Source organism: Pangasianodon hypophthalmus, chromosome 3, assembly GCF_027358585.1.
Source record: "Pangasianodon hypophthalmus isolate fPanHyp1 chromosome 3, fPanHyp1.pri, whole genome shotgun sequence".
In the NCBI taxonomy this organism is placed as follows: Eukaryota; Metazoa; Chordata; class Actinopteri; order Siluriformes; family Pangasiidae; genus Pangasianodon; species Pangasianodon hypophthalmus.
In genome coordinates this window covers 24,003,704-24,064,795 of record NC_069712.1, presented here as the reverse complement: position 1 = coordinate 24,064,795, position 61,092 = coordinate 24,003,704, and the positions used below count along the sequence as shown (strand labels likewise).

General features: G+C 40.9%; 1 protein-coding gene and 2 long non-coding RNA genes across 4 annotated transcripts in view; 2 read left to right on the top strand and 1 right to left on the bottom strand.

The window, feature by feature from the left end:
• Positions 1-349: 349 nt before the first annotated feature.
• Positions 350-18,462, top strand: LOC113544646 (uncharacterized). Its single transcript, XR_004577812.2, has 4 exons — positions 350-855; positions 16,514-16,609; positions 16,801-17,741; positions 17,850-18,462. It is a non-coding gene; the product is annotated as an uncharacterized LOC113544646 (long non-coding RNA).
• A 6,447-nt stretch (positions 18,463-24,909) lies between these two features.
• On the top strand, positions 24,910-34,237 carry c1d (C1D nuclear receptor corepressor). Its single transcript, XM_026941612.3, has 5 exons — positions 24,910-25,053; positions 25,294-25,437; positions 25,575-25,641; positions 25,726-25,781; positions 31,989-34,237. Exons 2-5 carry the CDS (start codon positions 25,303-25,305, stop codon positions 32,160-32,162), a joined length of 432 nt encoding a protein of 143 aa, XP_026797413.1. The 5' UTR covers positions 24,910-25,053; positions 25,294-25,302; the 3' UTR covers positions 32,163-34,237.
• A 16,409-nt stretch (positions 34,238-50,646) lies between these two features.
• Positions 50,647-61,092, bottom strand: part of LOC113544527 (uncharacterized) — a 13,989-nt gene continuing 3,543 nt past the window's right edge. Inside the window, exons 1-3 of one of the 2 annotated variants that reach the window (XR_004577877.2) lie at positions 55,954-56,519; positions 54,158-54,429; positions 50,647-53,799 (exon numbers count right to left, since the gene is read on the bottom strand). This is a non-coding gene — a long non-coding RNA (uncharacterized LOC113544527). Of the gene's footprint in view, positions 53,800-54,157; positions 54,430-55,953; positions 56,520-61,092 lie in introns of those variants that run through there. The other variant, XR_003404512.3, reaches the window with a different exon arrangement.

Below are 61,092 nucleotides of genomic sequence, written 5' to 3'. Positions count from 1 at the left end.
AAGCCCCAGCACTGTCAAGCTGCTGCTGTTGTGCACTTGAGCAAGGCCCATAACCACATCTGCTCCAGGGTCGCTGTATCATGGCTGACCCTGCGCTCTATTCCCAGCTTCCTACCAATGCATTTTATTGGCTCTGTACTCATACTCTGCACAAAGACAATAAAATTGAATCTAATCTAATCTAATGATTCCTCTGACTTGTAGGAACAGCTTGAAGTCAGGTGAAGTGAACTGTACTCCATTCTCAGAAATCTGTTCCTCTGGATTCCCTTCTCTACTGAATACAGTAGACAGAAACTATAACACTTAATGAGTGGTAGCATGTGAAACAAATGCTATCTCAGGCCACTGTAATAGTCTACCAGAACGACCAAAAAGCAATTGTCCACAGGTGCTGTGTCAAGAGGACCCATGATGTCTATGGCCACTTTTGTCCAGGCACCAGTAGGGTATGGTACAGGTTGAAGTGGTGGTGTGACACCAGATTTGTCATGTAACTGACATGTGACACAAGATTTCACAGCCATTTCCACTTTCCGTATCCATGCCAAGCCACCAGTCAATTTCTCTCAGCCTCCTTCTGGTTCTGACAATGCTCTGATATGTGTCATGTGTGAAGAAATGAATTTGGACTGAAAATCTTCCGGAACTAGGAGGTGGTTGGTCCCTTGCACCACATAACCATCCTGGAGCGAAAGTTCATGTCTTATTTGAAAGTATGGCTGTAAAGCACGACCCATTGTCTTTGCAGGCTTTGGCCATTTTGAAGAAAGAAGTGTGCGCAGCTCAGTTTGAATGGAACAAGACTTGCATGCAGCTTTAAACTCAGTGCTGGATACTGCACTGAGTGTAGAGGTGAGTACAACCACTTCAATATCATTTTCCAGCATAGGGTCAGTACTGGGGAGTGGTAAGTGGGATAAACAGTCTGCAGTCATAGTCTCACATCCTGGCTTATATTGAATGTCATATGTAAATGCCATCATGATATGAATGCCACAGTGCTGCCTGTGTGCAGCTGAGTGAGGACACCTACACCATATCACCACATCTGTCATCTGTCACCACAGAGACATGTGAGGCATCAGGCTGTAATCCATTTGCAGACAGTGTGTGACCCAGGAATGACAGTTCTGGTTGTTTAAAGTGACACCTTGATGTGTTCAGTTTGAGTCCTGCCTTATCTATATGCTGCAGCACAGATTGCAGGTTGTTGTCATGCTCCTTTACCGTTGCTCCTGCGACCATGATGTCATCCAGGTAGCACTGGACTCCTGGCTGGCCTTCAAAAATTTCAGACATCATCCTCTGGAAGCAGCTTGGGGCTGAAGCCAGTCCATATAGAACCCTTTTAAAATGAAATAATCCATCATGCGTGATAAACGCTGTAAATTTACAACTGTCTTCATGCAGCACGACCTGATGGGAGGTCTAATGTGGAAAACACTGGTGCTTCACACAGACTCAGAAACATCTCCATGCGGAAGAGGAAAACTGTCCACAACCACTGATTTTCTTGGCACACGTAGGTCCACTCAGAGCCAAATCCCCTGTCTTTTTTTTCTGGTGAACACTATTAGTGAGACCCATTCAGATGCATCCACAGACTCGATTACATCCTGTCATAAGAGCTTCTGTAGTTCCTTGGACACTTCATCACGGACACAATGCTTGACACAATGTACAAAAACCTTTTGCACATCCCAGCATGGTTTTGGGGCTTGTAGTTACAGCTGAGACAGGGTGTGTACACTGGGCTGAGCTGACATGGCCATCACATAGTTGTAGACACAGTCCAGTAAATAAGTCTCTGCCCAGCACAGCTGATCACTTTTGTACAGTGTACATGTCTGTGGTGGTGCAATGGCCACAGAATGACATACTTGCAGGCAGGCACCCATTCACTTGCACCCCCAAAGCTAACTAGACTAAGTTTTGGTGGTGAGAGTGAGGCTTGACTGAAAACCTCTGTGTAAATGGACACTGGTAATGTAGACACAGCTGATCCAGTATCTACAATTAACTGAATGTCCCGTTTATGTCCTGTGCTCACACTTATCTGTATAGTGCACATTATTTTGCCACAGTCCAGAAAAGTTAGCTGCGTGCTGCTTGGACCTACAAAGGTAGCAGGTAAATCCTCAGGTGGGTTTGGGACTTTACTTTTTCCCTGCCGACCTGCTGTGGACTGCTTGTACTATGTTTGACGCTATCATCGATTTGGCCTCCACCGTTGCAGTTTTGATTTGGTGAGCAACAGTCATGGCTTCTCAAGGTCGAGCAGTCCTTCAGCAGCAACCATTCTCTGATGCAAGTCAAATTAGTCTTTTCGACAAGCTGATCGTCAATCATCTTGGCCTCCATGGCACCGAATTCACAGGTAGCAGCCAGCTCACGTACAGCAGCCACATACTGGTCTGTGGTTTTGCGAAAAGCGGTAACGTTCAGCAACCACATTAACTTTAGGGAACAAAAAATCCTGAATTGCGTTCAAAGCAGCAGCATACTTATGTTCATTCACATTAAGGGTGTAGAACAATCTTTGGCCCTCTGTTCCTAGGCAATGTATGAGAAGAGCACACTTCTTAGCATTAGGTAGCTCCTCTCCCAGGGCTAGCAAGAAATTGTTTAAAGTTTTAACCCAAGCTTTGAATAGATTGGGCAGATCTCCAGTGTTTGTAGGAATGGAGCGGACACTGCTGAAGCAGGTGCTGATGGACATGTACGCAAATGCTATCGCATTAGAAGTATGGTCCTGGGTGGATCAAGTCTAGATTCTGCCGGTTGTTCAAAGTATGGTTCACTGATTTTCTTCTACATAGTGGAACTCTAAGCACATGCGTTTGATGTTGTGCAATGCTGGGTACTGTGCCATAAGAATGTTGAATGTTCAGTGGAAGCTTTACTGTCCATATAGGCCTCAGGCTTCTGGACAATTTGAGCATCAAAATCAGACTTTGAAACAGCAGTTGTCGAAGTTACACCAGAGTGGGGTGTTGCGGGCGGATGCGTTGCCTGCTGTTGTATGCAGTATTCAGTCCACACCCACGAGGGGGTCGGTCTCAGCCCATCATTACAATTCGACCGAAGGACCTACTGGGGACAATCGATCTAAGGGCGTTTTCACACCTGGCTCTTTTGCAGTGTTTGTTTCAGAACCTGGTGCATTTTCTCCCTTGGTTCGGTTTGTTTAGCCATATATGAACAGGGCGATCACAATTGGATGTGCACCAAAACAATTTTCCGAAACCAGTGAAACAACCTGTGTAGCAATGCATGATGGCAACTGTTACATAAAAAGCATGTTTGTTTTGCTAATGGCTCACAGCATTAATTGCGGTTTAACGTGGACCAAAGACGAAGTAAAATGCCTCATTGAAATTTGGACTTTCAAAAAAAAAAAATCTGAAATCCTGAAAAGCTATAGTGATTGAAATATGTTGACAAGTGATAGATATGCTGATAACTCTGAACACACCTGATAGATCTTTCGTGATGAGCTCAAAGCATGCCTCTTCATTTTAAAATGATGTGTAATGGCTCTTTTCCAAAACGGGTGACTTACAACAATGTTGTCCCATTGAAACGTCGATTCAAACTGCTAAATTATAATAACTACAGCTAAAAACAAAGCCATAATAAGCTCATGGAGCTGCTGTCGAGCCATCTTGATGGATGAGCGCTATGAGCGGAACCTGGCGCACTCAGCAGGCACACTCCAATGAGAGAGAAAATGCAACATTGTAACAATTTAAGTCCCCGTTTCGGAACAAAGCACAGATCTAGAGGTCTGAAAATGCCCTAAGACAAGCAGATGTGCATCTTACCTCTGATATGCTAATGAAGTATTGTGAAGTGCTCACTGAAGCTGTTAGCTCTGCACAACAGCGTGTTCAGGAGGCATGGACCTGACCTCCAAATGCTATTGTGCCAGAACAGTGGGTAGTGATCAAAAATCATACTGCAGGATCTGATGGCATTTAGACTGCAGGGATTAAACTCAAAGCAAAGATTCCCTTTTTCGCCAACACGATCTCGTGAAGTTGAGAAATTGGTTAATGATACCTCACAAGCCTTAGGTGTTATATCCACTACATTACAATCACACCAGATGATGATTCTGGTAAATTGGGTTACTTCGGTCAGGTCCATAAGTATTTGGACAGTGACACAATTTTTGTAAATTTGCCTCTGTACACCACCACAATGGATTTGAAATGAAGAAATCAAGATGTGATCGAAGTGTAGACTTTCAGCTTTAATTCAAGGGGTTTAACAGAAATATTGCATTAAATGTTTAGGAATTACAGACCTTTTTACAGGGTCCCTGAATTTTTACAGGCTAAAAAATAATTGCACAAATTAACAGTTATAAATATTAGGATTATTTTTAATACTTGGATGCAAATCCTTTGCAATCAGTGACTGTCTGAAGTCTGGAACTGAACTGAATTATGTCAGTCCTGGCTCTGTTGAAAGCAATTCTGTGAACTGATCCACCAAGTCTGCTTTGAGAGTTCTTGCTGCTGTGAGTGAGTGAGTTCTTCACCCTTTTGGACCAAGGTGTGCCCTGGCAGTTCTATGGAGACATCGATAAAGGCTGGAGCAGGTTCAATCCACTTTTTTATTAGATTGATGTGATAGAGTGTCTTTTTCTTACCCTGCTGATGCAGGTGGTATTTCACTGGGCTCACCCATTCGAGGATCGTGTATAAGCCCTGCCAGTGGGCCAGGAACTTGGAATTCACACTGGGCAGCAGTCCCCTCCATTGGCTGGTCAGTTTTAGATCTGTTTCTGTTCTGATTGTGCTTCCTCCATGTGTTACTTCACAATGGGAGCTACCCAGGCGATCTGATCCTGCTCAGTTGAAGAGGAGGACGAGCTCCCTGGTGATGTTATGGGAGGTGGACTTCTGGAGTGCGACTACCTCAGGGGTAGTCTACAATCACTAGTATGAACTCATGTCCCTGGGCAGATTTTGGGAGTAGCCTTACAAAGTCCATGCTCACCCTTTCAAAGGGCATGTCAATGATGGGAAGCAGACTGATCAGGATGGGTGCGGGCTTCTTGGGGGAGGTGTGCTGGCAGTGAGGGCTCAGTCAGTGGAAGCAGTCCCTTAGTTTTTCAAGGGTGTTGCAGACCCCTAAGTGGCCGCCTAGTTGGTGAGAGTGGGCTAGGTGCATCAGTAGGTTGATTTTGGATCAGGGGACCACCAGGAGGTCACATGCTTGCTCCCAACGCTTGTTGTGATAATATAGCAGGCCCCCTCTTATCAGGAAATACGAGGTGGGTAAAGCCTGGACACCCTGCTGGTTCTATACCTCAATCTGTAGCATCTGTCACCAATAGTGTTTCAGACAATCATCTTCCTTGTGCTCCCGTCCAAAATTGCTGTTGTTGGCCACTTGGTGTTACACAGAGGTGAGCAGGTTAGGGTTATTGTCAGACTCACCCTCAGCTCCTGCGTCGACCTCCTGGACATCCCTGTGCATGTAGGAGACTAAAATGCTACTGGACACCCTGATGGCTTGGGGTAGGACCGATCGGTGGGCCAAGGGGATTGTGCTCCCCAAGTCTAGCAGGGCTGGAATGGGTGTGCCATCTAGTTTAATAGTAATGGTGGGGGTTCAGGGCTGAGAGCGAGTGTGGACAGCACATTCCACTAGCCAGGGCTCTCCTCTCCGCTACTGCACGGTCAAGTCAAGTCAAGTGGAGTTTATTGTCATTTCAGCCATATACAAGTACATAGTGAAACGAAACAACGTTTCTCCAGGACCAAGGTGCTACATAAGACAACACAGAATAACACAGAGCTACGGGGACTACATAAATTAAACATAAAGTGCACAAGTGCAAACGTGCGGACGCACAAGACAGTACAATAACTACAACGCTGACCAGTATGCAGTTCTGTTTGAAAGTGGCCAAGTGACAATAGTGCAAATAATACAGAGTTTGATATAAATAGCTGAAGTAATGTAAACATAATGGTATTGTATTATGTGTAAACATAATATTAGCAGCAGCAGCATAAAACATGTGCAAAACATGTGTAAAACATGTGCATGGAGGATGTTCAGTTGTGTGTATGTGTATATATGTGTGTGTGTGTGTGTGTGTGTTCCTTCCTTCAGTCCAGTTCTAGGTGTTGAGGAGTCTGATGGCATGAGGGAAGAAACTATTGCACAGTCTGGTTGTGAGGGCCCGAATGCTTCGGTACCGTTTACCAGATGGCAGGAGGGTGAAGAGTGTGTGAGAGGAGTGTGTGGGGTCATCCACAATGCTTGTGGCTTTGCGGATGCAGCGAGAGGTGTAAATGTCCGAGATGGAGGGAAGAGAGACCCCGGTGATCTTCTCAGCTGTCCTCAATATCCGCTGCAGGGTCTTGCGATCTGAGACAGTGCAATTCCCAAACCAGGCAGTGATGCAGCTGCACAGGATGCTCTCGATGGTCCCTGTGTTGAACATGGTGAGGATGGAGGGTGGGAGATGCGCTTTTCTCAGCCTTCGCAGAAAGTACAGGCGCTGCTGGGCTTTCTTCGTTATGGAACTGGTGTTGAGCGACCAGGTGAGGTTCTCCGCCAGATGAACACCAAGAAACTTGGTGCTCTTGACGATCTCCACGGAGGAGCCGCCGATGTTCAGCGGAGAGTGGTCACTCTGTGCTCTTTTGAAGTCAACAACCATCTCTTTAGTTTTGTCCACATTCAGTTGGCTCTGCACCAGTCCGTTAGCCGCTGCACCTCATCTCTGTATGCTGACTCGTCGTTCTTGCTGATGAGACCCACCACGGTCGTGTCATCGGCGAACTTGATGATGTGATTTGAGCTGTGCATTGCTACACAGTCGTGAGTCAGCAGAGTTAACAGCAATGGACTGAGCACACAGCCCTGTGGGGCTCCAGTGCTCAGTGTGGTGGTGTTGGAGATGCTGTTCCCGATCCGGACTGACTGAGGTCTCCCAGTCAGGAAGTCCAGGATCCAGTTACAGAGGGAGGTGTTCAGGCCCAGCAAGTTCAGCTTTCCAATCAGGTGCTGAGGAATGATTGTATTGAATGCTGAACTGAAGTCTATGAACAGCATTCTAACATAAGTGTCTTTATTGTCCAGGTGGGTGAGGGCCAGATGGAGGGTGGTGGTGATGGCGTCATCTGTTGAGCAGTTGGGGCAGTAAGCGAATTGCAGGGGGGTCCAGTGAGGGAGGCAGCAGGGTCTTGATGTGCCTCATGATGAGCCTCTCGAAGCACTTCATGATGATGGGTGTAAGTGCAACGGGACGGTAGTCATTGAGGCAGGACACTGAAGACTTCTTTGGCACGGGGATGATGGTGGTGGCCTTGAAGCACGTCGGAACAACGGTGCTGCACAGGGAGGTGTTGAAGATGTCCGTGAAAACATCTGCCAACTGGTCTGCACATCCCCTGAGCACCCTGCCAGGAATGTTGTCTGGTCCAGCAGCCTTTCGTGAGTTGACTCTGTGTAGAGTCTTCCTCACGTCGGCCGTGGTTAGACACAGCTCCTGGTCATTGGGAGAAGGGGTGGTCTTCCTCGCCGTCACGCCGTTCTGTGCCTCGAACCGAGCGTAGAAGTCGTTCAGCGCATCTGGGAGGGAGGCATCACTGTCACAGGCAGATGGTGGTGTCCTGTAGTTTGTGATGTTCTGGATGCCCTGTCACATGCGCCGTGTGTCTCTGCTGGCCTTGAAGTGGTTGTGGATTCTCTGAGCGTGTGCACGCTTTGCTTCTCTGATGGCCCGGGACAGTTTGGCCCTCGCTGTTCTTAGGGCCACCTTGTCGCCTGCTCTGAAAGCAGAGTCCCGGGTCCTCAGTAGCGCGCGCACCTCTGCAGTCATCCACTGCTTCTGTTTGGAGCGTGAGGTGATGGTCTTGGAGACAGTGATGTCATCAATGCACTTGCTGATATAGCAGGTCACTGATGTCGCGTATTCCTCCAAGCCGGTGAAGTCACCGTCAGTTGCCGCTTCCCTGAACATGTGCCAGTCAGTGTGTTCAAAACAGTCCTGAAGAGCAGAGATGGCTCCTGCTGGCCAGGTTTTCACCTGCTTTAGAACTGGTTTGGAGCGTCTGACTAGCGGTCTGTATGCTGGGATTAGCATAACAGAGATGTGGTCTCAGTAGCCGAGGTGGGGGCGGGGCTCCGCCCGGTACGCACCGGGGATGTTTGTGTAAACAAGGACCAGCACGTTCTTCCCTCTTGTTGCAAAGTCCACATGCTGATGGAATTTAGGGAGCACTGATTTGAGATTTGCATGGTTGAAATCTCTGGCAACAATAAACAGTCCATCAGGGTTTGAATTCTGCAGCTTGCTAATAGCCCCATACAGTACACAGAGCGCCTCCTTAGCATTAGCACTGGGGGGAATTATGAGGACGGTAGTGAATTCCCGTGGTAAATAAAAAGGTCTGCATCTAACAGTCACAAACTCCACCAGCGATGAGCAGTAACTAGAGACTAGCACCGAGTTCTTGCACCATTCCGTGTTGATGTAAACAAACAAGCCGCCGCCCGGAGCCTTACCGCACAGAGCTGTGTTTCTGTCGGCATGAAACGAGGCTAGCCCGGCTAGCTGAATGGCGGCATCTGGAACTCTGTCGCTGAGCCACGTCTCCGTGAAAACAAAGACACAGCAGTCTCTAAACTCATGCTGCGTAGTTTGCTGGAGTCGGATGTAATCCAGTTTATTGTCCAGGGAGCAGACATTGGAGAGCAGGATAGACGGGAGAGCCGGCCGGCTAGGGTTTGTTTTTAGCCTAGCACGAACCCCCGCCCTCTTGCCGCGCTTCTGCTTTCTCGCGCACCGCTTGCAATGTCCCCTCCCCCAGCCACCGGCATCGGGCGACGCCGAGGGCTGGAGGCCTGGTCCCTGCAGCAAGCTGAGATCACGTAGCTTCTCCACCAGATCATCCTGCAGAGTGGCTGTATTGTTGTGTCTTAGGTTTATAAGTGTCTGGCGGTGGTATACACGAACACCAGTGGCTCCGATGTCCATGTGCCATTAAAAAGTTGGCCTAAGGACGAAAAAAGCACCATTTTGTATCCGGAGTGGCCGCTGCGTGCTACTGCCGCACCGCCATCTTGGGTGTGTCTTTGGTGCTGGGGTGGAGCGTTATGACGGAGGCCGGGGAAGAACTCTCTCTGCTATCCTCTCCTGAATGCCAAAGCGGCCAGTGCCTCAGCCATCTCCTTGCAGGTTCCGGGAGACCGCATGTGTTCCTCTAGCGGTAGAGGAACTTGTTTGTTGAAGTTGGTAGCATCAGCTGGCCAGCTGGGCTTCCCCCGAGCGGAGGGGCATTATTACCTGGATCCAGTCCCCTTTAGGCCAAACTTTGCGGGTCACAATCCATTCAGTGGAGTGCCGGTAGGCCTCTATGTCATTGTCCACAGTCAGCTTGACCAGAAGGCGCTGGGTGTCCCGATGAGGATCGTGGTTCATCTGTGGCTGCTTGGAGCCCTTGCGCCATTTCCTGGGTGATCCCCCACTAGTGCAGTTTGGTTTCAAGCAGGTGTTTTAGTAGTGGGGCCATGGTGAGGGTGGGGTCTGGGTCCGTGCTCATGCCCACATTCTCCACCAGTGTAGTGACTCGCTGCTGCAGCAGTCAGAACACAGACACAGACAGAGGTGGGGGCTGGTGTTTAGGGAGCTTTTATTTTCTTAGGTGAGAGGGAAAAGGGCAGATAGTAGTGCAGAGAGGGTATAGGATGCCATCCTGAGGTGCAGAGAGCAGTAAGGGATTTGTCAGGGTGGAGTGTGGTGGAGGTCGTTGCAGGCCGGAAGGTAGCAAGGTGCGGCAGCGGGAGGACCGGGACACTTCCGAGGGCAGAGAGAGTGGAGGGTCTCTGCCAGGGCACACAGCAGTGGGAGAGGGTCGCCGTCGCTGTCTGCAAAGTAATGAACAGAGTGTGTCAGCATCAGCATACAGATAGAAGCAACTTGCCTTCCTCTGGCCCTGGTGCCCTTTTATTCTCACCAGTCTTCTCTGAGAGCCGCAGTGATAATCTCGCACCAGCCGTGCTTCATTCCCCAGGTCCGCCCTGCAGCCATGTACTCTCCTGTGGTCCAAAGCAGTAGTGCTGAAATGGCGCTGTCTGTTCAGTACCATGGCAGCAGTAGTGTGAGGAGCGTGCAGCAGTTTGTGCATGTGGTACGGAGGCCCGCCGTCACAATGACATATTGCCTCTTGCTGGAACATTTTATTTACATTCATCTCACAGCGCTGTTGAATTCTCAAATCTCATCTGACCAAAGCCATTGATTAATTTTCTAAAATGACACGTCCTGCCGTTATTCCTTATGCATAAGTAAAACACAGACACACATAGGGAAAACACAAACTAGGTGTCTTAATCCATATACATATAGTAATTAGAAAGCATATGTTTTAGCTACCCTGCATTGACTCTAGATGTGTGTGTGTGAGAGTTTGTGTCTTGACTTGTAATGGGCTAGCGTCCTATTATTCCTGCACTGTGCCCAGTGTTTCCAGAGGAAACTCTGGGTCCACTGAGATTTTTTATATCAATTAAAGAAAAAAAGAATGAATGTCCTTCACATAAACATCTAAATTTTTTTGGTTTGTTTATTTATATAGTGAAATGTCTAAATTTACAGTAAAAAAAATTCTCTGATATATCTATAGCAACATCCTCACTTTTGTTTGGTTTAGTTTTGCTCTTTTCCCTCTTTTCTGTTTGTTTTAATTTACAGTTAGACTATATTAGGCTACTTCCCAGTACCTGAGAGGGGTGTCAATATAGTCTAGTCAACAGTGGGAAAAATTAATTTATATAGTTTAACAACTGTTATAACTACATGCTAGATATCTACAAAATCATCTTTATTTGTGATCCAATATCACTTTCTTTTATTTGTCACATTTGTGAAATTATATGTTGAGCCATACATAGTCTTACCATACTAAACTGCCAACCCACATACATAAGCTCGCTAAGATTAAATTTGTCTATGTTGACATAAATCAACTCTTGCAATATAAGTTCAGTTTGCACAGGAGCAACTTATCTTCAATATCTGTCAGAGAATATTGTCATTTTTGACTAACATTAATGCACACCATTTTATACATCCTGAGCATTGTAGGAATCGAGACTATCAAACTAAAGAAACTGACTGTCTCTCCAACCACACACAGGACAAAGACATTCCTTTACACCCAACGGACCTAAGATGGCTCCGGCCTGTCTATGCTAAACGACAGGTCGTTAAACATTAAGGGATGATAACGGTCATCGGAACGCAGAAAACCCCCAAAAAAGGGTGTAAATTACCCCTCCCTGGAGCTGACCTCTAATTGACCACCCTTAACAGATGCCTTTTGTTTGGATTAGGGAACTGGCTGAGATTTATCACACTCCACACCACACTACATCCTGCTGAGGTTGGAATGACCTTTTGTTCTCAACGGAATCAGCAAAAGGACTCCATGCCTAAGACTCTTCCACTTTTTAAGAATGTTCTTTTCTTTCTCTGCATCTGCCTTATTTTATTTCAGTGTAGTCGCTGGGTTTTGTATTAAGTCTGTATGGGGAACATGCCTTCACACATGCTGTATTAAACCAGAGGGCAAGACTTAACTTACACCTCAGCCACGGCGACTTCTCACATGGTGGGAAGTCCGGTGCTACCTCCAAATCACGTATTCAAACCAGCATTATATTACAACCCCACTATTAATGGAATTATATAATATTAAGTCTGTTTCATTCTGTAAACACACCATTATACCCAGTAGCTAATGGCCACACGTATGTATGTCATGTTTGGTATCTGCATGCTTGTCTTCATGTGCTGAAGCTGTTGATGATTTGCAATTCTCAGTACCTCATATCATACATTTATTATATGCATTAAATGCAAATTAGCTGGAGGGCCAGCCAAGTCACTCTCCAATCACCTCGAAACTGGCCTGCGGTTGGTTGAAGACCTCAAGAGGCCGGCTCATCTAAACTAACATAAAAACCGCATGCCCAAGCAAGTGAAACACACAGAACGCCTCGACAAAGAAAAGAACAGCCAGAGCTGGAGCTGAAGCTGGAACCCGAGCTGAACTAGAACCCGAACAGAGCTGGAACAGGAAGAGAACCTGCCTCAGAAGGTCCCAAGATGGGCATCCTCGAACTTCGCTTGAATCGACCTTTCTCCCAGCCGTCCAGACTCCATCCTCCCTCTCTGGCGACGATCAATAACTCCTCTAACATCCTCCAACTCCGGTCCGACTAGAACCTGCTGACCAACAACAACTCGTTCCACTCACCACCTAGGCAAAGCAAGTATTGATACCTCCCAACTAATGCTGATATATAATGATGCCTCACTCAGGTCAGGTCATGTTTCAGAACTCAACTCTCTAGTTATTATCACTGGTTCTTCTCATGTCATATTCCCATATGTATGAATGTGTATGTCTGTGTGCGTGTTGATTGTGTGTAGTAGTTTAGGATATGTGTGTGTTGGTTGTGTGTAGTAGTTTAGGATATGTGTGTAGTAGTCTAGTATATGTGTGCATTAGTTAGGATATGTGTGTAGTAGTTTAGGATATGTGTGCAGTAGTTTAGCCTGTGTCTGTAGTAGCTTAGTATAATAAAGTCTCGTCTATGTTCAAGGTGATGTTGTGCAGTGATTTTCTGCTCACCATCTAGAGTTCCTAGGGTGCCTGATCAGTAGTACTGTGCTCTATAAAGATTGTCCTCAACGGAAGTTATTACTGTCGACGGCCATGATAGTAATGACTTGCCAGAGTGAATAAGACGTCTTGCCAAACTTATTTTGATAAATTTCCCCAAGATCAACATTACTGTTTACATTAATGATCTTTACGTCATCATAATTATAAGACCAAACTAAGTCAACATCTAATGAGCTAAATTCCCTACAGCATATTTTTCTAGATTTAATCACTTGTATGTTATCAATCACTTGTATGTTGTCAGTTTACAGTTGCAGTATATGTCTAATGGCGATGGTAGCAAGGAAAACCTCCCTGAGATGACATGAGGAAGAAACCTTGAGATGAACCAGACTCAAGAGGGAACCCATTCTCATCTGGGTTACAACGAATAGTGAAATTATAAATAATTCCCTTCTATAACTGTGTACTACATGGTCAAAATTTGCAATTGTGTAAACAGGAAATTCATTATAGTTTTCACATGAAGTTTATTTTGTTGAAGTTATCAACTGTTCACTCATGGACTTGAGTGCAAAAATGTTTAATAGCAATTGCAGTCCTAAAGCTATAGTAATTGTAGACCTAAGTCATCGTAGCAAGACTGTTCATATCAATTGCAGTCCAGATCCATCTTCATGGTCTTAAGTGGTATCACGCTCAGTAATCACATTGATCTTTAGACTGTCCATGTGGGGATTACCATACAACACCTCAGGGTGAGCTACCAGACTGGTGGTCCACCCTGCCATAAAACACATTGTGTCTCTCCCATTTGGTATTCTACATTTGGTATTATACATTCACCTGGGGCTGCTCCCAAAGTCCGCCCGCGGCCACGAGTACATCCTTGTCATCGTGGACTAGGCCACCCGCTACCCTGAGGCGGTCCCACTCTGGAAAGCCACCTCCCGGAACATCGCCAAAGAAGAAAAGATTCTCCTCTTCAGTTGGGTGGGGATCCCGAAGGACCTTCTAACAGAACAAGGTACACTCTTTGTCTCAACTAATGGCCGCTCTCTGCCAGCTGTTGCAGGTGAAGCACCACAGAATATCCATGTACCACCCCCGATGGCCTGGTCGAGCAATTCAATCAAATGCTCTGAAGGATGCTGCGACGGGAAGGAAGGAACTGGGACCTCCTCTTGGCTCCTTTTCAACCGGAGACCTCGAGGACTGCTGGACGTGGCCCCCCGAAACATGGGAGGAACAACCCTCACTGTTCCGCACCATCACTGAATACATCCAGGAGATACAGGAGTGGACCGACTGGCTGGCCCCATAATCAGGCAGGACCCCCAGGCCAATCAGGCAGGATGGAGGATGCCCAAGCCAAACAACAACGGGTCTACAACCGCCCCACACGACCCTGAGAATTTCAGCCTGGTGATCGTGTGCTCCCCCTGCTTCCATCAGCACCCTGTAAATTCCTGGCCCACTGGCAGGGCCCCTACACAGTCCTTGAGCAAGGTGGTCCAGGTGAATTTTCACCTGGGGTACCGCATTGGCTGAGGGATGCTGAAACCACAAGAAAAGAAAACAGAGGTAGAAAAAGATTACCCACATCCCACAAATAAGCAACAGGTACGTGCCTTCTTTGGTTTGGTGGGGTACTACAGCAGATTTGTGCATAACCTTTCCTCTGTAGCCTCCCCCTTCTCATATTTGTCCCAGAAGGACAAACCAGATCGAGCTTGCTGGTCAGAAGAAGTGGAGTAGGCGTTCCAGGCCCTGAAACAGGTGCTCACCAGCTCAGCGGTTTTCCAGAACCCAGATTACAACCAGCCCTTCGTCGTCCACACCGATGCATCGGAGACCGGCTTGGGTGCCACGCTGTCCCAGTGCTTCTAGAGTGAAGAACATCCAGTGCTGCACATAAGCCAGACACTGACCCCCGCCGAACGGCTGTAGACTGCCGTAGAACGAGAAGCCCTAGCCATCAAGTGTACCAGTGAGGAGCTGAGTTACTACATGGACTGCTCCCTTTCTGTGCTGCATTTCAAGTCCACAGCCCTGGTACTTCCTGGAAGCCTCCGGCCTCAAGGACGCTGCCACACACCGTTGATTATCTGTGCTTCTGCATGGGCGTCGACAGCGACCCATCCCCTTTTCTCCAATCCACATCCCACGGCCCAGGGAAGACCATCAGCCTCATGCTTCCTTCACCAGCACCTCCTCACCCCCTCACATCTCCCTCTCAAGTCAATAAAGAGCATGTGTGACACTAATCTCGCTTGTCTTGTGTCTGTGTCCTGCCTGCCTGAGCTCCAAGTTGCTACACCATCTATTACTTTATCCCTAACTACTCAGTAGTTCCTCTGCAAGAATGTATGGTGCATTGAGAGTGCATGATTTGTATGGTTACCAGAAATAGTTTTCTAGCTAAAGTTTTAGTAAGTTACACATGTTTGAAAGGGACGTCTGACAAGCTAATATAAAGGCTAATACATGCAAGTTTAAATAAAAACCTCTGACAAGTAAATAGGAAAGACCTAGGCTTGCACATTGATAGGTTGTATAAAATCCTCTGATATAGGAACCTCACTTTATGATGACGGCATAGAATGAAGCTGCAAGTTTTTTTTTTTTTCATGTATACTGAATTACAGGAAAACATTCAAAAGGTTTTAAACAGTGTGACGTAATGAAACCTCGTTCAGGCTAGTCACATGACTTTTTCGTTTTGATTCAGACTCTGAAGCAATGTCTCGAAACTCCGTACTTTAAATGAATCAAACCAGTTGGAATCTGAGTTTCGAGTTTGACATCACTAATAAATGTGAAATGTTTAAAAGGAGACATAGTTATACAGTATAATGATAAGCAGCTAGCTAGCAGCTAATTAGCAGCCTTAAGTTTAAATCTACTAGTAATGAATTAAGCAGAGATGTGAAGAATAGCTACACTTTTTAAGTAATATATAACAAGTTATAGTTGGCATGTGGCTCAAGGTTTATGCTTTTTTTTTTTTTTTTTATTTTACACCCATTTCCTGCTAAAATCTGTTAGCTTTCTAGCTAATTTGCTACTGAACAGATTAGTTCAGCTTAGCACAGCCTGAATGAAATGGATATTTCATATATTTTAGTGGTTTGTTTTAATGACAGTTTGCTGGCTTTAAAACAGGACATCTTGTCTGAAGTTGTAAATAGCTTTAAATAACATCCTTGGGCAATTTCTCAGTGAACATATTAATACTAACTTGCTGCTAGCTGAAGCTCAATTGGCAAGATGCACATGATAGTGCCACCTTACCTCAGGGGTTACGAGCATGTGCATTACTGCTGCTTGTCCAGCTATGCTTTCTGAGAGAATTTTTTTTTATATGACTTGTTAAGAAGAAGTTGTTCACCAGAATGAGCATTTTAACCATTAAACAGAGAAGTTTTTCTTACCAAAGAAGGAAATAAGTAAATAATGCTAAGACATTAGCATCAGTTTGAGTGTAAACTTAGGTCTTTTAAATTTTGCAGCACATTGCAGTTGATTTAAAATTGTTTAACTTCAATTATATATCTCTTTTTGTGTGTGCATTTTTACTGGACTTCCCTTGTCTTGTGTAGCTGTGCTCATGCATTTAATTTGTGTACTGTTAACAGTATGCTTATTAATTGTTGGGAAACCCTATTTTTATGCAAAATAGTTACTGTATTCCACATTTTGTCATCATAAAGACAATGTAATTTGAGTCTCATTAGTAATTATGCCACTGAAGCCAGCTAATCTACTCAGTTCAACATGGACCAAACCATATGACCATGTAGTAATAAGATTTTCCCATATTTATGGATGTTCTCTTTTCCTGACAGAGGCCTATGCATCTGCCAGAATGAAGCTACTGAAGGGAGAGGTCAACTCTGATCTTCAGACTGAATCAGACAGAAGGGGAAAAAGTGAAAAGGATGGTAGGAAATTTCATCACCTCATTAAACCAAATTACCAGTATTAATCATTAGAAAACTATTGCAGTTTATCAAAGATTCTTGCATTTGTTTGCTTATCCATCAGTAAACTTGATTGATGATTTCTGCAGATGTGCAGTGTACCAATTTGGTCAGTTCTAATCTTAAAAGAGCATTTATTTTGTGTGTTTCAGACTGAGAATCTCATCTTCATTTTAAATACCGAGAATTTGAGTGGGAAGAGGCAAGAATGCTTCAGAGGCCTCACCACCTCCTGTTCCAGAGAGCCTAAGCTCAAGATCTGTAAAATTATTTTAAATTTTAGAAAAGTTACTTATCTTTTTTTCTCGTCATTAGTGAAAGAAAAATTACATAAGATTGTTTTTGTCTTTATGTTAAAAAGGCCCAGAAACTCAGCTAGAGTAATGAATGTTTCTGGTAATGACATGCAGCAAAAATGTCCTTTCTGCTTATTATTCTTCTCGTTAGGTATCATACCAGGAGCACATCATTATTTAGCTTATTATTTATCATTTTGAACAAAAAACAAATGCATAGGAACTTTCAAACATTCCAGTATTAAAAATCAGCTGCTAAATATCTAATTCCAGTCTGAGTCTGTGTCTGTGTTTGTTTGAAACAGTGTTACACTACATTCCAGTAGGATGGCAGCACGCCAAGGAAGGGTAATAATATGCACACCCTTGCAGTATTAAATCTTTTTGCAGCAATATATGTGTTTTGATCAATTTGATTTGAATGAAGTATGGTTTGAAGTATGTTTGGATCTTGTTTCTGCTACTGTCTCTGGCAGCGTCTTCATTCTCTTAAATAATGAGACGTGGTGGCAAACAGAAAGCTACAGTTTCTTATACATTGGGTACAGCTTTGTAGAATACTGACTAGCTTCTGATGTCAACACTGTATTCTAAAAATTACGTGTAGACTGTTGGCTTACATAACAAGGCTGCGCATTACTTGTCCATCTTGTTCCCTCGTGAAGATGCTTGAAGAAAGCAAGTGCAAAAAGCATTAACCGCAAAGATGGTGAAAAAGCTGTGTCCAAGTTTTAAACAGGGCCTGTGATGGAGGGAAAACCATGTACACAGTGTCTACCAGCAGCTAACTTTATCAGGTAACTTTCAGACTTAATTAGTTTTGGATTTTGACAAACTGTTTCGCTGTTATCTGAACATCGGTTAACCATATAAATATTATATGAATATTTCTTCCCTTTCCTCAGGAATCCTGATGTGCTTTGGGATGGCTGAATATTTCCACCCTCGTTCATGCATTCTGATGGGGGGTCATGTCAATGTCCAACTACAACACCCATAACACCATGTTGTTGTACCTGTTGTTACCGAGCAGTTCATAGTGTCATAGTCTTTTCTGGTTTTTAGATCTAGGACTTGGTTTTCTTGTTTTGACTCTTTGCCTTGCCCTGTTTATGCTGCTTGCACATTGCCTGACCATTGCCTGTTTTTGACCTTGTTTTTGTCTCACATTTTGGATCTGTCTGCAAGCTTTATAAATAAAGCTGTTGTGTAGTTCAAAGTTCAAAGTTCAGTTTATTTATATAGCACATATAAAAACACCCACATGACTGACCAAAGTGCTGTGAGATTCAGAAAAAGAGTAAAATAAAATGAAGAAATCAGCACCACTAAACACAATTAAGACAGAGTCTAGCCCCAATAATACAATGACTAAGAAAATATATTAGTAAGACAAAGGGAACAGAGTATATACATTTTGAAGACAAAATAATAGGCAAATACCATAATAGAAGATTATTTATAAGCCAAGGAAAACAGATACGTTTTTAGCGGTCAAAGAAGGGGCTAATCTAATCTCTAAAGGCAGGTTATTCCACAAAAGTGGCCCAACCACTGAAAAAGCTTGATCCCCTCTGCGTTTGAGTCTGGAGTGTGGGACTAAAAGAAGATTCTGATCACTAGATCTTACACTTCTGAAAGTTGTATATGGGTGCAACAGTTCGGGTAAGTAAGTGGGGGCTTGATCATGTAATGATTTATATACAAATAAAAGAATTTTAAAATCAATTCTGAATTTGATAGGCAGCCATCGGAGGGTCCTCAGAATTGGAGTAATGTGAGCGCTTTTACGGCAATTATGAAGGAATCTGCCAGCAGCATTTTGCACTAGTTGAAGGCGAGCAATTTGAGACTTTGAACTACCGCAGTATAGTGAATTGCAGTAGTCGAAGTGTGAGGTAATAAAAGCATGAACAGCCTAAGGTTTTATGATTTAGAAAAGGTTTGATTTTTGACAGCAGACAAAGTTGATAAAAACTAGAACCTATTGCCTCAGTTTTATCTTCATTTAAGGATAAGAAATTTTGGGCTAACGAAGATTTAACTTCGTCTAGATAAATAAAGATGTAAATGCTGAAAGATCATTTCTCTTGATTCGTAAATAGATTTGGGTATCGTCGGCATAAAATGAAAGGACACCCCATGTCTTCTTAGAATGGAACCCAAAGGTAGCATGTACAGAGAGAAAAGAGAAGGTGCCAAGATTGAGGCTTGAGGAAGACCACAGGCTAGATGGGCAACAGAAGAGGAAAAATTACCTAACTTGACTAAAAAAAAAATTTTTATCAGAAAGATATGACTGAAACCACTTAAGGACGGTTCCTTTTATCCCCACATAGGACTCTAATCTAGATATCAGAGTAGAGTGGTCAATAGTATCGAATGCTGCTGATAGATCTAAGAGCACAAGGACTACAGAGTCGCCAGAGTCCGTAGATAAAAAAAAAATGTTGTTTAACACTCTCAAGAGGGCAGATTCAGTACTGTGAGTGGACTTAAAACTCGATTGAAAGATTTCAGAAATACCGTGGCAATTTAGAAAACACAATTTGTCAAACACAATTTTTTCCAATACCTTTGAAATGAAAGGTAATACAGAAATAGGGCATAAATTATTCAGAACAGAAGGATCTAGTGAAGGCTTCCTGAGTAAAGAAGTGACAGTAGCCATTTTAAGGGCAGCAGGGATAGAGCCGATAAAAATCACTTATTGTACAAAGACACTAATCCCGGCCCAACAGCGTCAATAATTGATTTTAAAAATTTGGGGTGTATGATATCGAGAGAGCAAAAAGTTGGTTTAATATTAGCGATGGTATCTTTAAGTAGTTGCAGGGAAATAGGTTCAAAACTATCCCAGGAGGCAGAATGCAACAACGGGATTGAGGTTTCAGTATGAGAAGAGCTTACTTTGGAAAAAGTCAAACAGTGCCCCAATATATCTAAATTCACACTATTATAACTTTATTTTGTAACATTATTACAGTAACATTATAGTAATTGTCTCAAATTATTTACTGAATTAATATAATTATTTATTTGTATTTTATTTATTTTTAAGTGATAATAACAAAATGATTTTAAAGAAGTGTTTTTAGAAATGTTATTATTGTGCCAGTACAGAACTAGGCTGATACGTAGCAGTTTCCCTAAACACAGATGTTTTATTCTGACAAACATAAAAAGATCTCTTTTTTTGCACAAACACTTTAATTCTAAATCCATGCCTTGTTGCCACCTATTTAATGTCTTAATGACTAGTTTTTTTTTTTTAATATCATGTGATAATGTTAACATAATATTTTTCCCCAAACCCAAAGGGACTTTAATTTATAAAGACTCATAGCCTACAAAATCGACTGATTATATTTAGATATGTAGCAGTTAAAGAGTGGAAGAGAGCAAGTGAAACACCATTCATGTAGCAAAACTCAAAAATTTATAATGTGTCAGATGGTTTGCTCTGTAGGCTCCTGCATGGTTTAATGCTATACCTAGGCCATTTAGTTAAAACCTCTGTAGATTATGTAGTATTATGTATTATTTTTAAGCTGTGTGATGTTAACATTGGTGAATTATTTAATATAATTCGTTTTCCAGATACCCTGAGATATCTATCAGTATTTAAATAAGGCAGTGTTATGTAAATTTTTGTCCTGCTTTGTCCTGGGGAACACAGTATAAAATGTTAAAAATGTTTGTATGATGGCAAACATCAATATTAGATTAAATAGTTTGCATGAGGATAAACTCATGAAATCAGGTCATATTATGATAGTTCTCAGCTTGGTCTGATAAGTGAGTTTGGCTGGTTTCTTTATCAATCTTCTGTCTTTTCCCCTCGTGCACAGTTGATGGGCATCTCTCTGCACAGGACCACTAGCCCCAAAAATATAGGGAACCTAAATACTGCATTAGCCACTGTTATTAGCTACTATGATACTTAAACTCCCTGTGATATTATTCTCTTCCAATGCAAGAGAGGTGTGGGTCTATCCTAATAAAATTTTCTGTAACTATGTATTTAGTACATAAAATTAGTATTGTTACAGAAATCACATTTCTGTTACACATTTCTGAATATGATATGGTGATGTAAATGTAAAAGGAAAAAAGGACACAATTAGTATTGTTACAGAAATCACATTTCTGTTACACATTTCTGAATATGATATGGTGATGTAAATGTAAAAGGAAAAAAGGACACAATTAGTATTGTTACAGAAATCACATTTCTGTTACACATTTCTGAATATGATATGGTGATGTAAATGTAAAAGGAAAAAAGGACACATTAAGGACACTCACCGTCCATTTTATTAGGAACACCTGTACAACTGCACATTATATAGTTATCTAATCAGTCAATCATTTGTCAGAGGCGCAATACAAAAAACATGCAGATACAGGTCAAGAGCTTCAGTAAATGTTCACATCAAAAATCAGAATGAAGAAAACGAATCTCTGTGATTTTGATCATGGCATGGATGTTGGTACCAGAAGGGCTTGTCTGAATATTTCATAAACTGCAGATCTCCTGAGAATTCCACAAACAACAGTCTCTAGAGTTTACACAGAATGGTGCAAAAAACAAAAAGCATTGAGTAAGCGACAGTTCTGAGGGTTGAAATGCTTTGTTGATAAGAGAGGTCAGAGAAAAATAGTTTGAGCTGCCAGGAAGGATATAGTAACTCAAATAATCACTCTTTATAACTGTGGTGAACAGAAAAGCATTTCAGCATGCAGAAAACATCGACCTTGAGGTGGATGGGCTACAACAGCCAAAGACCACATTGGGTTCCACTCCTGTCAGGCAAGAACAGGAATCTGAGGCTATCATGGGAACAGGCTCTTTACAGGCTCAAAGTTTACAGGCTCATCTATTAGAAAAAAAAAATCACTTGCTTTTTTTTCAGTCTTCAACTGTCCAGTTTTGGTGAGACTCTGCTTATGATAGCCTCAGATTTGGTACTAAGAACCATGCCATGGTTAAAGTCACTGAGGTTACATTTTTCCCCATTCTGATCTTTGATGTGTACATTACCTGAAGACCTGTACAAGCACGATTTATTGCATTGTGCTGCTGCCACATGATTGGCTGATTAGATAACTGCATGAATGTGCATTGATATAGGTGGTTTGAGACTGTTATCAGTGTCTCACATTGTTTGGAGAAATTTTGGCCCACTTTTCTTTACAACATTGCTTCAGTTCATTGATGTTTGAGGATATTAATTTGTGCACAGCTCAGATTTGCTGGTGTGCTTAAGATCATTGTCCTGTTGCATGACCCAATTTTGGAGAGGCTTAAGCTGCTGGAGAGATGGCCTCACATTTGTCACAAGAATATTCTGGTATAAAGTGGAGTTCATCATTGTCTCATTGACTGTAAGTCTTCCAATTCCTGTGGCTGCAAAACAAGCCCAAATCAACACCCCTCCAACCATGACTGACAGTTGGTATGAGGTGTTTGTAGGTGATATGCTGTGTTTGGTTTTTGCCAAACATGGCGCTGTGCATGATGACCAAAAATCTCCACCTTGGTCTCATCAGTCCAAATGATATTGTTCTAGAACTTTTGTGGTTTGTTCAGATGCAATTTTGCTAACCTAAATCATGCTGTCATATTCTTTTTGGAGAGAAGGGGCTTTTTCCTTGCCACCCGTCCATGAAAGCCATACTTGATCAGTCTTTTTCTGATTGTGCTGTCATGAACATAAACATTTAATGTGCTTACAGAGGCCTGTAGCTCTTGGGTTTTTCTTTATATCTTTATATTTGCTAGGATGCCCACTCCTGGGAAAATCAGCAACTATCTTGAAGGCTCTCCATTTGTAAACAATCCTTCTGATGTAGACACACATCTGAGTGCTCCAGAAGACCAAACTGCCAAAATTTCTGCTTTTATAGAGATAGTCACACTTATTTATGATTAACTAATCTTGTGTATTTCATTAGTAACACCTGGCTGCTAATTACTCTTTTAATAAATCTGTTTTTTTTTTTGTCACCTGAGGTTATTTGTTTGTTTATAGAAGTTGGTGAGGACCACACAATTGTTATTTAGGTCCTGATAAATAAACACATAGGATTGAAGGAGAATGAACTTTCTTTTTCCTATGACCGTATATCTCTAAATGATAAATCTACATTTAACATTTAATTAATTTCACACAAATCTGTTGTTACACAATATCAACTACTGTATTAATTTTTGTGAAATTAATTAAATTAACAGCAGTATTAATTAACAGGTCAGCACGGTGGTACAGTGGGTGGCATTGCTGCCTCACAGCTCCAGTGTTTCTGGTTCAGTCCTGAGCTGTGTGGAGTTTCACATGTTCTCCTTGTGTCCAAGTGGGTTTCCTCCTACCTCACAAAAACATGTCAGTGAGTGGATTGTCTTTACATAAATGCCATAGGTGTTTGTGTGTTTGTCTGCTGCCTTGTAATGGACTGGTGTCCCATTCAGGGTGTATTCCCTTCACATGCCCAGTATTCCCAGGATAGGCTCTGGATCCACTGCAACCCTGACCTGGATGAAGCGCTTATTGCCTGCCTACTTTATATGGGAAAATTGGGAGAACTGGAAATGTGCACAGTGAAATGACAAATTATTCATACTTTGAACATGAATGTTGTATAAACAAAAAATTATCTTAATTAATTAATGGGTGGCCTCCAATGCTGAGCTCCATCCAGAGGCCGACAAGGCAGCCTCCCCTGCAGATCTCCCTCCAGAGGCCAACAGGGGGGCCTCCCCTGCTGAGCTCCAGCCAGAGGCCGAAGTGGTGACCTCCCCTTCATAGCTCCCTCCAGAGGCTGACAGGGTGGCCTCCACAACCAAGCTACAGCCAGAGGCCAAAGGCACAGCCTCTGTGAATTATCCTAACATCTAGGCGACAGCCAATGTTCAGACTAGGAGCCTAATTTTAAACATTCTTAATAGTTGGCCAGCTTTTAATTTAAATTTTTTAAAATACCTCTCAGGCGATTTAAAAATGGCAGTAGTTTGAACACCATGCTATATGATTATGGCATAGTGTCTTATAATTAAGCCCAATTACACTAAAATGTCTCCTCACCATATAAACCGAGCTGTTGTTAATGAATAGGGCTATGGATGGGTTTAAGAGATATAGGGAGAAAGAGGAGCTCTGTATTACAGCACTAATATTTTTAATATTATGAGCCTACATGTGATTTGTCTATATATTCATATGTAAGTGTTAGTATACTTATATTACAAGCAACTGCAATATTTAGGGATTATAGGAGTGGAGAATCAGTAAATAAAATGTTAACGTCTGGCCCTCGTACATCGTCTGCTGACAACGATGAGAAAGCCACCGGAGACGTAATGAAGAAGATGAGCAAACGCCTAAAGACGTCTTCCAGATAAAAACGGAGACGTTGCGCAGACATCGTAAAGATGTATGTGGGCTTATGGGGAAGATTCTGAAGGAAGAGGAAGCTGGCGAGAAACACACGTTCATGCGTGCGCGCCGCACACACCGAATACTGCTCTCTTCTGTTTAATAAAGGTATTTTAGTTAATATGATCCTGCTGTGTTTTTTTTTTTTTTTTTTTTAATAAAATTAATTTAAATAATCTCATCACTACTGCCATAAAGGCGAATGACTTAGCACTGTATTATACAAGGGATAGAACATTCTAAAACATTAAAAACCAACCAAAAGGAACAATCAAAATATCAGTCGGCGCCCAATCGCTCGCCAGGTTTTGTCCGACGGGCTGGGCTGACATTGGGCCGATGTTTAAAATGACATCCGTTCTCTGATTTTGTGACAACACAGGCAGAGTCAGAACGTGACTTTGCGCCAGCGTCGGGCCTGCACTACTTGGCTGTCTGGGTGATTTAAGCTCAGTAATGAAAAAATAAAAATAGAAATTATCTATAAATTTGTATGAGTTTGTAATTTGATTCAATTTCATCACAATCACTCATTTATTTATTTGTGTTTGCTTACTTGTTCCTAATTCTCCAACCCTTTATTTTGAAATGTATCATGACGTAAGCGGAAATAGATGCGTGGTGCCTTTTTGTTTAGGGTCCCTATCTTTTTTCAGCTGCGATCCCTTGCGAGGTGAAATAAATTCCTAATTTGTTGTTGCTTGTGAATAAAGCGAATAATCAGAAGGAGAATTCTGTGTGCTTTTTAACCTGATAGTGCCTTTCTTTAAATTGTTTATATATAATTCATGCTATATTTTTAAATCACAGCACACGTGTAAATGGGCCTTTTCATTTTAATTAATACTGACTAAACAGTTTAATACACTACTGTGGTAAATAAGATTTTAAATTATTTTTCTTTTTGCTTTAGGTTATAGTCATGGCTGACGAAGGCTTTCTGGAGGATTACCCTACCGAAATTGCGGAATACCTGACTGGTTTCTTGTCTTCTGTGGGCTCGGTCCAATATGTGATCCAAACTCTCATGTCCGTGTCGAAGGGCGACCGCCTAAAGGTTTATTGTATATAAATATTGCAACAGCAAATAAATTTTATGAAATGCATGCATGGGGCAGGAGTGGTCATATGATGCCCATCTATAAAGTTTAGGGTTCTGGACATTATCTAATTGTTTTAATTGTTTTGTTCTAGCTTGGCCCCCTTGAGCAAGCCAAACTGGACTTAATGTCAGCATACGCCGTCAATTCCCTATTCTGGAGTGGGTATTTCAGCAGTCTTTACCGCACAGTTACTACCCATACTTTATGGCAAGGTCTAAACTAATTTATTTCTTTTTTATTAGTGTACTTGGTAACACAAGGAGTGAATCCGAAAGATCATGGAATCAAACAGGAACTGGTAAGAATCAGTATTTTATTCAGTCTGTACTTTTTCAACTTTTTTTTTTCTTTCTAACAGATAGTGAACATAACATGGCAGCCCATGAACATGAAAATGTAGCTTTTCATGCCTGTTAGGTATCACTATAATTTGTAAGCAAGTTTTAGCACAACAAGGGCTTTTGATTCAGATCATACTTCATAGTGTTAGAGACGTTGGACCTTCTCTCGCGAATGCAAATATCTTTGCAAGAGAACGCAACAATTTCTGGCTGGAACACAAAAGCATTGAAATATAAATTTTGCTCCCATCTCATATTTTTTTCCCCATCACCATGTCCTTTTAGAGGCTCAGTAGAGAATATACTGTCAGGTTTAAATGTTTTATTTTTATTTGCAGCATTTAGCAGATCTGACCCCAGCCACTAGAGTTGCACACGACAATGCACTCCGAGTGCCGGTCCCAAGCTCAGACAAAATTGGTTAGGGTTGCGTCAGGAAGGGCGTCCTGCGTAAAAACTGTGCCAAATCAAATATGTGGACCAATTATCCACTGTGGTGACCCCTAATGGGAGGAATATATAAATACATAATATTAAAACTACCTGCCTAATATTGTGTAGGGCCTCCTTGTGCCGCCAAAACAGATCTGACCTGTCGAGGCATGGACTCCAGTGAGGTGGGGCCTCAATGGATCGGACTTGTTTCCAGCACATCCCACAGATGCTAAGATCAGAGATCTGGGGAATTTAGAGGCCAAGTTAACATGACTGTTTGTCATGTTCCTCAAACCATTCTTGAACAATTTTTGAAGTGTGGCAGGGCGCATTATCCTGATGAAAGAGGCCACTGCCATTAGGGAAAACGGGTGCCATGAACAGGTGTGCTTGGTCTGTTTAGGTAGGTGGTACATGTCAAAGTAACATCTCCACAAATGCCAGGGCCCAGGTTTCCCAGCAGAACATTGCCTAGAGCATCACACTTCCTCCACCAGCTTGCCTTCTTCCCATAGTGCATCCTGGTGCCATCTCTTCACCAGGTTAGCGACGCACACACTCCCGCCGTCCACATGATGTAAAAGATTCGTCAGACCAAGCCACCTTCTTCCATTGTTCCATGGTCCAGTTCTGATGCTCATGTGCCCATTGTAGGCGCTTTTGGCAGTGGCCAGGGGTCAGCATGGGCACTCTGACCACGCAGCCCAATACTCAGCAAGATGCGATGCACTGTGTGTTCTGACACCTTTCTGTCATAGCCAGCATTAATGTTTTCAGCAATTTGTGTTACAGTAGCACTTCTGTAGGATCAGACCAGATGGGCTAGCCTTCACTCCCCCATGCATCATTGAGTCTTGGGTGCCCATGTCTCTGGTTCACTGGTTGTCCTTCCTTGGACCACTTTTGGTAGGTACTAACCACTGCCGTTTTGGAGATGCTCTGACCCAGTCATCTAGCCATCACAATTTGCCCCTTGTCAAAGTAGCTCAGATCCTTAGGTTTGCCCATTTTTCCTGCTTCCAACACTTCGAGAACGGACTGTGTACTTGCTGCCTAATATATCCCACCCCTTGACAGGTGCCACTGTAACGAGATAATCAGTGTTATTCACTTCACTTGTCAGTGGCTATAATGTTATGGCTGATCGGTGTGTATATATGTGTGTATACGTATGGCTAGATGACTGGGTCAGAGAATCTACTAAAAGTGGTCCAAGGAAGGACAACCTGAGACAGGGTCATGGGCACATTGATGCACGTGGGGAGCGAAGACTAGCCCGTCTGGTCCGATCCCACAGAAGAGCTACGTATGGGGCTGCGTAGCTGCAGACCTGTCATTGTGTCCATGCTGACCCCTGTCTATAGCAGAAAGCGCCTACAATGGGTATGTGAGATCAGAACTGGGCCATGGATCAATGGAAGAAGGTGGCTTGGTCTGCTGAATCACATCTTCTTTTACATCATGTGGATGGCTGGGTGCATCTGCATCACTTACCTGGAGAAGAGATGGCACCAGGATGCACTATGGGAAGAAGGCAACTCGATGGACGTAGTGTGATTCTCTGAGCAATGTTCTGCTGGGAAACCTTGGGTCATAGCATTCGTGAGGATGTTACCTGGCATTCATGTGGATGGCACGGCCATGCTGATTTAACGTCTAGGAAGGATCTGGTAGTTAAAAAGACTACCCCAGGTTGACATGTTGAACAAGTTGAGGAGGTGTTTCTTTGGCTGTTACTGGTTGGAGGTTGGGAATTACAAATTGCAACAGTATTAGTCCTTGACTTAGTGAACTAGCATGAGGATGTGTTTTTGATAGAGACTGCAAATAACTTGTTAATATAAGTCATGCTGGATAAGGGAATCTGTAATCTGTAGTAATCTGTGCAAAGTATATGATTTGATATTGATCAGTTGAGGTTTACATTGGTTAGTCTTCTTATACACACTTAGGATTTTTTCTGAAAATACAGACTCTTCATGGATACCAGATTTCTTGTGTAAATTCTCCTGTGAATGATTTATGAATAAATCTATTTGTATCCAGCTTGCCCATTGATAGAATGTCCAGAATCTGAACCTTAAGAGTGCAGAACTGATGCATTTGATTTTTTAATTGGAGTATTGTATATGCTGTACTTCAGAGATGCATTTGAATCATATGAACCATGTAAAACCAGTCCGTGCAATACAAGATGAATAGCAGCCATATGAGATTTTCTTGTACTCTTCAGCATTTATAAGTATTGAGTAGTGTTGATAAAGAATACTGCATTTTGCTATAGGAACTAGACAACAACTCTGCATGTGCTACAATTGACAGCTAAACTTCCAAATAAGTGGCTGGTGAAGGTAGCATATTTGCACTGTATAGTCAGGTCCATAAATATTTGGACATTTGCAGTCTGAATTTTGGATCCAGTAGACATCACCAGATACTGGTTTTCTTCCCTGGTTTTTCTCTGCCAGGCCTTTACGACAACTGTCTTCATTTCCTGCTTATTATATTTATGGATTTGACTGTAAATGTACTGCAAGACAAGGCCTGCTTTGCTGGGCTTTTATGATTCAGGATCTGATTATCAGACTATTATTGTTGACAAATTTTGGGTTGCCAATCCATTATGTACGGAGTAAATCACAATGGGGCATGCTTTTGTAGAAAATTATTCAACAGTGGGGTGGTATGATGCCATTGGTTATTTTTTAATAAAAGCACATCCCAGAAATGTTTTGAGTTGTTTTTTATAGAAATGATAATGTTTTATAAAGAGTGCATTAATATAAACTTGTTACTTGAATTATAGCCAGCGCTGTTTTCAGACCTGTGATGTAGAAAATTAATCGACACTTTTGGGATGTTCTGTCTTGTGATTGTGACCAGTCAACAGTGCTGCGGTATAATCAGAACTACAGTTGCTTTTCTGTTGTTTGTTCATCACCTATTGAAAACCCTGGCATAACTGTAAAAGCATTTGCCCTATAGTCTGAGGATCAAGACATTGTATGCCATATCGTAGCAATGCTGTTGTCATTCAAGAGTGTATAAGCCATGCTGACTGTTTGGGAAGTATCACCATATTCTCTCGCTGTCAAGCAGAGTGACACTACCCAGTCATGTCTGTGGCAAACATTTTGTGTGGAATTTAGACGGAATCATTGTTTTCTTTGGTGGAAACCTATGATTCAGCTTTTAGATTTCTACCATGTTCCTCTGGCCTAAAATGTATTTATTGTGTTAATTTTGGAGTAGGAGGTGCTCTGAATATTAACCATACCACCCTATTAAAGATAAAGCATGCTCTTCCAGGCAGAACGAATGGAGCCGAGTGCTCAGCAGCAGGGAAACTGTATTGTAGTTGCATTTTTTAAGCTGACAGATCATATGGGTAGTTACTGAATTGTTTGTCAATGCATTCACACCTATTTCTTTATCATACAAATGTTTTCATTTCACCTTGACAGTTTAAAAAGATAACTAGGTGACAAGGCTGAAGCTGGCCTCTTATTTGCGAGCATCTTTTCCTGATTGTTTTTGTTTACACTTTATGCCTAATTCCTATACCATTATCTCTTCATTATGAAAGTGTCTCAAAAATCTGACAATTCTGCATGAAAGCATACTTTCAAAATACTCAATGTGCAGTTTACTGGAGGTTTTTTTTGTCAAATAATGGCCCTGTGGCATTTGAGACCATTTTATATGAAAGTAAGTATAATGTATTATTAGGCAGTACAATTAGGCAGAAAGTGCAGTTTGCCTACATCTGATAATCTCAATGCCATGTTCACAGACCGATTATTAAATTTCATCAAAAGAGTATTTCTACAATACCTTGCATTTATTTTCGTATGAAATTGTCAACTTTTTAGGACGTTTTGAGAATGAAATAATGTTGTAAGAAATTGTATGTGATATTAGTGCGCTATTGGCGCCATCTACAGGCGCGAGACCAGTAAGAGCTGGTCGTTTTTAAGGTGGAACTGAAAATCCGGATTATAAGCCAACTTTAGCCTCGTACCTGGCTAACGCGACCTTTTTAAACTGCTACTCAACTGGTTGGAATGAAGACACTTGTATGATAAAGAAAAATGTTTGAATGCATTCACAAACAATTCAGTAAATAATATATATATCTGTCAGCTTTTTAATGCAACTACAATACAGTGTCCCTGCTGCTGAGCACTCGGGTCCGTTCGTTCCGCCATGTCAGAGGCTGCACCACCGTTAATGGAGTGGTCGTGACTAACTTTCAAAGCACCTCCCATGCCGCAGGGATGACGTATTTTTTAGGCCAACCCGGAAGTTAGCATCACCCTAGTTCCCTCGACAAAAAGCCAAGAGTATTTTTCTATTCAGAACTCTTTCGATCTTTATTAAAAAAAACATGTTCCCTAATAATGATCCAGTGGGCTGTTTTTGTGGATGAATCTTCCGCCACTGTTTTTTGGGAATGTGTACATGTTGCATCATTTTGGAGAAAATTCTGTTTGTTTATGCGTGTAGTAGATGAGTTTTCCTGTTCGGCGTGATGACGTTTAATGTCCCTGACAACCTCTGTAGTCCCATTTAGCCACTTGTTAACAACCGCCTTTTTTAAGACACGTAAAAGCTTAAAAAAATCACGAGTGAGATAATACTGATGTATTTTATTTCCTAGAATAAAACGTGAAAATATCCTGAGTCTGTGTTAACCACACACCTTATTTCAGGCATTTAACCAAAAACCCATTCAAAAAAACTCATTGATTTCGTGAAGATGGAACCGGAAGTGCTAACTAATTTCCGGGTTTTAAGACTCATTCCTGCGGCACTCTACAGAGATTTAAAGTGTACGCATTCTTCTGAGAACCCCCAGCACCCCTCCCAATAATATCCCTCTGTAAATGTGCCAAAAGTCTTCAGCTGTCCAGTTTTGGTTACCCACTGCAGCCGCAGCATTCTGTTCTTGGCTGGTTAGACGTGCTGTGCATTCTGAGATTCTTTTCTGCAGACCACAGTTGTACAGAATGTTACTGTAGCCTTTCTGTCAGCTTGAACCAGTCTGGCCATTCTCCTGACTTCATCAGCAAGGCATTTCTTGTTGCCTGTCCGCAGAACTGCCACTCCCTGGATGTTTTTTCTTTATTGGACCATTCTGAGTAAACTCTAGAGACTGTTGTACATGAAAATCCCAGGAGAATAGCAGTTATACAAATACTCAAACCAGCCCATCTGGTACCAACAATCATGCCACAGAAAAATCACTGAGATCACATTTTTCCCCATTCTGATGGTTGGTCTGAACATTACCTGAAGCTGCTGGCCTGTATCTGCATGATTTTATACATTGCACTGCTGCCACATGATTGGCTGATTAGATAATTGCATGAATGAGTAGGTGTACAAGTGTTCCTAATAAAGTGCTTGTTGAGTGTACATATAGTGATTACCAATAAATATCGAAATCATATGAGATGGAAAAAAATAAGACTACTGGCCATGATTTTTTCCCCCCTAATTTATTGTGACTTATTGCGATCACTGACAACCATGAATTTGACTGTGGATTTTGCCAAAATGCTGAAGCTGTAATGCTTTGCTATAATAATACATAACATGACATTAAATGCTAACTTTATGTATCTTCAAGAGCATGTAAAGTCCATTGAGACATGCTTATTATTTAGGACTTTATCAACAACTTTTGATTGATAAAATCAACTCACACCTAACTTTACACTCCACAGGAGAGAGTCCGAACTTATATGAACAGGGTAAAGGAGATCACAGATAAGAAAAAAGCAGCTCGTCTGGACAAAGACACAGCATCTCGGTTTGTCAGGAACGCACTGTGGGTTGGAGAGGACACCAAAGCCAAAGACAGCATGTTGCAGCACAGCAAGCCAAACAAAGGAAACTGAGTTGAGGAGCAGCTCAAACTTCTGGGACTGTACTGTACACATGCACACAATATGCCTTCATCATTGATTTGCTTTCTCTCATCATTGTGCTGTTTCTTCTTTTAGGCCTCTGCTTGCCTGGCAGCAGATTGAGGTTTGGTACTGTTTGAATGTAATTTTGTTGACTGACATGTATTTATGATAAGGTTTCATTGGGAAATAGATATTTACGCATAGCTTACATAAAGTTGTAATATTTACATGAGAGATATACAGTCGGGTCCATAAGTATTTGGACAGTGACAGTTTTCGTATTTTTGCCTCTGTACACCACCACAATGGATTTGAAATGAAGCAATCAAGATGTGATTGAAGTGTAGACTTTCAGCTTTAATTCAAGGTGTTTAACAAAAATATTGCAGTAACTGTTTAGGATATAGTCATTTACAGAGCCTCTCCATTTTCACAGGCATAAAAGTAATTGGATAGTTGACTGATAAGCAGTTTCATGGCCAGGTGTGGCCTGTTTCCTCATTATTTCATGACAAATTAAGGAGATAAAAGGTCCGAAGTTAATTCCAAATGTTGAATTTGCATTTGGTAACTCATGGGAACTCTCAATATGTGGTGAAAAGAAGTGTCAATGCAAGTGAAAGAGGCCATCATTAGGCTGAAAAAACAAAACACACCTATCGGAGAGAGAGCAGAAACTTTATGGGATGTCGGTCCATGGCAGGGCACCATGTACACACACATTTGCACACTCACTCACGCACCTACCAGCAAGTTTTTGGGAAGTGAGATGAAACTGGAGAACCTGGATTGAACCCATACCATGGGCACACAGAGATAATGTGATACTCCACACAGATAGTAACCTAAGCTCAGGATCAAACTGGGGACTGTGGAGCGGTGAAGTTGCTCCTTTGTGCTGCTCAAAGTAAAATCAGTCACTAACATTTATGTTTTTAAAATAACTAAAATATAAGTTATAAGTTAAAAGACTTAATAGTCTATTTTAGCCTCTAAAAAGTGTGTAAAAATACTAAAATCCACTATAATGAGCTGTAAATGGCTTTGCAGTGCCCTTGTTGTGGTTAAGCATTAGAGAGAGACAATGTGTGCAGTGGTACAGGACACCCAAAAATAACAGAATGTGGCAAAAAATACATTTTATTCAAACTTTGACCAAAAATACAGAAAATGCTGTTTTGAACAGTATATATGTTTTATTCAGTTTAGGACATCTGCTAGTTGTTCACCAAATGACTCATTTTAAATGTGCAAATCTTTGCTAATTTGGATATTAAAGTCTGTTGTCCCTTTTGATTTAGAAAAATTCGGCCAGAAACATGTCTGCATGAGCCATTTTGGATTGTGAGAAATAGAAATAATGTTTTATGTTACACTGGAGTAAAAGTGTTGTAAATTTGCCACCAAATTGTTTGAAGGGAGTTTTATATTTTTCTAAGGGCTGCCTTAAATAAACTCTCAGCTAGTGTGAACACAATGCATGAAAGGGTTAAAGGATCTTTTGTCAGAAATGTCACAAAGAAGTTTGTTGACTTGCATCACTAAGCTTGTTGCAGAAAACAAACATTCTCAGACATCCCATTGATGCCCTTGAAGCCTTTTTTTGTGATCATATGTACTTACATGTAAAAAAAAAAATGAGCACACTAACTTGGCCTTTCCCTAAATTTCTGGTTAAACAAACTCACTTGTACCCAAAGCCATACATGCACAAAGTTAATTCATTTTATTCATGTGTATTTTCCTTTTCGCGGTTTGCTTGGTGCAACTCTTCGGAAGTAGTTGTAATCTGTTGTGATGGCATTTTGGGTAATCAGGGGTAGGCCAACAGAGGGCAGTGCTCTGTCTGTATTTTCACATTTTTTTTTCGAAATAATATTTTTTTTTTTTGTTCTTAAGTGACATTTAATGCAGTGGTAAATTCTTTGAAAGGCAGTAGAGATGTGGAAGGTGCCTGGAAAACTGGAAGGTCTGTGGAACTAATTAAAACATACTGGAGGAGAAGTTCATAATGGCTATTGTTGGCAATGCCTTAGGGTTTAATTAAAGAGACTCCTGTCTTATGATTTGGGATATTGCATTTGTTTTAAAGCCCTTTAGCAAGACTGAACAAATGAAATCCAAAATGTGGACAATAAGGTCAGTTAACATGTTTTATGATGAGGAAATTGTCAGCCTTCATAGAGGAAGAAGAATTGACTGAACATGAGGGGGGACAATTTTGCAGCTGTATTGGAACAAAGCAATTATATTGGTTTTTTCAATTTTCAGATGTTTTCTTGACCTATCGTGCTGATTCTAGTATATTTACTCATTAGTATAATGCATGAATTATGTTTTGTAGCATCTTCCTCATAAGCACTCACTCTTATTGGTGGCAGCAGGACATGGTTAATCCCCTTAAGGAGACGCATGAGATGCAGCATCATTTAAGGACTCAAGATTGAAGTCTTTCAGGGCAATTCTGAACCTCCCCCTCTTTCTCTCTCTCCAAAGCTTCACTGACTTTGGCATTGGATCTAAATAAATGTGACCCCAGGGGGACCGTGGGAGTGTCCTACCATGAGTGATGGAGCAGCATTCAGCTTTCAGGCTGTTTACACTAGTGCTGATGATATTCTTCTCCCTCATTTGTGCCACCTTCCATTCACCTTGCTTCATGCTGATGGCTCGATTCATCAATATAAGAGACTTTTATTTACCCTCGCCAGACTGTACAGGAAAAAAAATGCGCTTGTAAGTGAGACGCTGCCGTGAGCCTGGCCCCTCACCACTGACATCTGGGAGGGTTTTCCTGCATTCTGTCTATATACTTTGCTTCAGCTTGTCCATTTCTTTTTTTTCTCTGGAGGTCTTAGAAGAAAATTACACCATACAAAAAGCATGCAAGTAAGTGTCACACTTGCTTTTGAAATATTTATGAAAGTATCACAGTAATGTCCTAGTTGTCTCAACTAGCTTTACTTGTTTATAGTTTTTTTATAGTCACTTGCAAAATCATTAATGTCATCACTGTTTTACAGGCTGCCTGTAACCCAAACATAAAACAACACTCAGGATATGCATTGAAACATCAGTTCAAGACTTGTTTGGAAGTTATGGTAGCTGCTAAATTTTTCTCAATCCTCCTTTGCAGGGCCCATTTCCATCAGGAGTCCTCACACAGTGAAATGGATTTGGCTCTGTTCATAATTTTTAAGACACTGGTTTATTTAGCAGTCTTAAGCAGATGGGAGTGCAGCTATCAGGACATATTTTCCCCCAGGAATGGTCCTGTCTCTAAATTGAAGCCCATGAAGGCCAATTTCTCCCAAAGGACAAATTACAGTTTTAAGATGTGTCTGTGCACACACACAGGTGGGGGAGTATATGTTGGTTTTGAGAATTGGGCAAGTGGGATCAAATCTGCTCTGTGAGTTCCTTAGTAGCACGAGACAGCTGACATGAGGCAAGCAGCTGACCAGCTTTCTTAGTATCACCATTATCCCCAAACAATTGCTCGTCATCATGTACATTACTGAAGGACAGGTTGATTTGTTTAGAACTGAAATATATATAGTGTTGCCTCTTTAGACACCTCCAGGACATTTAGGATTGTTGGTGCAGATTTGTTTCATATTAGCGATAAGAGATCTGTTTAGGTGCACATCCCTGCTGCAGCTTTTTCAGTATAGAAGAATATAGCTGTAGACATTACAAAAGTTTTCTTAAAATGTATTCCTGAATTATAGATTTCATACAATTATATGAACACATGCTTAAACTACATTTATGCTTAGTTTCCATTAAAACAACTAGCAAATTTTTGTGGATTTGTGCACATTCAGCACTGGTGAGGTTGGGCACAGGCCTTCAAGTGAGAAGCCCTGTTTTTTTTCTGTCCCATTAAAATAAAGGCTGCATAGAATGTCAGTAGGGCCTCTCATCCCACCTGATTCTTGTACTTTTTTTTTTGCTATGTGAGGAGTTGTATGGAGTCCACTGCCAGCCGCCCACTGGAATGGTAGTTAAGAAGGCAGCAAAGCCCTGGCTCCTTACTTTTATGATGTCAGTGAAGTAGCAGAAAAAAACTAGTGGGACAGAGTCTTAGGCACCTTATTTTTTTTAGTACAAACTTTGTTAGAGATTTTTATTTTATTATTGATTCAGTACAAAAACATTTTAGAATTCCAAACAATAGTTTTCCAGCACAAAATTAAACTTTACAGAAAAATGTTTGTATGTCACTAAAGAAAGCAGCATATTACATGAGACCACTTTTCAGACAAAAAAAAAAAAGAATGCTGCTGGGTTTTGCTGCAAAAATAAGAAGCAAGTGTGACGGTCAAAGTCTCCAGAAGAACTGTGGCTGGTTCTGCAAGATGCTCAGTAAATCTTACAGCTCATTTCCTTCTAAAACTGCACAGAGGGTGCTTTCCCTAATAATAATAATGTAATCTCTAATTATATAATGAATAAGACTGTATTGGTGCCATACAGTGAGAGTAATATGGCTTATTGGATATACTAATCTACAAGAGAGACATATTCATTAACAGAAATAAAGGAGGCAAAAACATAACTGCTTCAAGGCCAACATCTGAATACAATCATCAAATGCAGGAACTGAGGAGCCGAAATATTCTGAACCATTAGGTGGGGGTCAAAGAGCTCATCAGGTCTTTTCTCCTCTTATATGAGCAGCATGCTGCTCAGCATCTGTAAACTGCAAAAACAACTTAGTACAGAGTCTGGAGACAGCCATGCTCAGCATTACATAAATATTTGTATATTGTGGTGATCATAATTTGTGTGATTTGATGTATAATGCATGACCTATGTGCAGTGGAAATCTTTACCAATCATGTATTTGTTTGAGAAATTGGTATAAGTGGCAATATGTATTTTTTGTGTATGCAAATCTGGAATAGGAAATTACAAACCAGTCCTTTAAAGTCAGTGATATATACAGTGAAACATATTGCCTGACTGGGCTAGATCAGAGAGAAATTTAGAATGCGTGTAAAGGGAGCAGAGGGAGGAGTGATGTCCTGAGCGGAGTTTTGGAGCAGTTCGTTGTGAGACAGCTGCTGTCTAGACTGTCAGTCTGACATCATTGCTGGGCCTGAGGGCTAGATTTGAAGAGGAATACTTGACAAGAGGCCCCACTGATGATTTCAGCCTTTAAGCAAATCTACTGCTCTTTAAGCTTTTTCTGTCCGTGTTATGCTTCGGGGGCGAATGCAGCCCCAAGCCAAGCAGCTCATGTGACACTTGTGAGCTCACTACACCCAAGTGAATATCTCTGTGAGTCAGTTTAACAGTGAGTTTAAAGAGTCACAGCCACACTCAACACAGCATCATTACAGAGCTAGGCAGTAGTCTCTAAATTTGTGCCTGTCAGGAATGGTAGTGGAGGCAGATGCAAGTGTAGGCTTTTTATTAAATTAAAAGGGAAACACAAACAAATAACCAAAACAAGCCTGTAAGCATGAACATGGACAATAGACAAGAAACAAACTATAACATGGGTAGCACACAAGAAAAGTTAGACAATGATTGCTGTACAAGAAGTGACGTAAATACTAGTGCTTATTGGACAACAATGTGATCTAGGTGCTCGTGGTCATGTGACATGTGATGTGCTGTGGATGATGGTTGGCTAATTGGTGCTTCCATGCTTCTGTGCCATGTTTATAATTCATTACAATTATTCCCTGACAATTCCACATCTTTCTTTGGAGTACGCTCACTGCATCTGGTTCCTCTATATCTTTTTTATGTTATATGAGTTAAGTGATTGACTACATGGAAACATAGAAATTATCATGTGAAAAACATGACTGACCTGATCAGTGTAGGTTAGTAGAATAAAATAATTAATTAATTTCCAGTAACTACTTTATCAGGTGTCTAAGCGGCTCTGGAGCCTAGCCTGGGAACAATTAAGGAAATTTAGGGATGCCAATCCACCTACCATCATGATTTTGGGAGGCAGGAGGAAACCAGAGAAAACCCACATGGACATGGGGACACCATGTGAAACTCCACACACGTAGTAATCCAAACTCCAGATTGAACGGGAAACTATGATGCTGTGAGGCATCAAAGCTACCCTCAGTGCCACAGTGCATCCCCTGAATAAATAATGACATGTAAATAATGATAATAATAGTTTCATTATAAAAAAAAAGGACTGATCAGACCAACTGCAATGCATTACTGCATGTGGCTTAATTGTTAAGTCTTTCAGCATTTTTCTGCCTACTTTCTATCAAGGGCATATATAGGGTTGAACCACTAGGTGGGGGTCAAAGACAGCTTTTCAGATTTTTCCTCCTCTGATATGAGCAGCATATACTTGTAGAGTTGAACAGACAGACAGATATTTAGATAGGGTACCAATACTTGTGCAGTTGGATAGATAGATAGGGTACCAATGCTTATAGAGTTTGAGAGATAGATAGGGTGCCAATACTTGTAGAGTTGATTAGATAGATAGACAAACAGATAGGATGCCAGTTCTTTTAGGGTTCGATAGATAGATAGATAGATAGAGTATCAATACATGTGGAGTCGATCAGTTAGATAGATAGATAGATAGATAGATAGATAGATAGATAGATAGGGTGCCAATACTTGTAGTGTTTATTTGATAGATAGATAGATAGATAGATAGATAGATAGATAAAGTTAGTGATAGGTAAAGTAATACAAGTAGAAAGTCATATGGAGTGAGAGTGTGACATGTAGATAGACTGAGAGAGAGTATTATTAGTAGAAACTCAGAAGGAGTGAGAAAGTGATACAGGTAGAGTGATGGAAAGAAATATGGTGAGAGTGTGTGTGTGCTACTGGTCCGATCAGGAAGTCCAATCGTTTATAAAAAAAAAAAAAAAAAAAAAAAAAAGTTCAAATAGGAAAACAGTATGTTGGCTTTGTCAACCAACATAATTATGAAAAAGGACTGTTCAGATCAACCGCAATAGATTACTCCATATCACTTAATTGTTAAACATCTTTCAGCATTTTCTACATGATTTCTATCAACTGCATATATAGCGTATGTAGAATTAGCACAGTAAAAATTCTAAAAATTTCCCTGTACTTAGGAAAAAAAATGGTACAACTGTTTATTGTAATCTCTTACAATAGACATGTAAGGGCAGTTATTGGGGAAGTGAATAAGCATGGAATATATTCTCCAAAGTAAATTAAGCTCTAAATCTGTGTGGCCTCTCAGAGATTACATTGTAATCATTGTTTATGGGACTACGCTGTCAGATAGTTGCGAATTTTGATAACTGCCCCTTGCCTTCCAACATTATTTTCAGTTTCATATGAATTGGTTTTTGTTTCTCTGTGCAAAATTCTTGTATATGCATATGCAGTCTGCCTCTGTTAACTGGATTTCAAGCCAAGTTTTGCACTACAGTGGTGTGGGAACATGACCAGGGCAAAAGGCAGGAGACATTGCTTGCAATAAATAGAAAAGATTTATTGTCTCCAAAACTTGCATTCACCAACAAAATTCAACAAACAAACAAACAAAAAAAAAAACCCCACATTAAACAGGGACACCAACTCTGATTCTCCTCACGGAGATGCCTTCAAATAGATAAAATGCACCCTTTCTATCTCAGGGCTCAAACCAATTCACATGCATAGGGGAATGGAAATCATGTATATATAAATAAATATAAAAATAAACTGAACAGTTAACACTAAAATTCAAAATAAATTTTAACATCAATATTACCAAAAAACAAATACCAGAAATAATAAAACAATACATCTTCATAAACCATATTCAAAATAAACACAAAATTAAACAATGACACCCCCACCCCCCCCCCCACCCACCCCCACCCCCGCTCCCGCTCACACAGGCTTGATAGACTAGGCCTACACTACCCATAATTCTTCAGGATAGCATAAAATGGGGAACAGGAAGGCCACACATCCTCTTAAACCCCACCCTTGGAAGCATGCTGTAGTCATGAACTCAAAGACAAAAGGTAAGAAAAAGGTAATTGATCTAAACTCTAAATAAAACAAAGAAAGAAAACTCTTGGTGTCTTTTCTTCAGTCTAATGTGCACCTTAGACTAGAAAAAAATAACCACAATCATTTTCAGGCAAACAAATAAAGGAAGACAAACATTTATACAAATAATATAAACCAAACAAACATATAACATATAAACACTAAGGTAACTTATGACATTGTCACAAGTGGCAATGGTGTTTTACCCACCAAGGCTGAATTGGTCCAGGCTAATTTTGACACTCTGAAAAAGAGGAGTTATTCATGACTGACTTAAATATACAGTGCCTCCAGAAAGTATTCACCCTGGAAGGATTATTTCTCTTAGCTGTATTGCAAAAACAAATTTAAATATATTATAGTGGGATTATTTTCTGTTCCTTTTTGAAGTGACTAAAATGATTTAGTTTTCCTCAGTATTATTTGAAATAAATAAAAAAAAAAAAGTAAAAACTGCTTAATTGATAAGTATTCATTGTGGATTGTCCTTTTGCAATTATAGATTTGAGTTGTCTATGCACATTTTGATTTTGACACTTTCTTCTATTGTTGAATGCAAATTTTCTCCAACTCCAATTAGATAGACAATGTTGGTGGACAGCAATTTGATATGTATATTTGGTTTGTGCCAAACATTATGCTTTGGCTTTTGACCAAATGGCTAAATTTTACTCTCACCTGACCACAATATCTTTTTCCAAAAGCTCTCAGATTTTCTAATGTGGCCTTTCTTAGAAGAGGCTTCCTTCCTACTACTCTCCCATAGAGGTCAGATCTGTGAAGAGCTGATGATATTGTTGATGTCTTTGAAGCTTTACTGATATTTTAATAACCTTCATCCAGAAGTTTCCCGGGCAGTTCCTTGGTCTTTTTGACAGCATAGCTGATCTGATCTGCCATTTTAGCTGTGAGACCTTATGTATTGTGCAAGCATACAATTGGACACGTGGATTTAAAATTGACACAGGTGCACCCTGTTTAACGTATTTAGTTTGGGAACGAAATCTCAAGAAAATTAAATACTAGGCCTAATTTAGACTGCTAAAAAAGTAGTGAATACAAACTGTGTAATTGATAAGTAGACTTTTTATTTTTTAAATAATTCTGAGGACATCTAAATACTTTCTGGAAGCACTGTACATGTAAATAATCAGCACAAAATAACTTTATGCTGATATGTGAGGAGTTTTTTTTTTTTTTTTTCCCCGATCTGGCTTTTCTCTGTATGCAATTCTAGAGGTCTAATGAAATATTCAAAAACCTTTTCAAAAGCCTTCAGAAATTAAGCTCTCCCTCTGTTAGTGCGTCACTGTTATGATCATGCTATAGTTATGAGGCTGAAGAGTTCAGAGATTCTGCTGTTGGCAGAAGCCTCCAAATAGGGGTGTAACATTATCTGTATCTGTTTAGTGCTCAAAATAATAGTATCTGCTTCTGTGTCTGGATTTAAACCTGAAGTGAGTGTAGTCTTTTTTTTTTTTTTTTAAATGTTAAACCTAACAGTATGCCCTAGAAACACTGAAAAAAATACTGAAAAAAAACAGGACTGCTGGAAAAAGAAGTCATTTTTCATATAGCAACAAATAGTAGTTTGCAGAACACAACTTTATTTAACTCCTGAACCAGATACAACTTTCTAGGTGATATAAGTTAAGATAAGATGTACTTTATTGTCCCCTCAGGGAATTTTTCTTGGAATCACATTCTATCTAATGTGACTGTGTAAGCAAGCTAATTGTTTCAAACAACAATGTCTTTCCCAAATCAAGAACTGTTATTTACTACAGCTGACAACAGCTATCTAATACTACTTTATCAGATTTGCTTCAGTTTTGGGGTTTCTTACATTCCAGAAAGATCAGAAAAGTTCACTTGACACAGAATCAGATTGCATTATAAAACTGGGAACCACTCACAGTGCTGCTGTGAGTAAAACTGGGATCCTCTAAGTGGCATTTTATGATGCACATATGATTTTCTGAGAACATTTTCTTATAATTACATTGGAGAATGATCTTTGAAGAACAGCGAAAAACAATGTGCAACGAACAGACAAGTTTTAGAATATTTTTAAAAATGAAATAAATTACAATTTTTGGAGAGCCCCATAGAGATGGAAACTATTTGAAGTTATATGAGCAGGGTTGCCAGGTTCTGTGTATGTCCATGCATATTGCAGATATACTGTCAGACATGCACACCACTGTTAACATGCTCCCTGAAAAAACTGAAAAATATGTCGACCTTTGCCTATGCCCAAAGATTTTAGACTAGTTTCAAGTCTTTTTGTTCGGTTTTTGAGTTGGAAACCTGGCAACCCTGCTCATAGAACTTCAAATAGTCCATTAAACTTGATTTACATTATACTATTGGGAGATGAACTATTGGGTTTTAGCCTGACTACCGCACTGAGCTCCAAAATAAAAACCACATCTGTATTAAAAAAAAAAAGAAAAAAAGAAAGTCCTTTGCACCACATCTCACGCAGACCGTGCAATGTGCACAGTGATGCATTTCTCTATGGGGCTCTCCAAAAATTTTAATTTATTTCATTTTTCAAAATATTCTAAAACTTGTATATTCATTGCACATTGTTTTTCGCTGGTCAAGGATCGTTCTCCAATTTTGCTGATACCTGACAACCCTCCCCAAAAACGTCAGTGATATGTTCTTAAAAACTCAGTAGGAAAAAAAAGCTCACGCAACTCCACAACCCGCCCCCTGGCATGATTCCAGTCCCTGAGGCTGCTGCGAAGCCTTCTAAAACAGGCAAACAAACAAAGCCTTTTTTTGGATTTGCATTTGTATTCATTTAGGATGCATTATCTGTTCAAACCAAATAATGTATTTGTATTTGGTTACACTCCTGTTTTAAACAGTATTGGGGAAAGTTAACTTTTAAAAGTAATGCATTACAATATTGAGTTACTCCCAAAAAAGTAGTAACTAATTGCATTACTTAGTTACTTTTTATGGAAAGTAATGCGTTATGTTACTTTTGCATTACTTTCTTCTTACCTGGCTGAGGCTTGATCTCTTTCAGGCCTTGTTTTTGACTAAGAAGTTCTGCATTCAACAACATAACATAACCTAACATAACATATATAACCTTCGCCTTCATTTTCTTTTAAAAACACATATAAAGAATATTATATTCTGAGAACTTCCTGACCCCAGAGCTATGCATGCCATATAAAAGATCTCTTAACATTACAGATTATTGAAAGTTGAAATTAATGTGTTTATTACTTTTATAATTTTTGTGTGGGTAGGCTATGGCCTACATAAAGTAAATTCACTGTCCACTAAGATAATAAAGAGTGTAATATATGCTAGATAATTGCCATTATGAAATAAATTATATTAGGGCAAAAGACAGATCTTAAACATTTAAAATGTTTAATAACTTATTAGAGAACAATAAGATGATACTAGACAACAAACAACATCCCCAATTTAACATAAATCTTTCAGCTTTAAAATTTGAAACATTGCTTGACATGGCCTAAACAAATGTATAAGTTGATTCCAATAGACCAATAGTTTTCTACTAAGTGTCCTCAAACCAAAATTTATTTAATGCAAAAAAAAAAAAGAAAAGTCCAGATCACTTCTGCAGTGCAATGAAAAAAAAACACCACCACACATTTGTGTGTGTTAGAGTATTCTTATCTTAATACTGAGTTCACTATTTCATCTGAGTTTTATTTTCAAAGTAACAATTGTAGTGCAGCAGGAGAAGTCTCTCAAAACGCTGGTCTGTGAGACGGTTTCTTTTTGGGGTGAGGATGAGACTCCCATACTAAACAGCCTCTCAACGGGCGCACCTGGAAGGTGATGCTGTGTTGGCTTGTAAATTTCCCATATCAGCTGATTTTAAGGTATTCACATATCTCCATGTCCACAATAGTTGCTTGTTTGTCAAGTTGATTCTCCTCTTCAGGAAATGCTAAGAAGTAATTTTCATAGTCTCTGCTTTCAGGAGACTGCAGTGGCTCTTTCTGTGGTATCTCAACGGTGAGAGCACGACACTGTGCTGCCAGAGTCATCTTGATGGTATCTTTTCTTGTTTCATCCCTCAGCCAGCGCAGCTTGAATTTTGGCAGGGTTACCGCAGCAAGCAAAGCTTCATCACTGTCAGGGATGGTGCTAAACCGTGTCTTGATAGCCTGCAAGAGAATTTTAGATAGGTTACACAGTTTATAAACTAATAGACATGCATTCATACCAGAATAATTAAAATTATGTCAAGAAAAAAGTAAGTAGAATTAAACTTAACAGATACATAAACATATTGACTTGAATGCACTGACACTATTGTATGAGAACTGAACTGAGCTGGATGATATCACTGTTTTTTCCAGAGCTGCTTTATAGCTATATTGAACTCATTTCATAATTGATGAACTACAGTTACTGAACCAAACTAAATAAACACTGAACTGATTTCATAATGATTTCTTAATAACGACTGTTTACTATTTTGTTTTTAGAGCTGCTTTACTGCAGAATTGAATTCTGTTTGCATCATTGAATCATTTTCCTGTTATCACTGTAAAGCTGCTTTGAAACAGTCTGTATTGTATAAAGTGCTATAGAAAGTGACTTGACTAAATAAAACTATAATAATAATAATAATAATAATAATAATAAAACAGCCTATTGAATAGACTTACCTGAACTATGAGGTCTGGGAGGTCAGCCATCATATGGGAGAGGCCCTCTTTTGGTGCCAAGATTTTGGCCATCAGGATTTCAAGGGTAGGTTGAAGGGTGCCATAGAAACAGTCATCTTCACTTTGTAGTATATCTAATGCCATTCAGACAGGTTTCAGAACCTTGCAGTATTCTTTTAGGAACTGATATTCTCTCTCTGTAATGCACCTGATGTCCAGGTGATTGCAAAGTTGATTGAGGTCCACTAAGGGGATGTCTGTGGCTCTGTTAAGCGCATCATGAAACGAGTTCCACCTTGTAGTTGCAGGGACCAGCAACTTTATTTTGCTGAATTCCACCAGGATCTCTGATGCCACAGTTGATCGACTAACTTTTGACCAGAAGGCTGAATACTTTCCAGTTGCACTCCTGTACACTGCTTTGCAATCTGCCTTTGCCGTCAAAAATTTAACTATGTCGTTCGTGCATATAAGGTTGAGGGTGTGGGATACACAACAGTGATGTGGAGGGAGAACATACCTTTCGCTGGTCTCACTGTCATCCCGTAAGACTTCGCGCAAGTCCGTAAAGATGACCTTGTCTTCATTATTCTCTGCTTCATCATCATCAGCTTGAAACATTCTGAATGCTTTTACAAAGTTCATGCCATTGTCTGTGACGGTGGCAGTTATCTTACCACAAAGAGCAAATGAGCTGTGAATTTGCTCTATCTCCGCTGCGATGGCATCGTACGTGTGTCTCCCACGAAATCGTCTGCAGGCGATTGCAGCTTTTTGGCGATGCAGAGTAGCAGGATCGATCCAGTGTAGAGTAATTCCTAGAAAACTTTTATTCTGAGCAGTCCATAGCTCTGCAGTGGTGGAAACATATTCCAGGTCTGCAAAAGTTTTCTTCAGGTCTGTCTCCATTTCCATATATGCACTGTCCAAAAAGCTTGTAAAGGTTTTGCACGCCCCCCCGTCCCTTTGCCGGTCACTGAGATTTTGCTGATATTACGAAATGTAGGCGCCTCCACAGTGGACAGTGGCTGCATCTCCTCAACACTAAAAGCAGCAACCATTTTGTTGAGTTCAGTCGAATTAATTGTTTTACCTGGCAAAGGTGAACTGAAATCAAGCTTTTGTTATTTAGCTTGAGGCGGGATGCAGGTATCATTCGGCGCTCTCTCGTCCAACTCTAGTGCTGTGCTTTGCATGCAGATTGAGTGCGTGATTCTACGTGACTACGTTCATTTTAATTCAGTATTTTAATTTTTTTAATGCAAATTAATTAAACTGAAAAGTAACTCGCGTTACTTTTTTAAAAAAGTAACTTGAATATTAATTTGTAAATTTATAAAGTAATGCATTACTTTACTCGTTACTTCAGAAAAGTAATTACGCAACGCACGTTACTTGTAACACGTTACCCCAAACACTGAATATATGTAATGTACTGGTCTGCTAAATGAGAAAATGGCTGATAACTGTGGTTTCATAAACCACATTTTTATCTTTAGGACACTAATTTTACATGGTAATTGTTTATATGTTATATTAGGTAATACCCACACAATACCCACATCAGTTGAATCTTATGTGGGTATTGTGTGGGTATTACCTAATATAAGTCAAATGGGTAAAGAAACAGCTTTTTTTCCTAACCATTACATAGATTATTAAGCAGCCTAAAAATCCGGAATCTACTGCAATATTAAATTGGCAGTAGGCAGGATTGAAGCTCCTGAATGCACACCCTGAGAAAACTGCTGATAATTTCTAACCAGACAGTGGGAGAGCAGAAGCAATTTACCAAAACACACACAGACTCTGGTAGGCTAACATCTACTCAGAAGTGTGTATTTAAAAATAATCCATGTGTGTCTTTATTCTATTTTTTAAATGTTGTCCACACCTATGTTTGACTTTGACCCATTATTAGACTCCTTTCAGTGTGTTCGACAAAAACAAACCTCTTTAGGCAAGAGGGAAAAAGTTGCTCATTTCATTGGCTGGATCAAATGCAGATTCTGAGGGGCTTTGTCCTCTTCATAAATAGTGCCTTGCATAAAGGGCTCATGGATCATGTGGTGATTTGCTCAAAAGGGAAGATCTTGCACAAAAAAAATTATAAAGTCCTGGAGACATTACAATGTTACTTTCCCAAAACACGGCCTTCTCATAATACTGAACAAATATGACGTCGTGTTCAAGATTCATGGCACATGGTACAGTGAAAATGTTTTTGTAGATATGCAAATTTATTCATTAGTAAAAGTTAGTTTTTAGTCATATTCCATTTGTGTGTTTTGGATTATCCTTGCCATAGCTGTTTGTAGATAACCTTTGCCTGTTTTCTGTTTGAGTTTTGATTCATATTTTGGATTTGTCTGCCTGACTCTCAATAAATACGCTTTTACTTGCGTTTGTCTCAACCTGTCCATTGTGCCAGAATACTTCGCCTCCACCATGGTTGCAACAGGAAAGCAAGAGGGGCATCAAGCCAGGATTACCATGCCGGAGCTTGACTTGATCCGTTTTTCTCAATGGACTTTCATATATCCCTGGAACCCTTTTACGTCAGGTAGCCAGAATGCTACCTGCCGCAGTGCCAATTATATTTTGGGAGACTGGTGGACCCCAACCGTGAAGAAAAGTAGTGGCTAAGGTTCTTGTTGTCCCGGCTCACTGGCCAAGCCCGCCAGTGGGTGGAGCTCCTGGTCACCACAGGAACCAGAGGACTTGGCAATGTAGCCGAGTTTGTCGGCTTACTAAGAAAGGTGTTTGGGTGTCCTGTGTTTAACCCTGACCTTAAAAAATTTTTGGGGAGGGTTGCCTCCACATCCAAGCTCCAGCCAGAGGCTGATGGGGTGGTTCCTCAGTCCTGCTCACACTAGAGGCCGATGGCGCAGCCTCCCAAAATATGCTCACACCTAAGACCAACAGTGCGGCCTCCCAAGCCTTGTTCCTACCTGAGGCTGACGATGTGGCCTCCCATGTCCTGCTCAAGCCTGAGGCTGATTGGGTGGCCTCCCAAGACCTACTCACGCCTGAGGCTGAAGAGGTGGCATCCCAAATCCAGCTCCTGTCTGAGGCTGATGGCCAAGATCTGTTCCTGCCTAAAGCAGACAGCACGGCCTCCCAAGACCTGCTCACACGAGGCCGATGGCACAGCTATGCTGGGAGAAGCCTACAAGGCCTAATTTGGGACTTGGGTTTTGTGTAGACATTTTGCCCAAAAGGGCAGGGCTTTACATGACCCTGTGTAGAATAAGCAGTACAGAAATGGAGCAGGGGTTCATTTGAGGAGGTAAACCTCCCCGTTCTCCCCCAACTTTGAACTTCTAAGTAGTACAAAAAGGAGAGATGACAAGGCAGTACAAGGCACCGATTCCATCAAAGTTAAGTGCCCAATACTGTGACATGACTGATGCACAGATGAGTGATAGTCACTGTGCATTTATGTCAGTATCTAAGATTTTTCTGTGGGCGTCCTGTGCCGCTCCCCACAGCGATTTCACTCTGGGCAACTGCCCATTCCAGAATCCACCACTGTGAGCAGGATTGAATGTTGAAACAAGTTCAATTGACAATCAAAATTTTAACTTCAGTCATAACTCATTCACCCAACAACAGTTACTGCAGTTTGCTTTTGTAGGGTAGCCTTATCCTATGTTACGCAACAAGGGCCATTTGGCTAAAGAATTAGGAAATGTATATAGGAAACTACTACATCTAGTAGGTAGCATGAATCCTAAGAATTCAATCGTGAATTTTTGAATATTGAAGTTAGAACTCCCAGCCTTACTCAGGACCTTTGATTTTGGAAGGATGTAAAATGTGAGATATGGGGTTACACAAATATGTACACAAAGTGATGGAACAGAGCTCAAATCTTTAATAAAGAAATAAGGCAGTATTTATTGGAACAGCCAAGCTACTTTGACTTCAAAAAGCAGCAAGCTAAACTGAAGCTACTTGCAGGGCCAATATTAAATATTTGTGCTGTTATAATCAGAAAAAGGTGGAATACAAGCTCCCAGGCTGCTGGAGAAAGTAGTTAAGCTTTGATATACGCGGCAACCTTGGTCAGGTCATGCTATTTCTGCTGAGATATCTATGGGCCCTAGTGATCACCTCATGCTGAATGTGCCAAGGGAGCAGGGGGCCCAAGTGGTCAGCTTGTGTTGTACACATCAATGGTCCAGGGGGGCCAAAAGTTCAGTTAAGCTGTATTGCTTGGGGAACCCTAGTGAACATTTTTGCTGCATGTGCCTAGGGGCCTGGGGCCCCTAGTGGTCAGTTGCACTGTGTGTACCAAGTTTCCAGAGAAGTCCTAATGGTGAGTGTTAGGAAAGGGAAAGACTGATAATTCACATTGGAGCCATCTGAAGTGCTGACCATCATATGTATACACGTATATAGTGTGATATAAGATGATTTCCGGGGCTCGTGGCCTCCCCATGCCTATTAAACTACACTTCATCAACTACCAGCAGTGCTAGCCAACTCCAGGAGTCCAGGAGGAGCTGGCCCTGATATTGAAGAGAAAAGTCAGGATTCCATGATGTGGTGAGTCAGTGCTCCTTGTTGGCCTCCCAATTATAGCATAGATAGACACACACATAGCTTGGAACATATGTTGTTGGCACCACATTGGGCCAGTTATGTTAGGGCTGCTGGACCCTTTTTAATATTTAAGCCCTAGCCAAATGAGATATAATAGCTTTAGTTAGCCAGGAGCTCCCCGTGTACCTAAGTCAGCTCATTTTATATTTGCTGAGAGGCCTGGGGGTCCTACTGAGCTGTTTTACTATATGCATTGAGGGGCCCAGGGGCCCTACTGGTATGTTCACACTGCATGCATTGTGGGGCCTTGTGTTCAGCTCCCTTTGGCCATCCGAGGCCACATGTCCTGAGGCCTTGGAGGACCCTGGCAGTCTGAGTCCAATCATCCAACCTTGGCTGGTGCATATGCACACTTATTGACAATCATACCCCCCCCACCCACACACAAAGGTGCTATTTATTTTTGGGTGCAGCCTGCAGTTATGCTTTACACAGCTGATCCACTAGGCATGAAGTCCATGGTCAGGTGCTTAAGAGGGAATATAACAGTATAATTAACCCAGACACACTCATACTGAAACAACAGGTCTCTGTGTTTTTATTTATTTTGGATTACCCATGTATTATAGAACAGTTACCCTCAAACACTCTGACCCACACACAAACATACCTAATAATAACATTGAAATATGGCCGCAAGCAGCAATCACTAGTTCTCGCTATTATTCTAAAACTGTGTGTGCCTCAATATGATTGGCTGATGGATGCCATGATTTTGAACTACACTTGTCAGTAGAAATCCACTCACAGATTACTACATCTGCTCTCTCCTCTCCAGCTGCCTAGACCCATTACAGTTTGCATAGAGGCCCACAGATGGCGCCATCAACCACACCCTACACAATGCCCTCTCCCACCTGGACAAGAGGAAAGGAAACTATGTGCGGATGCTATTTGTGGATTAAAGCTCCACCTTTAACACCATCGTCCCCTCACACCTCTGCAAAAAGCTCCAGGATCTGGGACTGAACTCCTCCACTCTGCCACTGGATTCTGGACTTCCTGACAGGATGTCCCCAGGTGGTCAGGATGGGAAACCACACCACCTCCACACTCAGCCTCAGCACTGGAGCCCCTCAGGGCTGCGTCCTCAGCCCCCTGCTGTACTCCCTCTATCGAAAGAGGACACTTGAAGTCTGCATCTTTCTACCTCACACACACACACACACACACACGCGCACACACACACACACACACACACACACACACACACACACACATACACAAACAGTTCGCACTATGGAAAAACAATTTTTTTGCAAACTACATAACTCTTACACTGTACAGCTTTGTATATTTCTATACAGAAACAGTTGCATTATGATTTTTTTTTCAGACTACAGCTCTATATATGTTTTTTTTTAAAAAACATATTCTATTTATGTATATTCATTCTACATTACATTCCTCTAAGGGCTTCTAAGCTTTCTTTATCATATAGTCTACTAGATTTTATTATATTCTGTTTTTATTATGTATGTGTATGTCTAGTTCGTTGTTCTGTGTAAGAAAAATTGAAAAGGCAGCGAAGATCTTGATGAAGAGGTTTATTTACAGCACAGCAGTAACAAAGTACATGAAGCACCTTGGATCCACCGGAGTCTGAATGAATCCTGATCATCATTTACTCAAGAGTTTTATACTATTTCACTCTAATCTTCCTGCTTACAATGTAAATGAGGTTTCATTTTAATGTAATCAAGAACAACACCCAAGGTGATACCCTTCTGTTGCCAGCCCATTACTATTGTTCCAAATGGTAGGGTGATAGGATTATGTAGTCAGAGAGACGTTTGTCTTTCTGACCGGCAATCACAATTGAATACTCAATTGTGATGGTTCTCAATGTCCCACTGCTGCTCCCATTCTACAATTGGTTTTGTGTCTTCAGATGACACTATTCACACATTGTTGATATCAAAATACACTGTCTCTGTTAATTAAGTCGTTTTGGGAATGAGCCTCGTTCTCTCACCTACTTCGGAGTGGAAGCTGGGTTGGGGCAGAAAACGTTTCTTACAGTCCCCCCTTTGATGCTCTTGGCCCAAAAGAAGCATTACATCCACACTCGCTTTTTACTAATCACACCACCTTTTGATGCTCTTGGCCCAAACGAAGCATCACATCCACTCGCTTTTTACTAATCACACTTCCTATAGGGCAGTGGCGGTGAAGACCTGCCTTAGGTTGTCCCTCTCTGGCCACTGGAGAATCTTACCCGTCATTAGGTCATCACCTCCTGCACACTGGTTACAGCTCCATCCAGTTAGGCAAAATCAACATAGGGTCTCTCTTAAAATTTGGTACTGTTTCAAATATTCTATGGTTGGAAGAGGGGCATTCAGGAACCATCACAGCCAACAAGAACATCCTAAAGTGATCATCAAGCTGTAATTTGTCGTCTTAACGTAGAGCACGTATAGTACAACATAATGCATTGGCAAACAATAAGGAAAATACATTGTAAGGAATTTAGCTCATTTAGGTTAAGCTGATGTATTCTCCACCAATATATGTACGAGATTAGCAGATCAGCTCAGAAGGGGAAATTTGTAAACTTAATATTTTAATAGCTGATCAACTATTCGTCCAGCGATAAGTTGAAACGAGTGTATTTATTAATTGTGTATGGGATATGACCTCCGTGGCCACCGGCAATAATATCCTAAATATAGTGAAACACTATATTAAGAGCACAGTAACAAGATCAGCAGTTTAAGGCAATAAATTTGAAGCACAGAGACACGAGACACTGGCCTTTATAAATCAGACGAGACTTTATTACTATTCTAAAACACAGAAACTAATCTAACACACACACACACGTAAACAGGGGTGAAAATGGCTTTGAAAAGAGAGTGAATGAAATTCCAAGTTTCTAGCAGTTTCTCAGACCATGACCCGAACGAACCATCAACTTATCAGTTTGATTTAACATTTGCTTCGTTTAGAAGGGCTTTAAACTTGTATTAAATGCACCAGTTCAGTGAGAATCTGGAGGTACTATACTTGCGTTTGTGTTGCCAGGATTCCCTCGTTGCGTTGTTGTTTGGAAGGAGTTTCTGGCGATGTTGATTGGTCGGCGGTCTGGTTGGCCTTATGTAGCGTCTCGAAAGACCAATGAGGAAGATAAACAGAGTGAGGCGCGAACCCAGCGGAGTCTCGCCAACCATTGAAGAATGGTTCACAGTGGTGCAAAGGTGAGAGTTGGAGGCTTTGCAAGAACCAGTCTGGATGCGGAGTCTCGGACCAAGCATGATCTCCTCATGATGAACTTCTAAAGCTCTTGGCTGATGAGACTTCCTTCAGATGTGGATGGAGACTCTCTTGAGCCGTTAGTTGAAGAGTACTCCTTGAAGATGTTGGTAAAGGCTCTCTGAAGATGTTGATGGACTCTTGCACAGGTGTTGTGGATGAGACTCTTGCAGAGATGTGTTGGATGAGACTCCTTGAAAGATGTTGTGGATGAGACTCAGAGTTTCCTTTGTGTCAGGGGGTTTTAACCCTTTCCAGTTGGGCTGACCCCAAAGTGTTTGCTCCAATCAGCAGGATCTTGGGGCAGGGTGTAAACTGTATTCTCCTCCTCTGACACTAATTAACATTCTGATCTCTGAGTTATGTGCTTTCCAAACTTTGCACAAGGTTAAGTTAGAAATTTGGAATTTGCATGTAATACATCGTACTCAACTTCACGTTATACCAACCCTTAGGAAATTCCATAGTGATCACACACATACCAAACATGACATACCTGCTGTTACTGATACACACACGAACACTATGATCCCTGTTAAACGATCAAAAAGCATCATAATGACCTGGTGGCTATAAGCATGACACATATACGGAATGACATTAAAAGAGGCAACAAGTCTCCAACCTATGGTGCTTCATCTTAAGTCATTGTCCTTATAGGAGATGTAAAGTAGCCTTATGTAGTCTGTTAAAGCTGGGTTCTGTGGAATGTGTGAAGGGTGGTGAACTTTTTGTTCCTGGGGAGAACAAAGGTCTCATTCCATGAGGGTCCTTGGGTGAGTGTCCCCTCTTTTTTCTGTAGTTATCAGTTTTAGCATCGTGTTGGGTGAGCCATCTGGTCTTGGCCAGCGGCCTAGATCAATAAGTTTGACAGAGGTTCCTCTTGGCTGAGAGGGTTCGTCCTCTGGTCAGGGATGTCCTATCAGTTGCTGATTGTTCACAGGACAGTTGAAATCCAGCAATCAGTAAACAAGTGGTAATTAACTTGGGTCTGCAAAGTCTGGAAGCAGGATTCCTAGCTTTATGGCTTCTTTGCTTTCCTTGCCTGTTCACTTCAGATCCTACAACATACACAAACAGCAGTTTTAAAGGTTACATCCCAGATTAGACCTGAATAGGCAATAGCTAAGTCTCCATTGTGCAGTTTTGTCAGCAACTTATCCTTTCCTTCAAGCCGTTGTTGAATCTTAACAATGTGGCTATCTTTTCTTTGCATCAATGACATTAGCATATTGTAGAGTTTCGGTAGCTCAAAGTCAAATTCTGGAATGTTTTCCACAAAACCTAGTTGTTTTTCTGGATTGGATGACATCATCTGTTGTGTAGTATTTACATATTGAAAGTAATAATTTCCTATGGACCATGTTAAATCTGTCATACACAATGAGGTAGCATTGATTGAACATAGAGTTTGATTACTTTTCCATCTTTGAAAATAATAGTCTAGGGTAGTTGTAACACATGCTTTCTTCTCTGCATCTCTCATCCATGTCTGGAGACCAGGCCGTCAGGTTTACTAGGACTGGAACATGGATCCAATGCACGTTGTTGATCAGCACCCATAGGTTTCGTCACTATGCCAGAAGGGTGTGCTGGTTGCAGCTCCGGGCATTCTTGCATCATCACCATCACTGGAAGAACCACTGCCATGATCCATGGCCACATCTTTATTTCTCTTTGGTTAAGGGATTCTGAAAAACACATGCAAACAGAAAGAATTGTCCCCCCTTTGGTCCCACACAACACAGCAAACAATCTAAAATCAGTCAACTAAAAAGATAGAAATAAAACATTACAAACACATAAACTCACTTGCTTTTATATATGTGGCTATGTAGGATTGCCAATCTAATTTTTGTATGATTTTAACTGATCGATGTGGAACCATTTCTTCACGGATTGTCTGTTTTTAGTCTTGTGACAGATCTGGAGGTTTGTCCAGGGGTCAGAGTGTCACCACATCTGTGCAGTAACATGTCATGTACGATTAGCTGGGCATCAAGCTTGGCAAATGGACCGTCTACAATCGTTCGTCCATTGCTCTTCAGTCTGATTGCTTCTGTTACTGAAGGGTCACTCTATTGAGTGCTTTTCAGGTCTGCCGGCTCTCTAATGTTGATAGCTACAACTGATTCTTGTTCTGTGACACCTGAAAGTGTTATTCTTTCCACAGCAGCTTTCTTTGTTAGCTCATCAACTATTAAATTAATATCAGCATGTTTGTCTGGTTTGCAAACAGGCCAAATTGGGGCTAATGATGAAGAAATGCAAGGTGTAATAACACCCTGTTCTAATAGAGAATCTACGGTACGCTGTATGTACGGACTAGCTGGGTAATTGTACTGTCTGAGAGAGGGTGGGTCACGTCCTTCAACCTTCACTTCCATCACACTAGCATCGATTCTGCCACAATCATGTTTTGAATTAGCAAAAACACCTCTGTTTTGATCCAACAGTTCTGCTAACTCAGAATCGTCTACTGATAACAATGTATCTAAGCCATAATCCTCTGATTTTTTTTTTTTATCGCATGCACATCATGTACATCAGAAATCTCCACAACTTTGTCCTCGCTCTGAGGATTGTGCCAAATACAGTTATTACCATAGTCAATATATAACTACGCATAGTCATAATATCTGAGCCTAAGATATTGTGACCATCACCAGTTCTGCTGTGCCAGGCTTTGTCTTTGAAATCATCTTTGCCAATTTGGAACGACATGTTTTCTCTCTGAGATGCTAGAGAAATTGTTCCATCAAAACCTTCTAGTGTTATTGGTTTCTTGTCATTCTGTGGGGGCTTGTCTGAATGGAGAATCATTAATGAAGCACCAGAATCAACTAACCAATCATTGCATCAGCCTCCAGCAGCAATATTTGATTGGTCTACCATGATTCTCTTGATGGGGTGCCACATGTTGTATGGAGGCCTGTGATCCCTAGTCTGAAGAAGGCTTGGCTTTAGCTTGGCTTCTCCATGTGAGAATGCAATTCTTCATTCTCCTTGCTAAGTCTATTTACTGTAGCCAGTAAGTGATTTAAATCAATTCTAGGTTTAGCTCTCTTCAGGGAAAAGTTGCATTCTCTAGAAATATGTCCCTCTTTACCACATGAATAGCACACTGGAAGATTATCAGGATTATAAGGAGGTGGTGTCTCCCCTCTGTCTCCACTAGCATAGACCTCATTTTTCCAAGAAACCTTACGACTTACCTTTCTGATGAGGCTTTTTCACACCAATTGCTGACATAGGATGATATTCCGTTAGAATCTTAAACAGAATTTGTATAGAATAGGCGTAAGAACTCCTCCTGCTAATACTGAATAAACTAAATTGTCTTCTGCTCTTAGGAATTTTTTTTCTAGATTTTTTTTAAACAAGGGTTCCCTGACAAAAAAAAACAGCATAAAAGAAAGAAAACTGCTTTTTTTTCTGCTTTTTTTTTTTTGGAAACTCCCTTGTTGGCTTGCCAATGTAAGAAAAATTGAAGAGGCTTCGAAGATCTTGATGAAGATGTTTATTTACAGCACAGCAGTAACAAAGTACATGAAGCACCTTAGATCCACCAGAGTCGGAATGAATCCTGATCATCATTTACTCGAGTGTTTTATAGTAGTTCACACTAATCTTCCCGCTTACAGTGTAAATGAGGTTTCATCTTAATGTAAATCAAGCCACTCCACCGTCAACAAACCTGAGTGAATGCGTCAGAGTGGGGGGGGGGAGCATCCAAACATCCCAGTTCACCACAACACTCTATGCCTGTGAACCCTCCAGACCTGCCCCTCTACCTAAGAAAAAACTATTCACAAAAGGCTTGACTAAACAAATATTTTTTCATCCTAGACTTAAACACTGAGACTGTGTCTGAGCCCTGAACACTAAGTGGAAGGCTGGTCCATAACTGTGGGGCTTTGTAAGAGAAAGCTCTACCCCCAGCTGTAGCCCGCACTATTCGAGGTACCAATAAATAGCCTGCACCTTTTGATCTAAGTAGGTGTGGCGGATCATAAAAGACCAAAAGTTTGCTCAGGTACTGTGGCGCGAGACCATTTATAGGTCAATAGTAGTATTTTATAATCAATACGAAATTTGAATGGGAGCCAATGCAGTGTGGGTAAGATAGGGGTGATGTGGTCATATCTTCTGATTCTAGTAAGGACTCTTGCTGCTGCATTCTGGACTAACTGGAGCTTGTTTATGCATGTACTGGAACATCCAGACAGTAAGGCATTACAATAATCCAACCTAGAGGTAACAAAAGCATGAACTAATTTTTCTGCATGTAGTGACAATATATTTCTTATTTTAGCAATATTTCTGAGATGAAAGAAAGCAATCCTATTATCTTCATGAGCTTCAAAAGAAAGACTAGAGTCGATAATCACACCGAGGTCTTTTACTGCTGCACATGATGAAACAGAAAGGCCATCCAGAGTTATTATGTAATCAGAAAGCTTACTTCTAACTGCATGTGGTCCTAGTACAAGTACTTCTGTCTTGTCAGAATTAAGTAAGAGAAAGTTAATAAGCATCCAGTTTCTAATGTCTTTTACACATTCCTCAACTTTATTAAGCTGGTGTCTCTCAACTGGCTTTGCTGAAACGTACAACCTTGTGTCATCAGCGTAACAGTGGAAGCTAATACAATGTTTCCGAATAATTTTGCCCAGAGGTACCATATATAAAGAAAAGAGCAGTGGGCCTAAAACAGAGCGTTGCGGGACACCAAACTTTACCTTAGTATGAGAAGAGAAGTCACCATTTAAGTTTACAAACTGATAATGATCAGTCAAATAAGACCTGATCCAGGAAAGGGCCGTTCCCTTAATGCCTACTACATTTTCCAGTCTATCGAGGAGAATAGCCTGATCAATGGTATCAAAAGCTGCACTAAGGTAAGCACTTTCTGATCTCATCTGAGATATATATATATATATATATATATATATATATATATATATAACTTTCAAAAACAGATTCAGTATCTCACAATCGATTATCTCTACTAAGAACAAACCAAATGTCCAAATGTACCTCTGTTTTCATGATGATATACGCAAAAACACACACACAGACCAGGGTCCAAAGTACTTTTAGTTATAGCACCCCCTCTGGGCCTCTATTAGTACACACATGCAATGGCCTAAAGTTTTACTCTATTCCCCACAATTGTGAAGATATAAAACTTAAATGTAAATTCATTTATTATAAGGTCCCTTCTGGGGAATATGTGTCATTTCATTTGACTGAATATGGGGTGCGATATGAGACCTAACTGTCAAATTTGGTGGCAATACTTCAATGAAAGCCTTGGCTGTTTAAGTAAATTAGGCTCTGCCTCATTAGAATTTATTAACATGTAGTGGCATGTATTAAGCAAATTATTAAAAAATTTGAGTGGACAGAGCTAAATGGTCCAAAAGACACATTTTTAGGGGGTAAGGAGACAAAGCATGGGAAAAAGGAAGTTTCACTGTACCCCTTATTTTACCAAAGATATGCTTGTTTTTAAGTGCAAAAACATGAATAGAGGTCAAGTAGAGCAATGGTGTACTCACACTGGGCGTTTGACCCACAATCTGGTTCGTTTGACTAGTGTGATTGCTCTGTATTGAACTGTGCCCAGGCCCGCTTGAAAAGGAGTCCAAAGGTTCAGTTGGATTCAGGCATGGTATGCATCTAGTGTGATCGCTAACCGTGGCCGATGTGACTGTTCCATTTAACAATCATGGCAGCAAAGGGACCAATATTTTGTGTCAGATTATAGTAGCCTCTTCACAATAATGTTAGCTAATGTGCGCTACTGTCATCATTACAACAACAAACATCTTCTATTACTACTTGGATAGTACACTTTTCCATTTATTCGAGAATATTTGGGTTTCTAAGGGGTCTGGTTCTCATCTTATTGATGAACAGGGATTGTAGTTGGCGAATAAAGCTGCAAATTCCTCCGTCAGCATCACCTGCCTCCATAAAAATTTTCTGACACATGCAGCATGGTTAAGTGAAAATTGCTGTGCTGCATAAGTGATAAATCTATTAGGCAATCTATTAGACGTGTGGGATGTGTGAGATTAGGCCGTGTGTCACCGTGCCCCAAATGACTCCAAATAAGCCACAAAGTAAGTAACGTTACAATGATCATACAATGCATCGTAATGACGTAAGCATGCTCAGGCCTGGAATGTTAAGTGCAATGTGAGTGCAGGCCACTCACAGGGAGAGGGGAGGGGGGACAATTGTGCTTGGGCATAGCGCAAGGCAACCGGGCCTATTGTGAGTAAGCCCTAAGATTGTATCAATAATTAGGGGGTCCTTAGAGGGACCAAATTAGCTAAAAATCTAAGTGGGCAGAGCTAAATGCTTTCTGAGGCTTTTTTGTTCATGAGGACTAAATACCATAAATACCAAAAGAATTTTCACTGTAGGACTTACAGTATTCAAGATACGAGCCAAACATAAAATGCTTTGCTATAGCGTCACCATTAGGTCGATCAGGCTCATCTCTCTTACTTGAGTACTGGGACGGAATACTACGTACTGACCAAGTTTCACGTCTGTAGGACCTACGATTTGGTCTGCACAATCAGTTTTAGTGGAGAAGAAGAAGAAGAAGCAAAAAATCCTAACAAAAACAATAGGGTTCCATCGCCTTTAGTGCTTGGACCCCTAATTATAGCTGCAAACCACATCTAATTACCTAAACCCAAAAATTAACACCCTCCTCACTGCTAATTGCCCCAAAAGCCTAAAAAACACATTAACTGTAAAAACCCCAGACCCAAATATAAATACGGAAACCCAAATATTAAAAATATAAGTGAAGAATTATGACGTGTGTCTGTGTAACAATCAGCAAACTTTGACGATTTGCATCTGGAACTGCACTATCTAGTATAGTGTGTTGTGGAAATGACACCCTAATTGTTCTCTGGTTTAATTAATCAATGGTTTAAATAATTTATTTATTTTTGGTGTGTTATTATTACTATCCACCAGGACCCATCATGTCAAATTACAGACAGATTGCATTCATTCTTCTGATCTATCCATCCTTCTTTCTTTACCCATTTATTTTAATTCCCCATTTTGCATCTACTCGATCAGCAAAGTGCTCTTGCCTGAGCAAAGTCATTAGTTAAGCATTTTGGGAAATATTTTCTGAATTTTGAGCATTTGTTTGTAGTGACAAAAATTAGCTGGCACAAGGATTTTGTAATAGGCAGCCAATAATAATCCACAAACTGACTGTTTGCCAGGTAAGACATCTGGAATGTCAAGGACCAGTCTTGACAAGGACCAGTCTTGACCACTCTCTCTCTCTCTCTCTCTCTCTCTCTCACACACACACACACACACAAGGCGCAGGTATGCGGGCCTGCACTTTGACACAGACAGGCGTAAATATACCCAAACCCCAAAATAAATATAACAATTCTCAATGCTCAATGCCCCAAACCCAAAAATTAATACCCACATGACCTCTAATTGCTTCACATGTAAATATAAATACCACCCTGACTGCTGCTAATCGCCCCAAAATTCCAAAATAAGTAACATGACTGTTGAATGCCAAATATATACATACATATATTAAAAGCCAAATATAAATACTTTTGTAAACTGTAATTGCCCCAAACACAGAAATAAGTATCACTCTGCCTGTTAATTGCCCCAAAACCCAAAAATAATATTCCTACGATCACTAATTTCCCCAAACCCAACCTTAAATACCACCTGACTGCTTTTTTGCCCCAAACCCAAAAATAAATATCCCCCTGACCTTTGACCCAAAGCCCAAAGGTAAATGCTCCCAACTGCTAATTGCCCCAGCCTCCATAGATAATTACCCCAATCACTGCTAAATGCCCCTAAACCCATCAATACTATACTAACTTGCTAAATACATCTAAAACTCAAAATAAATATACCACTTAATGCTAAATTACGCAAACCAAAATATAAATACCCCGACCCCATAACCTCTAATTTCCCCAAATAGAAATATCAGTACCACCCTGACTGCTATTTGCTGCAAATTCCAAAAATAAATGTCTGTGTGACCTCTGCCTGCATAATGCCCCATAACAGCCACCTAGCAACACTGTAGCAACTAGCTGGGATAGCATACCAACCACTTAACAACACTCTACCAACCAAAATGGTTAGCATAGCAGTGGCATAGCATCACCCTAGCCACCAGTTGGGTTAGCCTAGCAACCATTTAGCAACACCCTAGCAACCAGTTGGGTTAGCCTTGCAACCATCTAGAAACATCCTAGCAGCCAACTGATTTTGTATAGCAAACACCTAGCAACACACTAGCAACCAACTGGTATAATATA

Excerpts from the sequence above, each read along its gene's own strand:
- c1d (XM_026941612.3), top strand. The coding sequence starts at position 25,303 with ATGGCTGACGAAGGCTTTCTGGAGGATTACCCTACCGAAATTGCGGAA. Across the intron at positions 25,642-25,725 it reads CGTCAATTCCCTATTCTGGA|TGTACTTGGTAACACAAGGA; the intron begins GTGGGTATTTCA and ends CTTTTTTATTAG. Across the intron at positions 25,782-31,988 it reads ATGGAATCAAACAGGAACTG|GAGAGAGTCCGAACTTATAT; the intron begins GTAAGAATCAGT and ends TACACTCCACAG.